Genomic DNA, 53,556 nt, shown 5'->3' on the forward strand with positions numbered 1-53,556 from the left:
CGGAGAGGCGGGCCAGGGCTCACACTGCCGCCGAACTTTCCGGTGACTGCCCGGGACTTGGCGTTCGTTGTCCTTCCCGAATGTTTGTGCTGTTCCCGTGCTGAACGTGGAAGGTGTTGAGCGGGCGCTACTCTTCAGTGCATCACAGAGTCCGCTGGGTCATGTACAGGTGATCCACGCTGAGAGAACGGGGTGGTAATACCTCTATTCAGAACTTCCATTTTTCATGTTTACCTCGGGGTAATCTGTGTTAGATATACTTCTAGTGTATTTACTCCTGCTCTTTCTTCTCTTCAAGTTTGTGTTCTAGATGTAAGAGGTTGTAGATTTGGAGCCTCTATTACACAGTTGTCTCCTATTTTACTAATGCTGCAAGACCACAGGCAGATTCACCTGTTTGGCCTCTTCGTTATTTTGGAGACATAGGAGAATCATCCGTGTTGTTTTCTCCAGTCTGATTCTGTCAGATAATCTTGTATTTTCCAGTATTTTCTTTTGCCACTCTTCTGAGAACACTTCCATCCAGTGGAGCAATATATGCTGAAGTGACTCTCGGTTTCACCGTAAAAGCTAACAAATAAATAATAACTTCTCTAATTACAAGAGTTACAGTGCATTCTTTTTGTTTATTTCGTTTTGCAACTGTAAGGTCTGGAAATACGGTTTCAGTGAAATTCTGTTCCCTTACATAGCAGGGGAAAAACTTCCTGACTTAAAAATGAATGTCAAGCTCCAAAATACATCAAAAAAAGTTGGTTTTGCCAGAATTGTCAATGGCTCTGAGAACCTGAGGGCGAGACCAATTATTTATTGAAGAAAACAATGACAGTATTTTTCAACACATGGAAACTGTTTAGGGCTTTGTAAATAATAATAATGAAAAAGCATAAGCCCCATTATGGTCAGTACACAACAACGGCAGATTAAACTAGCATGTTTAATATTGTGGTCTCAAAATACGTGGTGATGGTAGTGACCTGCAAAATTAGACTGTAATATCCCCCCCTTTGTTTTGCATATGTATGCCAAAATATTTTGAGGGGTGTTAAATAGATGATTGGAAATAAAATGTTGCGGAGGCAGAGAGCTGTTTGATCTTGTAGCAGGATGGTGTTGTTGACCTCAGCAGGGCTCTGCTGATGGTACAAGGTTTTATCAGTTCAGAGCAGTTGCAGGATTAAGATGGTAACATAAGTAAGAGTTCTCCAGGTAAGATTATACCTTGTTGCTAAAGTTGGGAACAACTTTAGAAGAAAGTGTTATTCTTTCAGGTATGTTTTTAACAAACTGAAAAATCACTGGTTACAGAAAGATTAAAATGTTCTAGAGAATTCATTTTCAGTAGTAGAAGATCCCTCAATGTATTTAACTTTAAAACCAGATAAGTAAGATAGCATTTCTGACATTTTCATGCTAGAAGTAAGAATGCAAGGCTGATGAGGTTGTCCAAGTGTTTATCTCATAACTTAGTAACTGAATATGTAATTTAGTGTGTAATTTGCATAAGTTAAAATAAAGGAAATGACGCAGGTTGTGGTGACAAGTATGTGTTCTTTTGCAGCAAAGCCTGATTGAGAGGTTCTTGCTCCCACCCTTGCACCATGAGTATTTTATTTACTGTGCTTACAGAACTGCTTGTGGGGGGGAGGCAGTGTTGTAAGGCTGGGTCACTTTCTCGTTGTGAAACATTGAGGTTTATACTCCTCAATGTCTGTAACCTATTGTGCTATTATGGTTAGAGAAGCAGTGAACTATATTACAGGTATAAGTGGGCTGGGGAGAAAGGGAACTTCTTTAACTGGTTTTGCTTCCACATAAAAATGCCAGTGGAAAACTGGTAGGCTACATATTCTTTTCCTTTAAAACAGCAGTGAAGATTTTTCTTCATTATAAGTTGTTATTGACTGTTACCAGTGCTTCTGTTTTGTGGCAATGAAGTTCTCTGAGTTAATGAAACTATATAAAGATACGTTCATTGCTCATTTCACTGTTGCCTTAATTATAGCATTAACTTTCTTGTTATGGTAACAGTCATTGTGTTAGAGCAGTAGTAAGTGCTTTTGTGTATTTGCAGGTTTAGGCAAGTATTCTTTACAAGCCTTATCCTTGCTTCCATGTCTTAAAAGGGACAAACTAACCAAGAAGACCATGGAACGCTGCATGTTTTTCAGTGCATATTTAGAGAAAAGTGACTGAAGAATGATGTGTGATTTTCTTAAGACAACTTAACATGCCAGAAATTAAGAAATGTTAACTTTAAAACCGCTGATCGTATTTTAGATGTATGTAAATTACGATTGTGTTGTTAACTGGTTTTTTGTTGTTGGCATATTTTTTTCCCCCTTGATGTTAGACAAGTTGTCAATATAGTGTTAAAAACACACCCATTCTTTCTCAGAGCAACCCCAAAATTCAATACAACAAAGTTCAAGTCCTCAGTCATCAGGAAAAAAAAAACAGATAGCACATTTTTGGCTGCTTATTTCTATCACATTATTTTATAATCAATCATTTTAATTTAAAGATGTTTAGTTCTTTTGCTTGATTGAAGATTTATTTTTATTTTTTAAATTGTCTCTGGATTTAATGGCATAATACTATATTCTTTCTGGTACTCTGAAGCTGTCTAATAATCCTTAGTAAAATGGAAGTAATTTTGCAAATCTGTCTCATACAGGTGACTACCATTGCTTGTGGGCATGTCAAAAAGATGGAATCTTGTATGTCTTAGTTGCAATATAACTCTAAGCTTTTAATGCTACAGTTTCTTTCATCCTAATATAGTATCAAGAGCTCACTAAGAGCTGTTAGTTAGCTTGGAAAGAAATGCATTAAATTTGTGTTCTTTGAAGGATCCTTTCTGTGCATCAAAGTCATGTTTGTTAGTGTTAACACTTTTAAAGTAAAATATTTTCTTAAGACTGTTACAAGGTGAGGTTCTTGTTATTAGTGTTTATAATTTTGATTTAAATTATCAAATTTTGGCAAAACTGGAGTAAACTTTTTCAGAGCTTGAGACCAGTAAGCTTGGGATGATGTCTCTCCTGAACTGGTTAACTTGCGAGTTATGTTTTAAGACTTAAGAACCTGAATACTGCAACATTGGACTCGAGCACAGAATAGTTTTTAAATGCTTGCACTGTCAAAATCTGAAAGAGACGGTCAGACAAATGTAACTTTAGAGAGTCTTCCTTATTTCTACTACTACGACAGCTTCGTGTCATTTTGTCCGAAGAGGCGGTGTCATGTTCCCTTGATCTTCTGATCTTTCTCAGCTTTTGCATAGTACTAGTACCTGTTTTAATGTTATCACCTCCATAATAACAGGTTTTTCATGTGGTCTGGCTGCTGGTCTGACAACAGATCAGCAAAGTGGCTGCATGGAATCTGCTCGGTAAGGTGTAAGATGTACAGCATCTGCCATTCAAGATCTGCTAAAGCTATTAAAGAAGTTTTGCCTCAAGCCTTACTGAGACGCGAGCTCCTTGTCTGACTGTTCTATCCAGCTAAGTTTATACCCTCTGCAACAGTTTTTAGTTACTGCTGGTGATTGTTGCCACTTTGATTGCACTCTTCAGTTTTGACACTCCTGTGATTTATAAGTGAAGTTCAGCCCTCTCAAATGTAGAGGGATCAAGGTGTGCTCAGAGGTGAACTCCCCCTCATCTGCACACAGGTGTTAAAGTTGATTGGAAAGTGCAGTGCTGTGTTCTTGCATGCTGAACCCAACCTTAAGGTCACATTCTTCTTTCATGTACTCCCAAAACTTTTTTCAGTCAGCTGCTGATACAGATTTAGACAAAATCAGCATAACCATGGTGATAAATATGAGTACGTTATGGATGGCCTTTGTGATAAAGATATGCGTTGTGGGACTGTGAGCCAAGAGCTAGCATGCCTTTGTCCACCCCCAAAGAAAACGGTTAATGCCAACTTTGCAACATTGGCTTACAGTATGAGGGAGCAATACAGCTGTGATTAAATATGTCTAAATTGGTTATCTGCAGACTTTCAGGTCCTTGAAAATTAATACAGAGCTCTTACCCATTCTACCAAAATGGACAAGCTGTTTATGAAGGCGATCATTATTAAATAGGGAAGGAGTACTCCCGTAAAGTAGAAGTGAAATTTTGGAGGGTAAGTTTGTATTTAACTGAATCTTGAGGCTGTATACTTGTTTGTTCTGTTGAACCTAGCTGTTGGTTCCCATGTAGTTTTACCTCTGCATGTTTAGAGTAGCATTTAGATGCTATTTTTAAATTTTTATTTTATTTTTAATTTCTGCCTTGTTGAGATTTTCATGGGATTTGATCTTTGTGTTTAATCTCTGGACCCTAAGATTAGTTGTGATGGACCCTTACTTTCCTCAGTCTTTCTGTTGTGTCTCAGAATGACACACTCTCAACTAATTCCCTCCAGTTAGCTGTTTGAAAAATGTATTATTGTGAATCCAAATCATAGTGCTAACAGATGTGCAGCTGAATGTTTGAGGCACATACTCTTAAATTATCAGCAAAGCACAAAAGGTTTATATGTATCAGTGGTTTAAAAAAACCACTTGTTTGCAAACACCTACTTCCAGTTTCTTTAGCACAAAGAACTTTGTGTGTTTTGGGGCAAGTGTCCTTTGTTGGATTTTGGGATGCTGATCCATCACTTCTTGTTTAAAGTGCCTTCTTTGTCTTCATGGCTTACAGTGAAATATTCCTGTGCGCATTAAATAAAATTCTGTTAACTGAATTGCTTTCTTTCTCATCTTTTTCCTCTCTCTCCCCACACAAAAAGACCTTAATAACATCAAGGTCGATCAGCTGCCTAAAACCGAGTAATTTCACTTTGCTTAAAAAGCAAGATGTGATTCTGTTCTAGCCCACTTTCCAGTTGAAAGTTGCTAGCTGTTTTATGTGGGTCAGATGGAGACATCTAGGAACTCTGATTTGTCACTTGAGTAATTTTAATCTACTTGATTTCATCTTTTGTAATATGGAGCTCTGTGCTTTGCATCATGCTTCAAAACCTCTGTATGATTTAAAAATACCACTGTTGCTGAAAGGTCATCTTCATAAGTGAAGTTCTTTGCAGTGGTAATGGAGAATGTAATCTGGGGAGAAACCTAACTATGTGGATGCCAAAATAGTCCCACAGTAAACGGTTTTGGAATCTGCATGAGTGTTGTTTATGTAAAGCCAGCAACAGGAGGTGTTTGAGTAGCTGTTTATAGTTTGTATAGTAAGCTTGTGTGCTGGATCTTATCATGTGGCAATGAGACACCCTCGTTCTGATCTGGAAGCCGATGTTGGTGTAGATGTTAACTGCTAGTATTTTATGGTTTGGTTGGAAACTTGTTTGATCAACAGTCAGGATACCATCAGTGTTGTAGGCAGTTCTTTGAAAGATAAGCACTTCAGTAATGTATTTGCTGCTGAAGAAAAAGGTAGGTTGTTTACCTGTTGCAAGTTCATGGTGGCTTTTCAGACCTTAGCTCTCTTTTTCCTCTCTGACAACCCACTGCCCAGTTTCCCAGGTTACATTCAGTCCTGGTATTTCCACCTTCAAATCCAAGGCCTGCTCTGTGAGCTCTTTTTCCTGTTTTCATGGTGTTATTTGTGGAAAAGAAGCAGACCAGAGTGAGTTCTCAAAACATGCTCCAATTATGTCAAGTTGTCATTGCCACAGCCTCTACACAGAGTAACTCTTGAACTCTGCAGGCTGGGCAGAGTGTATTAGCCTTTGCTTGTAAACGCTTAATAATTTAGTATCCGACTTGTTTGCAGTACTGATTATTGGAATCTTAAAAAACCCAGCAGTCTTCTCAAGGAGAGTTATCGTTGGAAAGGATAATCAACCTACGTACATTTGGTTGTGAATTACTTTCCTGCAATATACAGCTTCCTTTTAAGATTTAGAAAAAGCTTTGCATTGGCATTTTGTTAATAAATAATTTACTGTCAATTGTCTTTATTTTTTCAGCACTTAGATATGGCATGAACTTAGAAAGTCATCTTTGCAATATAAAGTGCTATTATTGGATTCTTAGGGGATATACTTGTTTTCTGGACTTCAGAAACTGATAGATATTTGTTCCAGACAGAATTAAGATCCTGGCAGTTGGTCTCCCTGGGAATGACTGCTGCAGGAAGGAAAGGACTTCCACTAGAGTTCAGTACCCTGCAGTTGCTGTATTTCTCTATATTCAACCATGAGACTAAGAAAAATTCTTTTTGTTATCAGCACAGAAGAAACCACTACAAAGTTAATATTGACTTTACTTACTGTTTAGGGTTTGATTTCTCTTCCTAATTCCCACCTAAAATTTGATGTTGTCTCCATTATATAATAAACAAATTTGAAAAGCAGACTTAATCTTTGGGGGATAATGTGATACCCTGTAATTCCACATTCATAGCTGGGGGCGTGTACTCTTTTATGAAGAGGGAATGTTATGTGATAATTGAAGTACCTGGCTGAGACATGAGATCCAGCTTCTCCCACTGGTTCTGCTGGGGACTCTGATCATGGATTACTTGCTTAACTTATTTACTGGAATGGAGAGATGACACTCATTAAAGATAGCCCAACAGTCAGCAAATCTGAGTGCTGAATGAGAGCAGCCGAAATGCTCAGAATTTGTAGAATATTAGAATAATAGTGCCTACTGTTTTCAGGTTGTTTGGGTTGGTTTTTTTTTTTTTTTTTTGTCATTTACCTGTCAGTGTAAGCATCACACTTGGTGAAGTTATACATAATGGGACTAAAACAAAGTTTTGTGCTTTGCATTGCACAGATATCCACAGACAATCTCTGTCATAGAGCTCTGGTAGAACAAGTTGGGGGAAGAATGAGTAAAATATATGAGTAAAGTAATAGAATAGAGAAAACAATTTTTAAGTGCTGAGAGATGAATTTACTTACCGACACTCTAAGCAGAAAGATGACAGGAGTAGATGAGAGAGGTGAGGTGGCAGGCACGGAGTTTTGCAAAAGGGGGAAAGTGGATTATGGGTGGTGTGCAAGAAAAGGTTTGGAAGAAGCCTGCCGTCACAGTGGTACAGAGAAAGTTCCCTGGAAACTAGAGGAGTTCTCAGCCTTACAATAGGGCCCTGCAGTTGCTCTTTCAAGCTGGAAGCTTGGTTTTCATATACTCTGCGTGTTTCCAGAAGACACAAAAAGAAAAAGCAGATGGCTATGTGTAGCTTCTAGAATGTAGGCATCTACATGCACAATACACAATCTCAAGGAATAAATTGCTATTTTAGATCTTTTCTGAGTGTTTCCTAGCTGCTGCTTTTTGACCTCCCTTTTGACAGCCAGAATAGTGATCTCTATGCCTGTTATCAGCTTTGCTTATGCTCCTACCTATTTTTCTTTTCTTTAAGTACGTTTGTTTTTGAGCTACTATTTCTTGGTGAAACCTCATGAGAATCTGACAGTAATTATTTTTGTTTGGTTTTGTTTCTGTGCTTTGCTCACAGAACTGATACACAGCTAATTCCAAGTGGTCGGGGAAAACTTTTTTTTTCCTTACTATCTTATATTGTCAGTGCCAGTGTTAATGGATTGATTTGGTTTATTATGGGGTACAATTTTCTCAGTAAGGAAACTCATAAACTGCTGCAAATGACTGCTGTCTCAGATTAAAAAGCTTGCACTGAAATGAGTTTCCTCTAACTGGAACTGTAGTACACAGTATAATGCACAGGTGTGGTCTGTGAAGGGAGTGTATGCTTTCTCTGGGATTTATCAGATTAAGAAATAAATCTAAAAAAGAATTATTTTTTTGAAAGGATTTTTCCTTAATAATGTGGTAGTATATTCTTATTGCAGTTGATGCTTTGTCTTCAGACTAAAAAACAAAATGATTTGGGGAGTTATTTTGCTCTCTGAATTCAAGCTTATGTTATATAAGATATTAAAAAACGAAACAAAACAAAAAAATCCCATGATTGCTCAAGGTAGTTAGGAGCACACTGTGAACACTCAGGGAAGCCTCTGCAGAAGGTAGCCCAGGCCTTGGCATGGGTGCATTAGTGGTAGTACTTTAAAACATTGATACGACTTCAGTTAGGATGATCTTACAAAAGTTCCTTAATCTGATTTTGTTCTGTTAATGCTTTTTGGGTTAGATCTTAAAGTACTCAAATATTTTTTTCTTTTCCTTTTGAGTATAATTTTCCAAATAAAATCTTCCTTGTTTAAATAAGTAGCTCGATGAAGCAATCCATTGTTGAAACGTCAGTTATTTGTAGTTTATACTGTCTTCTTAATGCAAGTGATTAATTTTTTCCATTTGTTTTGTAAAGTTTTTTGTTACTCATAAATGTCTCTTCATAACTTTCAAAAAAGAATTATTGATGTTAAGAAGTTCAATAAAATAGCAAGGAAAAATGGTTGCACTTGTACCGTGCTTCTGTCATTTACATGCATCTACATTTACATTTTATTTCGAAAAGTGAACCACGATTTAAAGTGTTTTGATATAAAAACTCTTTGGTTTCAGTCTGCTCCAGCATAAGAATTCTGATTCTTAGGAGTTTCTTTGCAGCAGGATTTTTTTTCTTCTGCCAACTCAAAAGAGAAACAGATCTTGAAAGTAAAGTACTGAGCAATGATGCTGCATCTTCACATTTCTAACCTGCTTTTTGTATACGTTTTGATAATTACGTTTTTGATAATTGTATACATTTTGATAATTATATAGCTTCTTAGAAACATGAAGTATATCTTGTTTGATTTGTAGAGTAATATCAGATTCTTACTGACTTACGTTCTCAGGAATATCAAAGGTGTGCATGAAGTTGAGTTTTTTCTAGGGGATAGGTAAATCTTTGAAAATGGTCCCTACTGTTTCAGAAAAGCATCTGTAAGCACTGGGAAAGTCTTGTTCAAATTTCACTGTCCTAAGCATTGTTTGATCTATGAACCACAGCTTAAATTCTAGTATGATGAGGGTTAGAGTATAAGAGAGGGTAAGGTAGCATGATTTTTCACAATATTAGGAATATATGCATGTATTTCACATGCTCTTGCTTTGCAGAAGAATGGCAATGCCTTCAATTGTGTTTATTTGTATTATAGAAAATGGGATAATCAAATCAGACAAGGTATTTGAAGTAATGCTGGCTACAGACCGTTGCCACTATGCAAAATACAACCCTTATATGGATTCTCCGCAGTCTATAGGTAAGAGCATCTTGTAAAACTGATTGAGATTGTTCCAATTTGCATTACTGTGCCTGCCTTTGTTATACATGTTAAGAATGTGAACAAAAGTTTTTAAATCTAGAAGCTTCTGTAGTTTTTTATCAGTTTATTCAATACCTTTTAACTAAATTTCAACTTGTTATGGAATACAATTTGCATGCCTGTATGCATCAAGTAGATGTTTTCTAGTCAATATGAATAGGTATAAGTATGTATTTTTTTAATCCACAGCAATTTGTCATGGCGCAGATAATTTTTTTACTACTTAAAAATCATTCATATCCAGTTTATGTCAGGAACAGTCTTTCTCTACATAAATGATTCAGTTGAGATCAATGCAGAGTTTCTTAAACCTTTACGTAAGATTTGATTTTTAAGATGAAAATAGGCTTTAAATGGGATGATCTGCTGATAAGACAGTTGTTGTTTCCCGTCTTTCCAGGTCAGCAGAATGAATTATGTGAATATATAAAAATTCCTTTTTTTTTTTTTTTTTTTTTTTTTTTTTTTTTTTTAAGGCCCTACCCTAATAGTGGGTGGTGAGAACTAGGAATTATATTAGGATTTTAATAGTTGTATAGGCTAATTCAAAAATCTTTTAATATATATAAGCTTTTCAGTATGTATTCATACGCTTGCTTCACAGAAAAAAATATAGGTGAGTGTTCTTCCATGTTTTCTCACACGTGTGTGCTGTTTGCAAGATAGATGGGGTTACTGTCTCCAGAAGTTGGAGACAATATGGTCCCCACCACATAAAACTCAACTGACAAGTTCAGGCTTTTACACAGGTCCTGAGGGGAAAAAAAGCATTGCGTTGTTCTGGGAGACATTACTCTTCTGAATTCAGCATGCTTGATCAAGCTAAGGCAATACAGTGGTGAAATGGAGATTCTAACTGAGGTCAAGGGTAGAACCCTTGGTTTTTTCTGTCCAGAGTTGGCATGGCATAGCTTTGAGATAATGTACCTTAACTCACTTCTGGAGTACCAGTGTAACTGTTGGGGGGTGTGTGTATGTAGTGCCCCGAATGAGGGTGACAGTTAAAGCATTGCATTTTATAGTCAAGGTAGTAAAGATTGCGTTGCAGTCTGAACAGTGATCAGCATGTTCTTCCATTCTCTTGTTTTACAGGTTTCCAAGCAACAATCAGTGCTCCACATATGGTAAGCTTTAAACTTACCTGATTAGTATAGGTGATTTTATAAATATCAAAATGCTTCAGAAATAAAATATTTATCCTACCAAATTTAATGAACAATTGATTGCAATGATGCTGTTGTGGACTGCCTAGTGGGAAGGCACAGAGAAGATTGAGCCAGACTTTCCCTGGAGATGCACAGTGATGAGGGGTAGTGGACAAAAAAAAACAAAACATGGGAAGTTCTGATCTGAAGTTTCTAGGGTGAAAAACAAGCCCCGTTGAGGGTAGTTAAGCGCTGGAACAGGTTTCACAGATTGTGAAAACTGTTCTGTGTTATACAAAGAAGCTGACTGGACAGGGCTCAAAGCACCCCAAAATAAATTGGCCATATGTTGAAAGAGGTTTGGACCACGGGATTTCCAGAGATCCTTTCCAACCTAAATTACTCTGTAATTTATAAAAATATAAGATTTCAGAGTGGATAACAGTGATTTCTGCGATCTGATATTGCAGTAATGCTTTTAATTCTTTAGACGGAAAAAAAAATGGCAGGGGGGTTGGAACTAGATGAGCTTCAAGGCCTCTTCCAACCCAAACCATTCTATGATTCTATGGTATGCATTTTGTCCTTGTAATGTTTGGAAAGTGGCAAAACAAAGTAAAAGTCTACTTCTCTTGACAAAAGCTACCTAGTTATGTGAGAATTTACTTAGTTACCAATATAAAAAAAATCAGGAATTTATTATAGAAATGTTAATGATTTTATTCAAGAAAAGACAGAGAAAGAAGGTCGTGTGGCTAAGGGATAAAATAAGCTTTAATTATGTTTTCAAAATTTTAATTCATCTAAGTTATTGCCTTTGAATTATCCTTTGCTTAGCACCGGTAGTATATAAAGTGTTAGAGCAAAAAGGAAACGTATCCTCTAAGCAAATGTTGACAATAAATGTTCTAACAATAAATGTTCTAATTACTTGCTTTTTGGGTATGATGAATTAAGTTGTCTTTTTCTGACTCTTTGATTCAGCAAGTGTGTAGGTAGGACAAGAGGTAGTTTTAATACATATACACACACAATTTGAAGTCAATGAAATAATAATGATTATATCATATAGCTAACTCCCGCCACCCTCCTCCTCCCCCCCCTCCTTTTTTTTGTAGTAGCAAATAATTCTGAAATATCTTGCATGAATCCTCAGTGCATTGGCCAAAATCACTGAAGAAATGAACATATATTGGGTAAAATAGATACTTAAAATATTTTGACATTTTCTGTCTCTTTCTTCTTCTCTTAGCATGCATATGCTCTTGAACTTCTGTCTGATCAGTTACATGAAGGAGCCAAAGCACTTGATGTAGGATCTGGAAGTGGAATCCTTACAGCATGCTTTTCACGAATGGTGAGATACTTAATCACTGAACCATCAGAACTGCTTGAACTGCAGCGTAACTCTGAATTGAAGGGGAGGAGAAATAGCATCATCCTTTGTACAGTGGACTGATGCATATTATACAGAAAATAATTTACTCTTCTGGCTGTGATTAGTACCCATTTCTTACCCTAGCTGATACTAGATGGTTGAGTTAAAGGGTCCAGTTAATCATGTGATGGTGAGGAAACTGCCTAGAGGGGAAGGCTTTATTTCTTTCTTACATTTATAGCTTGAAGGAAGGAGATGTTTGTCTTGTCCAGCTCATTTTTTATGTTATCTTGTGTGGCTATGACTGTTCTCATTGTGATCAACTGTCATGTCTTCCTGCTATGATGAGAGCTTAGTGAGATCTAAATGAATCCTATTTCTACAGGAAAGTACATTGTATGTGTATAAATTGCCTTTGAATTTAATTTTTTTTTCTCATTTCTATATTGTGTGAGCATCACTATAAGTCTCCATTTAATCTTTTCTAAGTTAGATATTAAATTTTTATTTTTTTTTTCTTAGCATCTTCTCCAAGAGACTTAATCTCTGGGTTGTTCAACCTGTATGTAAGGAATTCTCTGTGGTTCCACCCTATGTTGCATCAGGAAAAAAAGATGAAAAAAATTGTGATGGCTGTAACTACAGTGCTGTTAGACTAATTTAAGTAGTAGAATATAATCAGTTCTTCCTTCTCTATTCCAGGCCCCTGTCATTGCTTTATAACTAGCAGATGCCTTTATTAAACTGCCAACTATGGTTTTTTTTTTCTTTTTGTCTTTCTGATAAGTTAATTTGGAATATGGTGATGCAGATGATAAATTCTCATGTGTGATTTTTTTCTACTTAGTTTTCTGTTTTCTAGCAACTGGTCTGTTGAGTCTGCAATCACTTCTGGTTTCTTGTGTAAAGAATGTGTAGGACTGGGCAATGCACTAGTAAAAGTATTTAGGTTTTTTAAGTGCTAGCTGCAAAATCTAAAAAAAAATGATTAAAGCAAAAAAAGAAAAGATCTGTTGAAATAAGTTAACCAAGCTGCAGTTAGAGGAAATCTTAAATGTCACTTATTCAACTTTATGCCTAGTATTTTTCTTCTAACTTTGTAGTCAATAATCAAGTGCCGGTAGTATGCATGGGAACTCCAATCCTACAAGTGTTAAAACTTTTTGTCACAGTTAGGTGTATTTCTCACTAAAGTTTCACATAGAGGACTAGCCATTTTTGATAAGACGTGATAAGTTGTGGTGTGCACTTTCTTCTTTTAAAACAGCTACATAAGAAAAGCTGAAGACATGTGGCAAGAAGTCAGAATTACCATAAAAAGGAAATTGCCTTCCAGTTTTGCTGACGTTAATCACATTATCCTTTTATTGCCATACGAATGTCACGTTCCTCTTCTCAGTTCTCCTTGGTGGTATGCTGTGGGAAGCCTTATGAGCATGTGTTTTGTGAAACTGGATAAATGCCTTTGTTCTGTTTAGTAGCAGTACTGTGCAATATGGATCTTGCTTCATCCACTTTAATGAATGTAGATATGACAAGATGTACTGCTCTGACTTTCTCTGTAGAGTTCTTTCTAACTGTAACAAAAGTTTGAAAGATGTATATTTTGGGGAATGATGGTAAAGTGTTTTTCTATCAAAATTCAATTGGGTGTGTGTTTACTGGATCATGTGGATGTTGCTTCTTGGTTTACTTGAGATGTCAATGAAAAGCTTGCATTTGTAGCACAAGTACAAGTGCACATTGATGTCATGACAGCTTTACTCCCAAATAATAATCTCATTGGTGATACTTTTGGTAAAGCTTTATGTTTACTTAGGCTAGTAAAGCATCTTTAAGATTTTTTTTTTGTTTGGGTTTTGATGTTAAACTGCTGTGATAAACTTAACTGCATACCATAAAAATTTTATTTGCTTTTAAAGGTTGCTGGCAAATTGAAGTAATTGTAATTTTCATCGTGTAAGTACTGGAATTATAAAAAGTGGGGTATATTTTTAATGTAAACAGACCACGGAGATCCCCAAACCTGTGCCATTTTGCTATTGTTTCGATTGCACACACTTCAAGGTTTCAGGAAATAGCCAGAGGTAACTGATTGAGGACTCTGAAATATCTTACTGGACTGTGACATGCAGCAGGAGGTTCTAATGCTACCACCATCTTGCTGAATTTGAATTTCTGTGACGTTACCTTTTGTTGGACTACACTGGAACTTTTGCCAGCTTCTGGTACAGCTGACTGCCAGGCATTCCTCCAGATAGCAGCCTGTGGTTGTCATGGTGAAAACTTGCCATGTGTCTTACTCTGTTTCAAAGGCTGGGCTGGTGCGCTTCTACTTGAAAAAGAAGACCTAACACTGTTCTTTTTTCTTTTCTTTTCTTTTCTTTTTTTTTTTTTTCTTTTTAACATAGCACTTGTTCAAAATGAAACAGAAATATCTCCATGATGTTGATAACCAGTTATTAATTTTCCATGTCTTGGCAACATACAAAATGTAAGATACAGAAATGTAACCAACGGGTTCAGATGTGACCAAAGTTGTATGACAACATGGGCTGCTAGGACATACTCTGCCATTATGTTATTTGAGCTGGATCCTGTTAAAAATGGTCAGATTTTAAGATTTGGATTATTTTTTTCCTCTCCCCCAAATTGGAATTTTTTTCTAGAATGAAGACCCAATTCCAGAAGAAATACCTGTAATGGAGAAGTTTTGTTAGTAGACCTTTTTTGCCCCTCAGACTACACAGATCTTTCATGACCTGTGAGTTATGAGCTCTCAAAAGTTCCACTCTTCCTGTGGAAGAGAGCTGTAAATTTCAAAGTAGAATAGTGAATGCAAGGATAGGTGGAAGGTAGTTCGTCCCTGACCGTGAATTAGTGCATTGCTTCTGAAAGAATAGGACTCTTGAGATAACTTAGAAAAATATGCATGACTTTATATTTTCCTTGAAGCAAGGTCTTCTCTATGAAAACCTTAATCTTTAAGTAAGTTTATTGAACATGAAAAGATTACTTCTAGTCTTTGTCCTTGAAGCTGTTACTTTCTGTTGCAGGTAGTGCAAACCCTCATGATCAAATTTGACTTCTACAAATTAAGAAGAGATCTCCACTAATAATATAACTTAACTGAATTATGTCTCAAAAAAATTACTATAACAAGCATTTATAAGACTGTACTGGTAAATTCTAACTACCAGTTGCTTCTAGTATTCAGGGTGTGTCATTCCAAGCAGTACTTTTAATAACATCGGGAAAATACACTTACCGCTTTACTGGTTTTGTTTTTATTTTAGAGAAATGGGCTCAGGTGATAGAAATACTCATTCTAGAAATAAATCTAGCAGAAATTATTCAACTCTATATTTTTATTCCAGGTGGGTCCCAAAGGACAAGTTGTAGGAATTGATCATATCAAAGAACTAGTAGATGACTCAATAAATAATGTCAAAAAAGATGATCCCACATTGCTGTCTTCAGGAAGAGTGAAACTGATTGGTGAGCATCAGACTGATATACTTACTAATTAAACTGATATTCTTTCTAGCAGCTGGTTGAAAATGACTGGAATTGGATGCGATTAAAAATTTTAATTGAGGAAGTTAAGCCAAAGAAAGAAGAGCCAAATGAAAATTTTAAAACCTAAATCATCTTTAGGCCTTTGAAAAATATAATCTTCACACAGTTTTGAGAATATGACTTCTGGTAATCTTAAAGAATATGTAATCATACTACTAGAGAAGCTTACCAGGGAAGTGCTTTCCAGGGAAAACACTTCACCTGCGGAAGGTCTGTCATGTGAAATTTGCTATTTAAAACTGGGTTTGAGTTCACAACTTTGCTTGAATAAATGTACTGTCATCTAAATTTGGCTGTTTTAACAAAACCTGTGTACTTCTGATAGAGTAATTGAGACGGCTGCACACAGAGTGGAAAAAGTACCAGATTGGCAGTATGCATCACTGAAGTTTTTCACTTGTTTTTAAGATTAACGGTATTTGCGTGTTAGGGAAGTGCTTAACTGATGTCAAACTACTGTAATTCAATTAACATTATTTCCTCTCAGTAACTCTAAAATTATATAGTGAATTGTTTTAAATGATACTTCTTTTGACAAAAAGATGCGCTTTTTAGTTACTTTTTAGAAAAAAGAAATGCACAAAGCTGGCAGGAGGAAAGCATTCCCTTCACTGTCATTCTATTCTTTACATTTTAAAAAAGAAGTTGAAGATCTGGAGTATTTTTGAGGTTTCTTACAAGAGTGCTTGGAAAAATAATTATTATGTGGTGTTTGGCTTAATTACCATTCTGATTCTTGGTAATGTTTTTGTAAATGAGGGACTTTTCCAAATAAGATTTTTTTTTTTTTTTTTTAAAATTTTAAATAAGCTAATAAACACATGTTCTTGTACACGTGTAAAAAATGCAATGCCCCTCGCTAAGAACACTTTATGCCCTAAACTTTCTTGGAAAAGAAGTTATCCTGAGTCTGTTGCTGCTGGTGAGGGGAAATGGGGATCATTTTCATTATTGCTGTACAGGAGAAATTCGGACTTATGCTTCTGTTTATACGTACAACAAACCCTGCTGCTCTTGAGAGTCTAGAATTCTAAGTAAGCATCATCATTGTGTTTGACTCTGTAGCAGGATGACTGAGAGACTTCTGAACAGTGTTGTTATGAGGTACATTTTTAAAAAGTACAGATGGACAAGAAGCACTTCTGTGAGTTAGGTGGAAAGGAAGAATACTTCAGCTGTGCTGAATTCCTGGGAGCAGTTTGATGTGGAACTAGAATCCAGATAGTGCTGTTCTGTAAAACAAAACAACACCTCCCTTCCCAACACACACACAGAAAAAAACCCTGAAAACCCAGGGTTAATTGGTGGTGGGAGGTATGTCAGTTGCTGGCTTTCCACAAGTATGCTTCAAGCACTCTCCATTGCTTTTTCACGCTTCAGATATGCCGTAACTGCATTTATTCAGAAGTGTTAACATTATTTTGGGGTGCCTCAGTAATAGAACTACACTGAGAACTTTGGAATAGGTATACTTTAGGGTATGTCTATATTAGTCTGCAGGGTATTTTTCTGGCTTTGGTGTGTGGTTTGTTTTTGTTTTTTCTTAAAATGAGGAGGGTGCCTTTGACGTGAATCTCTTGACTGCTTTCACTTACCACAGTTAGACTTCCATGCGAGTGCTCCTGGAGAGCACAGACTCTGATTTCTTTTGGATGAAACTAGCTTGGATTATGTGCTCTGAGAAGAAACTGAATATGTTTGATTCGTTAATGGATATGAAGCCAGTAAGACTAGAACTAGACCAGTCAGTCGTTCTGAAATGCCAATGTTGCATGGACATCAGGTTCTCAGCAAAAACTGTTTTGCTGGACAGATCTGCTTCTATTGTACTGCACTATTTGCTGATGCAGACATAGCCAGAGGGGATGAGAGTATTCTAACCACAGTGAAGTAGTTTTCTTCTGTTTCTGTGCTGATGATGAAACTCCATGTGAAATAAGTCCGCATAGAGACACTGAAGGCTTGAGTACCATTATCAGAAGATCAGGTCTAGATTCAGAAACAAGCTACAAAACCCTTTTATGTCAGAAAGTCCTGACACTTCTTCCCCCTCTCATCACCACCCACTACCCACCACTGTGATTACTTCATTAACAGGCTGCATAGAACTAGAGATCTAAGTAGGACAGGGGATGTTACTTAGCATGCAAGCACAAGCTCAAAATTTGGGCTGCTGTTTCCCATTGGACATTGAATAATATAATAATTTGTATCACATTGAATATATAAATGCCAACTTAACTTTTTTTTTTTTTTCTTTTTAATCTTCTGGATATCTAAAAATGTGTTCCCGTTGTGAGTGGATATATACCTGACTACTGTAGTCAGGAGAATTTTCGTCATGGAAGAGCCGTGCTGTGTATGGTGCATGCAAAGAAGCATGAATTTGTTGGTGGTGTGTATGCTGAAGATGGTAGCTTTGGTTTGGACTAATGATTCTTAGAGTAAAGGGTTTAAATGTTTTGGGTCTTTATTACCACTGTCAGTGAAGTGACAAGATGTGCACAAGTGTCTTTGAGACTTTTTTGGGCAGCACACAAGGTGTGCTTAAGTCTCAGGGTACAAGTGTTCTTTTTCAGTTCAGCAGTTCCTTTCACAATTTAGCAATCTTTGCTTTTGCCAGCAGATTCATACTGGAGATTGCTGCTTCTAATGCCTATTGCTGCAGCTTGGGAGGGAGGGTCTGTCTCCTCGTGTAACTAACAGAATTCAAAGCAGTATCTGTACGTCTGAGCTAAAGAAGTCTTTTCCCATTGCCTTCTCTGATGGAATAGCAGTTGATACAGTAACGAATCACTACTTCCTCTTTAGTGGAGGTACACAATTGTCCTGGTTTAAACCCACCTGGCAACTAAGTACCATGCAGCTGCTTGCTCACCAACTCTTTGGAATACCCCTTTGGCTAGTTTGGGTCAGGTGTCCTGTTTCTGCTCCATCCTGGCTTCTTGTGCCCCTCCTCACTGGCAGAGCAATCCTTCCCTCAGGACTACTCAGCAACAACTAAACCATTGGTGTGTTATCAGCATTGTTCTCGGACTAAAGCCAAAACACAGCACTGCACCAGCTACTAGAAAGTAAATTAACTCTGTCCCAGATGAAAACCAGGACGACAGTGCCACTAAGATATAAGCAAATATAAATGATATACTTGACTGCATTGGGGTGGTTGCTGCAGTTGAATCCATTTCGGCAGAGTCAGAGATGAAGCCCTGGAAATACTGGAACTTTCATTACTGTCAACAGTAATAAAAGCTGACTTAGTGGAACTGGTGCTTGATAGGCATGAGTTATCCTGAAACATTGGTAGTTCTTGCTTGGCAGCTTCTGCCTGTGGCCCTTGGTCAGAACTAGTGCTGGTCACAAGTGATGATGTGAGGAAATAAATCACTGAGTTTTAAGGGGCTTCTCAGTTACTGAGAAAATGTGCTGTATCCTTAAGCTTTGGGTATAGGAGGTCCGTGAAGGGTCTTGTTTCAGGACCTAATATGAAAGATGGCAAACTTCTCAATTCTGATTGTTTCAAGGAGCTGTCCAGATCTTCCTGCACGCTCTTGAGTACTTAAGGGTGCTGTTGCTGTCTGGGTGGCCCCCTCCAGCACTGAGGTCAAAATTAAACCTGATACAGCCGCCTTATGTTTTTACTGCCTTCTGAGTTGTTGGGAGGCAAGAAGTTGGTTAATTTTTGGCCTCTGGCAGGGACTTATAACTTCTGTTGACTCTTTCAACCTTTTAGTTAAGCTCTGATTATAGTGCCTGCATGAAAGTCAAGGCTCAGTCTGAAGACAGGAAACCCCAAACAACTACTTGTACTGAGCAAGAGGACTGTGTTCATTAGCCTCCTTGCTTTTTCTTCTTAACTGATTACTGGGACTTCAGCACTCACTGAGTATGAATTTATGAATGGTTTAGCCTCACTCCTTTTGTTCCTAAATAACTCCAGAGAGAGCTTGCCTAACATGCTCTGAATTTCCTGTTGGTTTCCTGTAAATACTGTGGATGTCACATTCACATTCTCATCTTTCAAGGCTTCACTCGGGGTCTAGTTTAGCTTGCTACATTTCAGTGGCTTAGAAACCCCAGTCTGTTCCCCTTTCATCCTGCATAACTGTGATGGTATGAGACATCTGTAATAGGGAGCTTCTTTAAGCAGCCTTGGTAGCCCTCTGAATAACTTAATTACTCCCAATAACTTCCAAGCAGCCACCTGGAACTTGGCCTGATGGTTGTCTGATGAGGTCTGCTGTGCCTATCCCTGTTTGTCCAGGAAGGGTAGTGAGACCCATCTGCTGACAAAAGGGGATGCATGGCAATTAGTGTGGTACTGCATTCGTTTATGAATGTAGGTGTAGATTTCCATTCTAACTGGTAGTGCAGTTACAGGTGTATGGCCCATGTGAATACTTGCTTTTTCTTTTTCTCAACTTTGGAGTCTGATGTGTGCTGCTGAGACTTAATGCTTTAGATCTATTATTTGACTTGTATTTAAGAATGTTGTGTGTGAAGGCGAGGCAAAGCAAAGCACATGTTCCAAGAGGGTAAATGAGCGGAAAAGTCACTTGTATTGGAATGATAGGGCATATAAATGCTTAAGTATCTTTTCTGGGCAGACCACATATTTCCAAGAACTTTTGTTATAAATCCATGCTTTCTAAGTTCAGGTATTTCCATAGTACTTTATATCTTTTATAAGTGTGTGTGTATGTATGTATGTATGAGAGTGTTTTGTTGCATCTATTTTGCAATTGTGTTAATGTTTTTAAACTGACTTCTTGATATTACTGCTCAGCAGAATTTTAGTTGAAATCTGAGCATATATTTTTATCTACCTGTAGATATGGGAGGTCAGCTGTTTTCTCCACTCCTTTTGAAAATGTTAAAAAAGTGTGTTTTCTTGCAGTGGGAGATGGAAGAATGGGATATGCAGAAGAAGCTCCCTATGATGCGATTCATGTAGGAGCTGCAGCACCAGTTGTGCCCCAAGCAGTAAGCTTTTTATGTTTTATGTGTGTGATTCAGTAATCTCTTAGCTGTAAAGAATATTTTACATGTGTATGTATGTAAAACAGTTGGTAGACTTACACTGCTGGGAGTGTCAGTGGGCAGTGTGGTATTACTGTATGTTGGGGGGGGTGTGTTTCTGTTACAGTTAGGCTTCCTGTTGGTTTGCAAAAGCTGTATGTTCTAATAACTCCTCTAAATAAAGATATTTTTAATTACTTGTGCATAACCCTCTATTACAACAACAAACTGGAGCATTTTATTTAAAAAATAATTATGTTTTATCAAACACTGAATTACAAAATTTAAGTATTTGTTTCCTGGATTCCAAGGTATTGAGCCTATTGGAAAAGTAACATGCTCAGCTGGAAATACAGATGATGCCGTACATTCATAGCTTTCTGAGTGGGTACAGGCCAGTTCTTACTAAAGAAACCAGAGAGTAACTAGGGACTTTAGAGTGTGCATACTTGACGTCCATTCCTGCAGACTTTTTCTCCCCTCTTCCTTTTGCCAGGTGAATGGGAATATATACCATGATTATAATATACTAGACAGCAGTAAAGTTTTTTTAAAATCTGAATTTTAAAGGGATAGTGATCAACTGGAGGTTTGAGGTGCTTTAGACAGGCTAGACAGTTCCAGACATTGGCTGTTGGTTTGGTTTTCTTATTTTGGGGTATGTGGGAGGTGTGGTGTTCCCAGCAAAGTGTCGACAGGTGACAATTAAAAAGGTAATGTAAAGCTTAGTAGTGAATGAAACAGTTCTTAATTACAGGTTTTGAAAGTAAAAGGGCAAAGAATTTTTTTTTTCCCCCTGGTGTCTGGGAAGTATTGTATTTTCCTTGAGGCCACTGTGATCAGCTGCCTCATGTGATGATGAAAACAAAACCAATCCGAGCATTTTTCTCACATACTGTCTTACTTGTCACTTATCTTACTCATATATATTAGACTAGTTTCATAAAATCTGTTCCATTCACAGAATGAAAGAGGAGCTGTTGAGTAGTGAGTGCATTGTAAAGAACTTAAAATTATTCCAGGAAGATAAATTTAAAAACAAGTCATAAATCTCAAATCTTATGCTGAGGGCTCAAGGATCAAGTTGGGGTTCAGTTACCCCAGAAATGTTGGACAGTGGGCCTGTACTGATGCACTATAAATATCAAACAGTTCAAACTAGCAGTTTAAAACAATTGAATCTATTGTAAAAATAATTCAGGATTTACGTATTTTTTCCCCTCTTACATAGAAACTAAAACTGCAACTAACCCAGTTAGTCCAATCACTATTTTACCTTCTTTTGTAATTACATGAAATTATTGTGAATGTTTCTGTAATACCAGTTGTTGTATTATGTAGTTGTGATACTCTTATTTCTAGTGCATGTTTTTATTTTTCCTAATTGAAGTAGTTATACACTGTGTAATAGTAGATAGCTGAATCGCGGAAAGCTGTTAACCTAATGTAACAAACTTTGAATTCAGCTTCTCTGAATTCAGAATTCTCTGAATTCTGAAGTGGCTGGTTACATCCTAATTTCTGTGTTGTGTTCTAGCTTATAGATCAGTTAAAACCTGGCGGAAGATTGATATTACCAGTTGGTCCTGCAGGGGGAAACCAGATGCTCGAACAGTATGACAAACTAGAAGATGGCAGTGTCAAAATGAAGCCTCTGATGGGAGTGATATATGTGCCTTTAACAGATAAAGAGAAGCAGTGGTCCAGGTGGAAGTGATTTTCTGTTCCACTTACTTCTTCTACACACACACAAGGTGAAAGGGTGTGAATTTTAAGCAGATAGACTGCAAGGCCTGCCTTTGCTGCTGTTATTGCTTTCTGCTCCTCCATACCATGACAAGTGACTCAGTCTGCATTACTACATCACCAAAAGGAGGTTATGCTAAGTTTGAGTTAATTTAAAAGCAGAAGAAAAATATTGCATGTGTTGCACTTTGTCTCTTTCAGACATGTCTTATTTAGTCCTTAGTGTGTTGAAGTTTCTTATTTGTTGTTTTGAACACAGTTTTGGTTTTTTTTATTTTTTTTTTTAATTTAAACTTCCCCTTTAATGAACTTTTTATAAGTAGCTTGCCCAGTAATTAGGGTAAAGTGTAAAATACTACTTCAGAATAAATATTGTTTTGTCCTGTAAGTTAGTGGTAATTGGATGTCTTTTTTTTTGTCTTTTTTTTTCTTTTTTCCTGAAATGTCACAAATGAAGAAAAATCTTTGTGAGGGCTTTTGTGAGAAATACAGATAATCTTGCGAGCACTTTTCCCTCATCCCCAAGTGTCAGAAAGCGGAGGAGGTAGTCCCTTCTCCCCTGGAGTATAAGTACAGTTGAGTAGTGTTTGGAATTTTTTCTCAGACACATTATTAGAAGTCCATCACTGTCTCTGATGGGGACATATTTGTGTTTGCCAACACAGCAAACTCTAAAGACCTTTCTAGGGGTAGTAAGCCTTCCAATTTGCTGAATTGAATGGCCAGTAATGTAGACATAACACAGCTGTCAGCGTAAACCATGCTAGGCATTAGTATGCAAATGAACAAAGCAGCAGTCCTGTGTTGCTTCCTGGCAGAAAACGCTTGTGAATGTATTGTGTGCATAAATGAAGTGCATAGATGTGTATTGAGTTCTGAAAGCAACTCTTGAGCTTTGTAACTCCTAAATTTAGGATTCATTTTTTTTTCCCCTTTGATATTCTGTAGTACTGCTTCTGGTTCGGATACGTGAACACTTAAACTACCCAAGTGTCCATTCAAAGTACAAACAAAACAGTTTGCTGCTGCTTACTGACATAACATTTCAGTGTTTCTTGGATTACCGCATAGCCACTGTGTACAAATTACTCTTAGAACGACTTTAATGAGTTACTGCTTAATTCAAAGCTTGTGATGCATCCTTGTTATTCAGATGGTTTGTATTTGTTATGCAAATTAATGCTTTGTCCTCAGATCTTGCCAGTATTCTCTCAGGGTGGTTTCCTGCCTCTTGTAAGGCTTTGGAAGTTTTGCTTTGTGGTTGGTTTCCTCCTCTTGCAAATTTGGTGGACTTTATTCAAGTTTGGAGTCCCTATGTTCTGCTTACTCTAGAAAAGAGAAGTGTTCTTAAGCCTTTGTCCAGAGAGGTTTTACAGATTTTTATTTTTATTTCTGAATTTCCACCTGATCTGATTATAATAGCAATTGTTTTGGTTTTGTTGTTTGAGGGTTTTTTTTGTAGCAGCGATGTGTGTTCAATAAACACAATTTGTAAGAAGAGTTTCTGGAGTGACAGTGGTTATCCTTTGCTGCTGCTGAAGGTGGTGTAGTGTATTAAGGACTAGAATTCTAAGGTCTTTGCATCTGTTCGGTGCAGTTTTGTACTCTTTTCTGTGCTAGCTCAGGAAGAAGTAATACGTTATCTTTGAGCCTTCTTCAGTCACAAGTATGGTAGGGTTCTTTTCCCCAGATTTTCTTACCAGTTTCTGTTGTTTTCTGAAATACTTCTAGATTTTCATTTTAAATTTAAATATTAAGAATATACATTGGTGGTGTCAGAAGAGGTAAGTGTTCAGCCTGAAGGGTTACCTTGATTACTGCAGTGACACAGAGGCTGTTTCTTGCTAGGTACATTTAAATTTGGTTCTGACTTGTAAATCTCTGTTAAAGGAAATCTCAGAAGTCCACTTCTTGTAATGTTTGTGTTTTCTTTAATTGTCCTTTTTGTGATCTGAAAAAAAAAAATCCATTCCCTTTTTAAGGATAGTTGCCAGTCCACTGCTGGCCTTACAGGAGTTCACATCTGTCTTTTATTGTTGTTGTTCCCTTTTGGTGAGTCCAAAGGAATCTCCTCATTAGAAGTCAGCAGTTCTTATCTATGCTAGCATCAAAGATGAAAGAGGTATTTTCTTAATGCAGGTAATAGTTTCATCGCGTTAAGTATTGGTGTCCCTTCACAAAATACAATCAATAGGCCAGCAGTATTTTCCTAGGCTAGCAGACCTTCCAGTTGGCAAGAAGGAAGATGCTTAAATTTTGGTTAGCCATTCACACGTTGGAGAAATTGGTACTGTTCCTTACTAGGGATGTGAGGTGCCCTTTACTAACCAACACAGCAGTTACTTGATCTCCAAAGTGGTGTTTGAGGTCAAACCTACCTTTGGATGTTTTGCATCATCCATTACTATGGAAAACTGGAACTTTGAGCAAAAAAAAAAAATTGGGACTAGCTGGAAGGAAAGGTCTCCTTGGATTTCAATAAATTGATGTGGTGTTAAATAAAGAATTTTATTTTGTGAATATTGTTGACTAAATTTAAAGAAATCCAGTAACTTTCTAGCTTGGGTTCAGCTGCAGTAGTATTTTTAAGCTCCAGATATTAGTGCGAATCTTCTCAAATGTGACTCCATGGGACATTTGGAAGTAGAATATGCAAAGGAACCATATCTGGTACAAAATGAAATGCATTAGTATACCAGGGATCCAGCAGTAGGTAAATCCTACTCATGTGATTATGCTGGTGTGTTGATGCTTTCACATAAAGCTTCCCAGTATTTTTTTTTCTTTTCTTGCTGATGAGTAGGGAGGAGAAAAGACCTTTTGGGCTGCACAGCTGAGAAGACAACTTACTGGCTACCTTACTGGTAGGTCTTGTGTAAATTGGCATCTCTCTGGTTCTACTTCTCTGAGAAAGTTCACTTACTACTTATATAGAAAGACAATTTAAAGAATCATAGAATTGTTTAGGTTGGAAAAGACCTTTAAGATCATCAGTTCCAACCATTAACCCACCTCCACCACTAAACCATGTCCCTAAGCACCACATTTACACGTCTTTTTTCAGATACCTCCATGGATGGTGACTCCACCACTTCCCTGGGCAGCCTGTTCCAGTCCTTGACAGTCCTTTCAGTGAAGAAATCTTCCCTAATATCCAGTCTAAACCTCCCTGGCATAACTTGAGGTGATTTCCTTTTGACTTACAGCTTGTTACTTGGGAGAAGAGAACAACACCCACCTCACTACAACCTCCTTTCAGGTAGTTGTAAGAGAATGATGAGGTCTTCCCTGAGCTTCCTTCTTTCCAGACTAAACAACCCCAGTTCTCTCAGCCGTTCCTCATCAGACTTGTGCTCCAGACCCTTCACCAGCTGCATTGCCCTTTTCTGGACCCGCTCCAGCACCTCAATGACTGTCGTGTAGTGGGGGGCGCAGAATTAAACACAGGATTCAAGGTGCAGCCTCACCAGTGCTGAGTACAGGGGGATGATCACTGCCCTGGCCCTGCTGGCTACGCTATTTCTGATAGAAAGAGAAATAAGAGAGTAACAGCATAAGGAACACTTAGCAATGAGTCTGTGTTGCAATTCTTATGATATTTTCAAACAGAAAGCTGTTTAAAAATGTTAACAGACTACTTTTATAAACTTAGAATATTGCATTAGTAGAAATTATTTATAAATGTCATGCTAAACACGTATTTGCTGATAAAATAGAAAAACATAATGACAGTATTAACTTTTCTGAGAAAAACCTGCAGTGACTAGACTGGGGCTGTTACTGTATCCCACTTATCTGTACCTACAACATGATTAAGCACCCTTTTGGAAAAAGTATTAAGAAATATTTTAGTACATTGCTGCTTAGAAACTTATTCAGTGTTTCAAATGCCCCCTGACAAGCTAGTTGTCTAATTTCAATTAAAATCAGCAGGAATTGTTTGCCTAGAATTCTTTAGAGTAATGATTATGATTAAAGCTTTTATTTTACTTTGGCAAAAAGAATCTCTGCACAATAATATTTTGGGTTAAATTTAGAATTTATGTATAATGCACAAATGCATGTGATGTAACTGACAGGTTGCAGAGAAGATTCCTTTTGTCATTTCAACCTACTCTCTCAATGTGATGATTGGTCATAGCAAATAATAAATACTTTTATAACAGCACTTTTTCAGATTAAAATGCTACAAGTCTAAATATTGCATCTAATTACCTTTAAAATTACAAAGGGAGAAATAATCAGCTGCTGAAACACTGAGTAGCTCCTGAAATTGAGTGTAGCCTAATACGAATTAGAAATACAGTATCAGTAATGACAGCATATTTTTCATAGATGAATGATGTATCCAAAAGGGAAAGTCAAATGCTGCCTAATGACAAGAAAATTGAAGTGGATCAAAAAGAGAGAGTTACAGATTTCAGATAAATTTATAAATGCTTATTCAAATATATAATTCAAATGCCTTCCACCGAAGTGGAAGAGACGGATCACAAAACCTCATGACTTACATGTATCCCAAACTTCTATTATTTCTTATTGTTGCTAAGGTTTGTGCTTCTTTTTGGTTTTGTGGGTTTTTTTTTTATTTACGTGAAACTCTACCTATAAAATTTTTCTCAGAATGCTTCTTAGTTTATTGTTTATTAGGATACTCCCAATGGGACATGTGGAATATTCCTGTGTTTTCCCTACCAGTAAGACAATATTTTTCGAAGTTTCTTATATTTATTTTTAGAATAGTAATTTTGAGCTAATGACTTCTGAAATTTGCTTTAACTTGAGCTTGTAAAGTTGCTTTGATGCCTCAGTTGACAATATTAGACAAACGATTCTCTTGTTAGAATTCCAGGGCCTGAGAAGGTCTATTGTGATGACTTAAAACCGAAGTATATGTATTGCTTAGTAAGCAGGAGCTAGTAAGCAGATTGGAAGGAGTACATATATGAAGGTGGAAGGAAATTGAGTTGTGTAAGAATCGCAGCAAATAGCTGTGGCCAGAGAAAGGGAGAGAAATACAAATTAGCTGATCTTTGCTATGGCTCTAGGGGACAACAGAATATTTTTAACAGGGAAAGAGTACTTGTCTTTTGAGTCTCTTTCTAGGCTTTGTGGCAGGATAGATCTTTTACTGCTGGGAGGATAGGCAAGTATTCTATTTTTTACCAGTAACTGTAACCTGGTAGATTGCATAACTTGGTAGCTTCTGATCCGTACAACTGAAGTTCAGATCAACTGCTTTGCAATATGTATTTAAGTCTGCAAGCTGTTCGCATTAGGTGGAAAGCTGAGAAATGCTGCCTACCTGATGTGCCAAGGCTTTTCTCTATTTTCTAATATATATAATCCAGTGGAGCAGGTAAGCTCAGCTTCTCATAACAGGAGAAAATAAATGCTGTGTAATTTTAACACCTACATCATGGGTTGTTTTGTGCTGGTTTTTAGATTAATGAGTAGTGAAGAGCACGTGAAAAATCTCTTGAGGGAAGCTGATCCCCTGAATACAGTTAATGTTCTAATAAAGAGTATGAAAATGTTTGTTTTGCAAGTGATATCTAGGATAGACTTAACTTATAGGAACATTATTATGTTGTCAGGAACAGCTTAAAGTGACGTGAACTACCAACAATTAAAACATTGGTGTGTTGGTATCACTTACTTGAATTCTATGTACAAATACCATTTTGTAAAAGAAAAAAAACCACTTCAAATACGTGAAATACATTAGCAACATTATGCAAAAACCTCACCAGTGCCTGTGAATGGGTAAAATTGTCATGTTGAATAGTTTCAGAGTAAATACGGAGTTTTTCTTGGGCTTACAATTTCTTGAAGATCGAGCTTGGGTTTAAAGGCTTAAGAATTATTTGTCACAGTAAAAGGTCAGGCTTTTACAAAGCTATGAGAGTATATGATGGGAGTCAGGATGCAAATCACATCAGCAATTAGGCATCTGAGACTAAACCAGCAACAGAAGCAGTCATTATTTACATATGCTTTTTGAAGTTGTAAATATTTAACTGATGGTGCAGCTCCTGAAAGCATTAAAGATGAATGAAGTACTTGTCCTCATTTTACTGGCAATGCATTTTAAACTGAGTATCAGATGTTAATTTATTTTTATCTGTTTAAAGTAAGCAAATACCACTTCTGTGAAATGGGCAGATATGGAGAACTTCCAAACCTTTGGCTATAAACAGATTTTTATTTACCCCTGCCAAGATGTGTTCTTCCCTCTTCTGCTTTATCTCTGCTTTCTGTAATTACTGGAACACTCTGAAGCTGTATGAATAGTACCTCCTTATTAGAAGGCAGTGCAAAGTGCAAAGAATGCAAATATTTATCACTAACAAATCACAAGGTTTGCCTCCCAGCTGCATTCGATAGAAAGCACTAGTTACAACAGCTTTTTCAGTTGCTTTTAAAATGTTTTGCATGCTGTCGTTCCATGCTATATGATTCCTGAAGGATAATGCCTTTGTAACTTTAAAGCTTTTGCCTGTGTGCATGTAGCACTATATTCTTGTGGGTTAGTTTGCATGACAGCTGGAAATACTATTGTGTATTGAGCCAGCAATCACATTAATGAAACTCTTCCTAATTCAGACACTGCTTTGGCTAACGAGGGTGATGTACCCACTAAAAGAAAAATTGCAGCAAGCTCGCTGGGAGTTTATAGATCACTTGTGCCTTGGGAAAGGGGGAAAAATAAAAGCAAACACTTCTGGTTTGAATTTCCTAACATTCATAATGGCCCAGTGCACAGCTTTCAGATTCGATGGACATTTTGCGTTAAAGTCCATCCTTTAGAAATATTTAAATAAATCACTAATATATGATAGTTTCACTGTTGGAATATGGGTTTCCTATTTCAGGGTGTTTTAAATGTCCTGCAGGAACAAACCCGTGCATTTTCTAGATTCCTCATAATGATTTAGAGAGACTTCTTGCTGCGTCCTTTCTCTACCTGAGTCTCCTTTTAACACACGCACACATACACCTCCTGCCCCCAACCTTTGCATAACCTACTCCTGATTTAGCATAGCTCCGTCGGGAGCTATTTGAGCTCCTCTGTGAAATAAATAAAGTAGGTGGTACAAACTGCAGGATGTTGATGTGGGATTGTGTTCCTAGCTTTCTTGAGAGACTGCAGCTAAAGCAAAAGTTCTCTTTTTGGCAGCTGCAGAGAATGTTTTTTGCCAATACTCTGTCTAGTAAGTTGGCTCAGTTTCTCACCAGCATGGAGCCAACAGTTTGGATGACAGGTAGCTGTGTACATAGCTGCGTGGTGTGGGGGAGGTTCATCAAAGCAAAGGATCCGTTCAACGTAAAGTAGAGGGACCCATATTTCACGATACGTCATGTACCAGTAGGAGACGATATGGGATTGCTGTTGCCTTTCCTTTGGGTTTTGAGTTGTTCTCGTTTTTGTTCTTTTTTTAATTTTGAATGCTTGAAGAGATTTCTGAAGTTTTGCTGACGTGCATGAGCACTTAAGTGTAATCTGATTCAATATCAAAACTTTTAAAATATGATTTCCAAGGGGAGGAGAAACATAACTGCATGTGTTTTCTTTCTACAGGGATGAATTGTAAAAGCTACATCATCTTGACCCAAACATAGTGTTACAGTGGACTGCTCATCTCCAGTTCTAAAAGCTTTTTGAAAACCAACAGCATTGCAGCTTGTTTTGGACTTCATTATACTGTTATCAGCATGGAAAAGCGTGGTGTTTGTTTTATTTTTTTAGATGCTCAAGGCAAATCCGATAAAGAAATGGTGGAAAGTTTTATTGGGCACTGTTTTATTTAACATGCCTTCATTTTACTTTCATCTGTTCAAAGTGAATTTCTGCAAAACTGCAGATCAAGACCTACAGCTTGTGAACTCTAACTTTGATGGGGGTACTTGAACACTCACTTCTCTTGGCTCCTGTGTCCCTTGGTAAAACTGCTTCTGTGCACCTTACGACACTACGTAGGTAATACCAGGTTTTCTGTGTTCCAATGTCTGCTAGATGCTACTAAAAGGAGATGAACTTCCTTTTTAAGCTTTTGACATGGTGTCATAGACTAGCATGTAGTAGATACAATCAGCTGCTTTATTACCTTAAAACCAGGCATTTGTATATATATATACCTTCACGACATCAGAGGTGGGTGGCCGCTCTTATCAAACATGGCTGTTTGAGTTGAACACAACAGACGTGGTTTTCCCTTTCCTTCTAAAGTTAATCAGTGGAGTCTTGAAATTCTCTTTTGGTTTATAGCTCACTACTGGTGAGATACACATGGACTCAATGCTGTAGATATGATGTAAGCTGTGTCCCAATCACTGAACAGTTTACGCAGTGCTGCTTTGCCAAATAAAGCTAAAAGCAAGAGGGGGCTTGTGTGCTTGTGTGGAAGACTAGGATCAGTATGTAGTAGAATACTGAGATAGGGATTGCTAGATTCTTTATTAAAAAACAAAACCAACTCCAGTTTGGTTCTAAAAGAAAGTTGCTTTTGGCAAAGCCATTTGCTCTATTAACGTTCTCATTTTTCTAACTGTGGGCATCCAGGGAAAATTCTGGCTTTTTAGAAGATGAATTTTAATTGCTATACAAGGAAAATATGATACATGCAAAAGGAACAACAAATCCTGGACTCTTAAGTACAGATAGAGAGGCAATTGTTCACTTTTGGAAGGCTATAAACCTTTTTTCTGCCCTAGGTTTTCTGTTTTGGTGCTGTAAAATGTCAACAGCAAATGGCTAAGCAGTACAGTAAGGTGGGCTGCTTCAGGAAAGCGGGGAAGTGGATCTCAAATCATCTTGCTCAGATTTGAGCAACCAGGAATAAAAGTAAACAGCATGTTATCATTATTTTCTTTTTCTCTTTTTTTTTTTTTCTTTTTTAATGGTAGAAAGGCTTATAGACTAAAACAGCTTGCATAAAACAACCCATAGCGATCACTGCAAAAATATATTGACTTTTTATGGTGGAACAGCAGTGATTTTGTGACAGGATTGATCCCCGAAAGCATAAAGGTTGAAATTCAAAGGCCTCTGAATATGAAAGAGGAACATTTTAAGTAGCCTTCCTTTTGAAGGTCGATCCCATCCTATTCCTGTGTAAAAGATATGTATCAATTTATTTAGATGTTGGAAAGTTAACGTACCACCTCCTGATCTGACGGCAGCCTGGGAGCACGTGCACGAGGTTAATCTTGCAAAGGAATTAATACAGTGTGTATTCTAGACAATACAATTCAGAAAACCCCACTTGCGTCTGACAAATTTGTACTAACCCACGATCAACTGTGAATCTAGTTCTTGGTGTTGAAGTGAAATATCTTAAATGATGCATGCTAATGTTCAACCTTTTGGTCACTGTATCACTCGGTTTGAGTTCAGCTTTATTTACATCTCCTCACTAATTCAATCAGTTAAATGAAAGATATGAGCTCAACTGTATCCAAATTCTTGTCTCCGGACGCAGTGTGATAAGCTAGCCTACCTTGGAAGAGGTGATACAGCTGAGAGCCGGCAACAGCTTCCTGGGGGAGAACCACTTCAGGGACCAAGGCTGTTGGGATTAATGCGGCCCTTCCATTGAAGGGGGTGGTGGTGATAGTCAAGGTACTTGGACAGAAAGGAGTATCCAGGAGTAACATTTAGGAATTGGAGAATGAAAGCCTCTCCATGATGGAGCAATGGTTCTGAAGTAAAAACTTGGAGAAGAGGACAAACTGAAATGCAGAAGATTTGAAAAGCTTGCCTAAATGCTGTGTGAACTGTCTGAATTGCTACTTTGCCAAATAAAACAAATTGAGAGGAAGCTGTATCTAGGTATCTGCTTGGTTTTGTGGGCTTTTTTGTTTGGTTGTTGTTTTAACCTTCAGAGGACTTCGCATGCCCTAAAAGAAAGCAAGCATGTATAGAAATACTGGTTTACTAAATGACCTGAACTCTGTGTCCGTTTTCCGATAATTAACGTATCGCAGCAGTTACCGAGCCTGGCAATACCCTATGGATGTAAGTGGAGTTTTACTTGGCTGTTTGGAATTTCTTTTAGTTCACATCTGTGTGTTTTGGGGACCAGGCTGTGTGCAATGTGTGAGTTCTGCCTGCCCGCCGTGGCTGACTCCAGCTAGCTAGGAGCGTGGGATCTGCCGCTTGCAGGCGTTAAAGGTTGGGTATCTTTTTAAAAGAGGTGCAGTGATGTTTCACGGGATTGCTTCCGTCCCCTCCACACCAGGACAGCGTGAGAGGATGGATTGGCTGAGCCAGTGAACAACCAGCCTGGTTGTTCCCAGGGGTCAGACAGTGGCAGACCTCCAGAGCTCGAGTGGGGGAACCAGGAGCCCACATCTTGAAAACCCACAAACAGCTGTGGGTGCTCCACAGAGAAGACAGTTTGGTGTGCCCTCTGGATGCTTTCCCTTCACGTAGCAGGAATTGCCTGTTTGTTTACTATTCCCATTCCAACTGGCCAGCTAACTTGAGGGCACAGAGACCATGACATGGTTATTTTTTCCCTGGAGGAAAGCTAGCACACAGAGGCTGTGCACCAGCACTGCTGACAGAGGCCACCGAGATGATTCCTGGAATGTTTTGTAGTCAGCGAGTTTGAAACAGGCAGTGATGCTGGAGCGGGAGGGCTCCACATGGCATGGCTTAAGCCTGTGCCTTTTAAACAGAACTGTTCTAGCAACAACAGACTATTCTCAGGAGGGCTGTTGGTGTTCCTCTGAGATCTCACTTTGAACTGTTAATGTTTATTTGTAGTCCAGCCATTTTTAATGCATCCTTCAAGGAGCTGACCTGATACAGATACTGAGAAAGTTCCCTGGTGCTACTGAGAAAATGAAGTCCTTTTTGCAGCCATGTTTAGGCATACGTTTGCACTTACATGTCTCCATTACTAACAGTTAAGTATCTTGTTCAGCATGTTCTGTTAAGTTCCTTTTTTACCGTAATGGAAAAGGAGCATCTGGGGTTAATCAGTAAATTTTACTTCAGGTGCCTTATGGACTGGGAGGACACTTTCAAAGGCCTCTGGGTAGGGAAACAAGTGATTGAAAGCATGTGCCTAGGCTAATGCTCTGACCAGAGCTCTGGACAAGCTTCTCTCCTCTGGGTATAGAGGCAGCCTGAGGAAAGTCATCTGTTGTGTACAGAATTAGCCTTCAGAGATGCTTTCTCCATAGCACAGTGGAAATTTGGGACTGCCTGCTTTGAAGACCTTTCCAGTCCTGCACCCCTTCAAATTCCCTGCTCCCTCTATGTCTATGTTGTCCAGCCATCTGTTTTGAATGTAGGTATCTCAAATGCATCTGTTTTGTGCATTAGGACCTGGTAGTTGTAAAGAACTATGTTAAACTTTCTTGCTCTGCCCTCTTTAAAACAGAATTAAACATTTCTGCTGGCCAAGCAGCTGATGCCATGCTGGCAAGCTGTGACTCTGAGTCCTCCACAGCACTGAACCTTTCTGCCTTGTCTTTCTTCTCGGCCTGCCCAAAATGCGCTTTTGAGTCATTTATGAGTAGTTTATAAATATATGAGTAGTATATTTATTTATGAGTAGTTTAGTATGTCTTACAAATGGGACATTAGAATTCCAGCAAGTGTCTTCAAAAGCTTGTTTCTGAGCTGGCTTCTTGTGCTGATTCAGTCCTTCTCAAATCCTCTTTGTGCTCTAGAGCTCCAGCACAAGAGTGCAGTGCTCAGCAAGTGTTTCTGTTGTAGTTCAAACAAGCCTTACATTCTCACTTACTTGTTTTAAGTAACTATTAGTTGAAAAATATATAGCTAAGTTAGTTCTGTGCTTCCCACCCCCAAAATATTCCCTGTTTACAGCATGCTTCCCTTTCCTTACTTGGGTCAAGCTGATTGTTTCAAGGGCTCTTTTCTTTTGCACTAATTACTACGTGTTTATTGCCTTTCTGAATCTTTTCTAGCTTTTTGCTTTGCTTTTACTCTTTTAGCTTCTGCCATTAGAAACTGAACCCCCCAATCCCTGATGCTCATGAGAGCAGCAAGCGTGGACCTCAGTGATGTGTGTCAGTGAATTCTACTGGAGCTTAGTCGAGAGGCTCTCGCTTTGTTTTGGGGTGGCATGTTTGTGTTGCCATTAGTTCCTGCCTCTGACTCGCTTTGTAGAGCTCCGGATTGAAACTCTAGTGCTTTATCTAGGATTTAAACAGCAAATGGACCATCACGCTGACCTATTTCGGACGGTTTGTTTTGCAAATGTGCTTTTGGAACTGCCCCTGCTATAATCCTGCAGTGCTATGGAAAGACTATGTGTTCAGGCTAGGATCCTCTGCAAAAGTGGGCAGCAAGCAACCCACATCACAGAAAAAGCCTGACTTCTAATTATGGATTAAACTCCGGTAAGTATTGCTTGATACTATGAAGTAATTTGTACCCTTAAATGCACGTCAGTTGGTCTGAAGGGCAAAACAATTAATATAAAAAGTGATTGCACCGAAATACTTATCTTGATCCCCATTAAAATACGCTGACAAAACAGATTGTAATGACCTCTCCTAATACCCAGAGAAGTAATACCCACAGGTAACTGCTATCAGAGCAATCAATATTCTCTGCTTACCTGTCTAAAGCATGTTGGTAGCAAAAAAGGGTGGACTGAGCATATTCCCTCATCTGTGGATAGACACATCAGTGTTTAGGTCCCCCTGAGCTGTCTCTTCTCCAGACCAAACAACCCCAGCTCCCTCAGCCTCATCAGACTTGTGTTCCAGGCTTTTCACCAACTTTGCTGCCCTTCTCTGGTCCCACTGCAGCACCTCAGTGTCTTTCCTGTAACGAGTGGCCCAGAACTGAAACTCCACGTTATTGAGACCACTGTGTACGAGTTGCAGGAGCCTGCCAAGCCAGTCTGTTACTAGGCTACCTTTGCCTTGCTCTTCACCTAGCTGATGATGCCCAGGCTTTCTGGTAAGGTGCAAACTTCTTTTTTCATTTCACTCCAGCTGTGGTGTTCGCAGGTACCTGAGAGGCCACAGGCCTCAGGCTGGTGGTCTGCACAGCAGCAACTGTCACCATCTCCCCTCCTGGAAAGAAGAGTCCCTGGGAAGACTGTGGCAACTGTAACGCAGCGATAGCTGGACTCCCGTCCTACACTCACTCGCTGCCTGCTGCTTTGGCTCCAGCGCTGCTTGGACATGTTTATCCCTGGTTGTGTCACATTCAAAACCCACAAAGGTTGATTCCCTTGCAGCAGCACAGCAACACAGCCAGTGTGCTGTTGGGTAAAGTGACCAGAGAGCTGAGCAGCTTCGTGCACCATGTCTATACCGGCTGGCTTGTGCTCCGTGTGGTTTCTTGCTGTGGTCCTGCCCAGACAAACAAAACCAGACCTTTTGTTCTCCTGCTGGCTGCGAGCTGGTGTAATGGGTTTCAGTAATAGGAGCACTATAGGCACAGTGAGAAAAGACTATTTTTCTTGCTGCTATCGTAAGATGATGGAGAATTAGACATTTAATTAAAAGCCCAAACAAATGTCAATGATGGGAAACAATACCCCAACCAGATGGGTAGTGCGTGTTTCCTAGAAGGCTGTGTTTAAAATGTAGTCTTCTGGGTCCTGTGCTATTTGCTATGCCTGCTGTAGGCTGGGATGGAAGAAAGGCCATGCTCCCCAAGTTAGAAATGGGCAGCATCAGCAGAAGGTCTCCTGGACCCAATGTAACGCTGAAGTACAACCAGACTTTGCCTGATGTGGCAGGAGGGCTCTGAGCAAGGAGCACTGACAACTGGATTCCCTGAGTGGTTGGCACAGCCAGCTCTGCCATTGCTGTCGCTCAGCTCAAGCACTGCTTAAGACACAGGTCATGGAAGTAGATGCCCTGTTCTTCTCAGTCTTCCTAAAATAAAACATCTCAACAACTCCCCCCATCATACATGCTGCAGCTTCTTTTAAGGCTGTTTCACAGAAAGATGTACGTCTGTCTGCTCTCACGCTATGGTCTCGTAGCACAAAATTTAGCTGGTAGCTGAAAATAAAGGCAATGAAAGAAATATAAGAATAAAATAGGTTTATTGGAGCTATTTTACATGAAGTAATCAAGATCAAGCAACTCAAAGAACTATTTGTATACCATGGCAATATTCTTGCTGACTTGAAGTTACTGAAGTACAAAAGACGACATACAAAAAGATGCATGCCTCATTTGACTCCGGTTTTATTGGGACCCATGATGAATGTGGTATCTTTGGACAGTCAAACAAGATAGACAGCACGGTGTGTATATATAAATGTATATATAACATGTACTGTACACATTTTACTGTTAACACATCTGAAGTTCACTCACACATATCAGTTACTTGCTTCTAATTCTATGAGAATTTTGCTGGGGTGAGGGCAGGTTGCCAAAGCTTCCAAGCTTTGCAGGGAGCTATGGGATAACCAGGAGGAATCCTACACCACCGTGTCGCAGGTAAAAGCCACTGCGTGCTGCTCTCTCATGCCATGAAGGGTGCCGAGCTAGGGGTGGAAGAGGCTGAGCAAGGCCTGAGCTCCGGGGAGAGACGTAGCTCTGGGATCACGCATGACTGCTGTCGGGTACCGGTTAAGTCCAAACTCATCTGCCAATGAATGACTTGTATTTTTTCATTTTAGCATTTAGGAAGCATGGCTCTGTCAGCTGCACAGAGGTTTAAACTACTGATGAAAAAAAGATGCTTTGTTCCTTAAATCCCAAATTTCATTACAAAAGCTGGTGCTTCAACATAGCGATTGCTTTTAGTTAACAAACCAAGACGAATTCTTTAATGACAATACTCCCAGTGCACCAGGTGGAAGGTGCACGCATCAGTCTCTGCTGGACAGTGAATAACGCATTGGTCTGGAGGGTCCCGGTCCCCAGGGCGGAGCACAGCAGCGGCAGCACTGGCAGAGCAGGGTGGCACAGGCTTCCTTCCCTCTGTGCCTTGGCCAGCCTGACTGGGGCTTCTGGGCAAGGGCTGTGCTGGTGCCCTGGCCCTGGGGCCCACTCTGCCACAGCCAGCGCCTTGACAAGGCAAGGGCACCCCGCATCGCCTCTGGGGTGTCTCCAGCTTGCAGTGTCTTCTGCTCAAGAGCTAGCTGGGACTACTCTCTGGAGCCTGAACGCTTCTGGTTTTCTGAGCACGGGCACCTACCCAGTTCTTTATTTATCACTGAAGGGGAAGAACACATTCCTCATCTCACAGGCTTCTTCTACACTTGAAACTTAACTAAAGGTTTTGGTCCTCTTTTATAGAGGCAGAGGTCCATGGACAGAGGAGAAAGGGGAGAAAACAACTGACCTAAATCCAGTGTTTAGAGATACATCCCGTTGATGAGGTAATCGGACTCTTCAGACGTAATGGGCCGAGCTTTTTTCAGCTTCTGTCTCACTAAACGCAGTCTGCAAGCAACCATAAGCAGCAGTAAAGCGGTGATGGCCAAGCCTAAGGCTAAGGGTAACACAGCACCTACAAGGAGGTTAAGAGAAATTATACTTTATTTAATACAGTGAGAAACTGGTAGAGAAATCATGATTTTTTTCTTTAAAAATACAGCCAGTCTATCACTTAGGTGCTAATATCTGGAGCAACTCTTGCTGTGAAACTAAACTGTCTGATCCTCTGTGTTAGGAACAGTTCAGAATATGGAGGTACATTATTCAATTCTTGATTATAGTATCTGGATCTCCAGCCCCTGACTGAAAACATAACATAATTCAATATGAATTCACACGGTTGTTCTTACCTGTTTCTGGGGCTGGATGACTACCTCCAAGCTGGTCTCTCTTTGGCAACATTATGCCATTCCCATTTTTATCATCTGTTCTTCTCCCTGAGGAACTGTTATCTGCACAAAGTCAAGCAGGATAAATGAATACTGCAGCTCAGTGATTCAGGAAGTCTTATCCACAGGACACTAGAATTAAATAATGTGAAAGTGCTTACATTTTGGGGATACCCCCCCCCCCCATAGTTTAAGAGCTTCTGACTCTGGTTGTATAACTTGAATTTTTGAAACAATGTGAAACTGAAGCTAAAATGTAAATTCAGTTTTGCTGGCAAACCACAAGGCATCTCAGCCGACCCCAAGTGGGATCATTTTCCACTGAAATAAAAATGGCTACGCATTCTCTGTTACAAACGTCCATCATGGGGGATAGACAAATCTGAGCTAAAACATCACTGAAGCAGTCATATATAGTCAAAAATTAGGCCATTTTGAGTTATGCTGACCTCCACCCTTGGAACTTGTAAAGCAGGAAATGCATAGGTTGGCTACACAAATCACCTTCGTTTTGCCTGTTACCTGACACATACAGATGCAGAACTTAAGTATTTGCAAGACATTGGAACGCATGGAGTGAACATTTCAAAGAGGATGGCTCGGAGTCTCTTCAGCTTTGTGTAGTACGAAGATATTACAGAGCATTGTAACTACACAGGAAGAGACAACTCCTACTTGGCTGCCAAGAAACGTTCATGTTGGGAGTGCAGGCGGCTGCAGTTTTGCTTCAGAAAAGCAAAGAGTAACTCAGCTGGGACTCCCTCCTCCTGCCCTCCCACCGAAGTCCTATGCCAATGGCTACAGGGTCACTTTGCACAAGACTGGCAGCTGAATTCACCAACACCTTCACAAAAATCAGAACTACACCTGTGTTTTTAAATGTAGTGACTACATTTGGTTTCTACTAATAACATAAACACTGAAGGGCACTTTGACTGCGCTGTGATGCATTTACTGGCAGCCCTCGCAACTGTGACAGTGCCAGTGGAACCACACTATGCTACAAGATCTGTACAATATGAAATGTTGTAACTGGGTTTACACCGAGTGGTGGGTGTTGAAGAAGTGTTCTAGTAAATTAGCTTGGAACATGCACCATGGTTATCTCCCACCCACCGTCACCGGCTCCAAAGGGCTGCAGGACACGTCCCTGTCAAATGGCAGCACCAAATATACGTGACTATTAATTAAAGCTTGAATTGTTTCATTGATATTGGCATGAGGTTAATGCTAATGTCCCCGCTCCAAGGCACAGCACAGCCTCCCAGGCTCTGGCTGCACTGCCCTGCCATCATGCCTAGGGGTGCGTTAACACTTACTTCAATTGTTAGGAAAGGCCTTTGAAACAAACCCCCTCATTCAGGTTCTTTAAGTTGTTCTGGCATGTAAAGGGGACTTAAGGAGATGCTAAGTGTAAATTGTACTGGCTTTAAGGTACCTCTGTGGTATCAGAGCTGTGCAAAACAACCTGAAAGTAATTGAGACCAAAATCAATCAGCTGTTTTCTGCTTGTGTCTTCCCTAATATTTGTCTTTATTATGAAAATACCCAAAAGACATTGGCTCTTCTTAGAGCTGCTCCAGCCTGTAGGCCAAAGCTAGATCTGAGTGCCTGTTTTATAAACTTGGTTCCCTGCTATTTGGGTAACGGGAATATTTAAGTCAACTGCTTGTAAAGACACTTGGCAAATACATCTGAATGTGAAGAGAAGTTCAGTGGGAAAATTTGGAAGGGTCTAAGAATAACAGAATCCTTTCAGTGAAGCTTGAAGGGTTTTGTTATGACTTGTGGCTGTTCTTACAGGACTGGAGGGGCTATCAGAGTCAATACTTGCTCAACATCTTACCTGTTACCAAGCAGAAAACAAAGAGAGATTTCCCCAAACAGGTTTAGGAGCCTGACACTAAACACGTTATGTGGGTTTCATTTTATTTTCACTTTCTCTTCATTTTCTAGTCCATGCCTAGGAAACTGCAATGTACAGCCTCTTCCAGCTACCCTAAACCAGAGACCTAGGTTACTGCTACTGCTGTTGGTGCCTCTGCAGCAAAGCCATGACGGTGGCTTGGGCGCTCGGTCGAATGTCGTAACCCCAGCCCCGAGCAGCGCGGCACATCAGCTGGCACAGGCGGCCGGGGCAGGCACAGAGCCTGTGCCAGGGGAATGCAGAGCTGTTACATGCGCTTGAGCTGGCTGTGCTGGGGAGGGCAAATCTCACTGCTGAGCAGAACCTGTCTGCATTGACCATGTTTGCTACACTGGCTGTTGCTGCTAAAAGCCAGCTCATTGCTCACGCCAGTGTGCTTTGCTGCAACTGTGTTTTTGTTATATTCATTTACAAGCACAGCAGTGCTGGAATATGCAGCGGGGCTTGAGAGCTTCCCTGGAGAAGGATATCGGGGCACTCTGGATGCTTGCAAGGTCAACTCTAGACCAACAAGCAAGATTATCATCTTGGTCCAACAAAGACCTTTACAGTGTGACTTGGAGGCACAGGTTCTGCCTTGGCACCAGCAGCAGGTCCAGCACTGTCTCGGGAGATAGTCCATCCCAGAACAGAATTTTTGCCAGTGGAATTGCTGATCCTCTGAGGCTGTTGAGTGCTACTTGCTTCTCCTCAAAAATGAGTCTAGCAATTGCTGCCCTCCTAAACACTTTTCCAGACAGGCTTCATGGAGCTGCTCCAGTGTTTCCTGTCTCTCATTTTTGTAGCACCTAATTATGAGACTTGGTCTGTAACCTCCTTGAGATGGCAGTGATGGAGAGAAATCTCATTAATGGATCCTGGTGGATTTTTAGGAAAAGGCTAAATGCCTGTCTCCTCAACTCCATAAAGTCTGTGATGCTTGCCAGTGGAGCAGGACTTGAACCTCTTGGACCTCTGGGAATCATTCACATACAGCATGTGACTCCTGGGGAGCTTAAGTGTCTGCACGAGAAGACAGCAATGCAGAGCAGATTTTGGCAGTTGGGCTCTGGACCCTGCTACCTAGCACCCCTTCATGTCTCACCACGTGCACCTTCTTTGGAACTGGTCGGTAGGTGACTGAAAAACTTGCTCTTTACAAGACTCAGCAGCAGAGGGCACTAAGCACTGCTCTGTTGTAAAAACAAAATAAAGCTGTTTATAAACAGCTGTGTCTTGGGGAGCAAGAATCAGTCTAAACCATGAAGAAATAAAAGTGAAAGGTCTCATACTCGTGTTATGCTCTACGCACACAGTTTTATTCAACTGCCATTTCAGCTCATTTTAATTCACCAGCAGAGACCTTAAAAGACACACCAATTTCACTGCAGTTTCTGGAGCTTTAGCAAGGCAAGAGTTGATGACTGCCTGTAACATCACTACATGCTGACTCACAACAGAATACGGAGGAGAATCACACTACAGAGAATACTGGGGACTTGGAGTTCCTTTTTACCAAAGACTTCTCTACAGTGATGAAAGATTTCTTCTGCCCTGGAGACACGCTTCAGGAAAAAGTGCCCCTGACAGTCAAGGTATGACTTCAGAAGAAGAAAAGAAAAAAGAGAGGTCTTCAGTTAGCACCAGGAGAAAAGCAATTACTCTCATCCTACAGATTTAAAAAGCCTTATACATCAGCTTACACAGCTCATCCTGTGGCAGAATTTGTGTCCAGCTCACTGCACGTTTTGTTCCTTAGACTATTCTTTTCCCAGCATTCCTACATTTTAACTTTCTTTTGGCACCAGGTAAGAGCCATGACAATGATAAAACAATCACCTACTTGTATTACAAGCTGCTTCTGTATTTTAGACATTTGCAAATTTTTACTCTTAGCCAGGCACCAAAAGACAATTAAAATAAATTCAACATGCAAAACTTTTTCTTTCCTTAAAGAGAATGATTTATTGAAACCGATTCATTTCGACTCCTACCTGGCACAAATCCACTGATTTGTTTCTTTGGTCCCTGAGAAAGCGATTGGTTTGTCATGTCTGCATCCACTAAGAGAAGAGGTTGATTTCTGGCAGTGGCTTTCAGGGTGTTTTCTGCAGAGTTTTCATCTGCCTTTTCGGGCAGTCCTACAGTCCTTTGCTGGGTAGTGCCAAGAGCTGCATGTGTCACCGTCTTCCGACCCGGGCTGACTACGTGAACAGAAACAAAGATCATATTTTTTGTACAGAATTGAAGGGAACGGGAGTGTTCTGATGGAGACTTTCTGGTATGGGCCTTGAGGCCACATCAGACAAACAACCTTGAAGCTCATATCAGATAAACAACCTCCTCAGGTTCAGGCATATGATGAAGTGCAAGTTCTAGATACGCAGCAAGTTACCAGTTGCCTGCTGTCAGGTGTTACGCTGAAGTATACCCGTGAACTCTACAGTGAAATCTAGCCCCTGAAATAACAATGGAATAGTGGTTAGCCATTGAGGCAATTCACGCCCTGATGATTTTGGTCTCTTAGCTGAGCATAGGCACCTATAGAGAATGACTCACACACTGGTCCCCATACATGCTCACATTTCCAGTGTTTCAGATTTTTGCAAGGAGTGTAATTGAGACACCTTTTCAGATCAAGACCAGGGTCCTTGTTTCTAGAATCATTATGCAAGTAAAGGACTGATTTTTTAAACGCTGAGAACTCTTAACTCAAAATCTGCCATTTGGGGACCTTTAACGGTTTTCATATGCTTTGAAGAAAAGGGAGCTAATTTTGGAGCATCTGCTGTGTGCGCACATTAAACCATCCCATGTGCTACTTCCAACGAAAGGCTCTATGGTGGGAGCAAGCTGGTTGCTCACAGGGAAGCAGGCCACAGAAGGGGCATCACTGCCCTTTGGTCATTCAGGCTGTGGTTACTTTCACAATCTTCTGTGCCTGGCACACTTACGGTTCTGGCAGAAGGTTTCATCTGACCCATCAGGGCACTGTCTCACACCATCGCAAGCAAACGTGATGTCAATGCAGCACCCATCATCGCAGATAAACTGGTAGCGAGAGCAAACCCCGACACAGGCTGTTGAGAAACAATTACCAAGTTACCAAAAAAGAAATCACACAATCACAGAACAGTTTGGGTTGGAAAGGACCTTAAGATCACCCGGTTCCAACCCCCTGCCAGGAGCAGGGACACCTTCCACTAGACAAGGTTGCTCAAGGCTCTGTCCAACCTGGCCTTGAACACTGCCAGGGATGGGGCAGTAACCCAAACAGTAAATACTGAGTCAATGAGTAAAATCTGCAGCACCAAGGAAAAAGCTGAAGAAAGGCCAGGCTCAGCTATATTGAGCTATATATATGATGCTATATTGGCGAAGAAGCTAATACAGCTAATAGCTGTTGCTGGCACCCTCATCACTATTCTGGCAATTTCTTTACTACAGGAATACTCAGCTTGGAAGCTCTTGCACCTTACACCTCTACAGCACTTTAAACTCTGCTGGACTAAGCTAAAAGGAGATCTTCCCAAGCTTAAAAGACACAGGACAGTCCTGAAAATAAATAAATGAAGTCTCTGTGGCTGTAACTGCATCTCTCCAACACGTAATTCCTACTACATACCCATTCTGTATTTCTGACGATATGTTATTTTACATGCACACATCTGGACTACATGGGATCTCTTACGGCACATTTTCTGCAGCCTAATTAAAATACTAAAAGAATGCTCATCCTTTATTTACATCAGCAATGGCTTCCATGCAGCACATGCCAGAATAGGACAAAGCACAAGGTCTCACAAGGGATCTTCACCAGAAAAAACTGATTGCTGCCTGCTTTAATATTTACATTTCCCCGGAAATGGAGAGGGTCCCTGGATGTTTCATTCTGCACACTCATAGCTTTCCTGAAACCCATTCTGACCTTGTAATCACCAAGTGTTTACATCCATGCCTCTGTCTTTCCAACAGCGGTGTAGTTCATTGCTTTGTAAAGCACTATGAAATTAAGTGTTTGGTTAATGTTGTAATAGCAAATTGACTTGCATAAGGAAGTCACAACTTTTGGTTGTAAGCCCGCTACGTACCAAAAAGCTGTGCAATGCTAAGGGAAGAATGTCAGGAACACAGGCACCTGTTTAAAACTCCTAAATTCATACCTAGAAAATGTATCTATCTCCTGAACTTTGGCGCTAATACTAGCACAATTCTTGCATGCATTAAGGTACTGGGCATTGGTTTGATTCTAGCAGTAGCATTTGAATTGCAAAAGTACTCGGGGAATTAGAAGAAGAAAAACCGCAGCAAATCCTCTGTGTGTTCCATGCAAAAGATACCACAGATAACCACAGCAAGCAGCCAGTAAATAAACCAGCAAACCTCTCTGGCTGCTTCAGCTGAATTAAACATTAATGAATACAACTCAAACATCCATTACTGGAACACAGGCATTATTAAGCAGACTCATAGCTGCTTTTTTGTAATACAGATTTATTGGCATAGGGACTACCCTCTCACATAGAGATACTGCACTGGTGCAGAGCAAAGTTCTCGCTGGTTCAGATGAACATAGTGATGATGCTGTATAACTTTAACTTTGTGCCAAAGCAGCAGATCTGTATTAGCAGTTTGCTAATTACAACATAATTAAAAATTATTACAGAATTGGCAGCCACTGAAATCTTTTACTTTCTACCTTTTATGCTTTTTACATGTTTCTTGAGCTCAGAGTTTAAAACTGATGGGTCAATCCCAGTTTCAGTTTCCCCAGTAACATAAGGCTCTGGTAACAACCATTACACAGAAAAGCTTAAATGCATGAAAACAAGAAACCATCCCATCTTTTAGACTACAGATGTGGGTCAATATTATTATTAGTCTGTGCCTCGCACCTACTATTAACTGATTTTAACTGGGTCTTCCCTATAGCACAAGCCCTGTCATGTTGTGCACACCTTCTGACTATATAATGAACGATTATGATGTGCCTGATATGTATGTCTGTATTCATTTTTCCAACCCTGCCTGCTTATTATCAATACAAGGATGAACATTTAAATGCTTGAAAGTAATATTGCTCTAACAAACAGGCGGTGCTTGCTCGCTCTCTTACTCTGAAGCAGCAATTCAAAGCTGAAGGAGATGTCATCATGTAATGAATAAGGGCAAAATAAAACACTAGAAATGGAGACTAAGATTTCTGCCCTCATCAAGACCTTTGCTCTGAATACCGTATCATGGGTGTCACACAGGCAATGGCTCCAGTCATTTTCTCACCTACTGCAGAATGAACCATGGGCAGAACGGTCACAGAGATGTTGTCAGAGCTCCGCTGACCTGCAGTGTCTGTCACAGTTAGCTGGAAAATATACGCTCCTTCCTGAATGTGAAACAGTTTCAGTGTTCCTGGTTGTGGTATCTGATGAAAAACAGCAAAAAAACCCACATTGGTATAGAGGATCCATCCATAAACTTGTAGGAATAGGGAGCTCATTTCTGTATAATGCTTTTCATGCAGATTAAATAAGTGCCTTAGGTCTAGCCAGCCCACTCAAGCATGTGTTTCAACATGTGACATTCTGATCTATCTTTTTTCATCCAGGTGTAAAAATAAACATTCCTCACATTTACGTAACGTTTTTCATTGTACACTCAGTTCCCTGAGCACTGGACGACAAATGGGAACACAGATTTAACTCAAATTTTCAGTAATTGGAAATGTAATTTGAGAGGGTAGGCAGTAAAATATTTTGTTCTCTGTCAAATTAGTCTGTAGACAATATACATGTATCCACAGAAGTTACTTTTGCTATATATTGATTTATGATAAGGTGACTGATAGCACTGCTTTATTAATAAGACTGCCCAGCTCTGTCCAGTATGACATTTGATGTAGTCACTTACAACTTTTACAAATTGCTGAACTGAATTTTTCCATGCCCAACACTGGATTTCCACACTTTGCTCTGAACCAGAAATAAGTTCACCTACAGTGAGTGACCTACACATTAGGTTTCAGGAAGTCATTTGATACAAATACAGAAACAACTTACATTGGACTAGATCAGGAAGAAATCAATAGAATAACTTTTTCAATGATATTTTAGAACACGTACCAAACTGGCATTACTAGTACAATAGTCATTTAGAAGTAAGTTTGTACGAAAGAAGTGTGAGGTTTGCAAATGCTGAACTTTGTAACCTTGTGACAATTACCAGTCACAAATAAGTCCAGCTGTCTGAGAATTCAGTAACACATACATCAGTAACTACAGAAAACACTCAGGTTTATTGGACATGTAGTGCATTTGTACAAAAGAAGCACACAGGGCTATATATCCATTTAATATTAAAATGAAAATTCAATATAGAACTTTGGATTGCTTATTTAAAGTTGCTTTTCACGCCTAAAATAGAACAGCTTTTGGTCAATATGGTATGAGTCCTAAACACAGCTTTATGGCAGGCTGTGCTGATACATGCATTTTTCTCTTCTGGTAAGTGAATTTCCTAACTGAAATTGCTTTCCCTTTCTATTTACATGAATGCACTCAGTTATCTGATCATGCTGTCGATCACCTCCTGATGGAGTACATGATCCCTTAGAATTTTATTCTTTAGTGTATTACAGAGATAAAGATGCTCTAAAACCCACCTGCTGCTCTTCACCATGACTGCTGGGAGAGCAAATATGGTATTTAAAACTTATGAGCCACGGAGTCCAGCTCTCTTCTCAGTGTAGAGCCAGAGAAATGCCACTGACTTCTGAATACGCTGCCACCCCTCCTGGCAACCTCTGTTCCTCTGATACTGCCCTGCCCTGAGAGTGCCCAGCTGTACCTGCCTTCTCACAAACTCTGACTCAAACTAGACAGTAAATTTCCAGATAATCAGCATTAAAATAAACAACAACAAACACCCCATAATTGCCCCTGAATGTCAGAGAGCTGCACAGCTACAGCACATGGGTAGCAATCTCAAAAGCAAATTATCTAAGAAGCAATAATCAGTCCCAATAGAAAAACAGTATTTCCACTGGCTTCCTTCTACAATGAGATAAGATCCCTTTATAGCAGTCCTTCCCCCTCCTCTACCTTCTATTTATTCTTTGGTACGTACGTGCAATGCAACACCTGCCTTTTATCTTATTTAAACACAATACCATTCTCCCTTGTAACTATGGATTCATGTATTGTTTGCTCAGAATAAATGACATGAAATCCAGTAACATCAGGATAGCAACTAAAGCACGAAAGACAGAAACGGAAGGCTGTATGAAAAAAAAAATCACAATTACTAATTCAACTCTAAAAATTAAATTATCATGGATGATCATCAGGGTATGTATCTGTAGGAGAAATGTCCGCTCATTTGAACACAAAGGAAAATATTTATTTAAGCATGAACATGTGTCGAATTTGGTTTTCATTATCAAATATAAAGAGATCACCAAGATTAATGCAAGTTTAAATGGATATAAAACTTGTCTCTATTTTACGGAGTGACTGAGTAAAAGTAAAAACATGAACTTGACATTTTTTAATTTCTAATTTTTGTCTTACTTTAGATATATTACTACATCACAGATTAATTTAAAGAGTATTTAATTGCTGTTTAAAGAAAATAATGCTGCAGAGGCTCAGATTAACAAGTCTTGAAAATAAAATGTTCATTTTATCCAGATAATATTTTTCAACTATTCTTAAAGCTTTGTTTGTCTTTTCTATGTATTACGCTGTTCACATTTCTTATCAAAGCCTTTCAACCTTTTAGTTTTCAAGCCAATAAAATAATAAATGAAGATAAAGAAACTCACAGTGGTCTCTGACATGACAGTTTCAAATTGCAATACAGCCTCAAGCCACTGAGAACTGGCTGACTGTAGTCACCCTTCCAAAGATGTGGATCTTGCAGTAGAAGACAGAGCTTTCAAAAGCATGCAGCGCTGGCTTAGCTAACACTTTTGAATAGCTCTTCTTATCCACTGGCAGCATCTCAGCAACAGTAAAGTCTATGCTCCACACCTTCCCCTCTTTACATGTCCCTCTCTCTAGGTGGAGTTCCCAGTGTGCCCTGAATACTGTGGGTCGTGAACAGACTGTGAGTAGACTTTGTGGGTTTGAGACATTTTTCCTTTCCTTTTCTACTGCTCCTAGAACATTCACACAGAAGGGTAGGATGGAGAATGGTGGCTAACTTTAAGTTGAAGCCAAATCGAAGCAGAAATTGTATGGATGTAACAAAATAGTATAACAAGGTTTACATCACACATTTTTTTGCAGTTTCTCCATAAACACTGGCAAAAGACTGTTAATGAAAATACCTTATTATTTTTAGTAATTGAATTACTGAGATGTCTCTAAACTAGATCACAGAAGCTGAAAACCAAGTGCATTGAGCACAAACAAGAGTTGAATGCAGTAATTAAGATTTACTTCATTGCTGCTGGCTGTCTCCTGCCATCCTGCTTAGAGATGAACTTTATAAACCACTAGAAATGCTCACTGGAACAAAACCCCCGGGGTGATGGTATAGTCCCCATCACTGGGGGTTTTCAAGATGTGCTTGAACAGATAAGATAATCCCATCTAGGCTCCTTGTCCCACAGAAGGTCGGACCAGATGATCTCTTGAGGTCCCTTCCAACCTGGCTTGCTCTGTACTTCTATGCAATAAATGCTCAAGCTGTACATTCATCCTAATTTTGGTGCCTGGTAGCCATACTCATTTCAATATATTTAATATTTTTAGTTCTACACTTAAAACTGTATGAACATAACAATCTGTAAGTAACTGGCCATGGGTGAGATTGCACGTGTACCTTCATTTCAACTGATGGGTCACCTTGCAGCAGTGTCCACTCGTACTGCACAATTCCATGGTCATCTGAACTTTCTCGGCCATCCAGAAGCACCCAGTCGACAGGCGACTGCAGCACAATGTCTTGTCCTGCCTTGCACCGTGGAGGCTCGTCATATTCTTCTATAATAAAAAAGAGAAGCTCTGTTATTTATCAGGGCAAGCCAAGTGATTATTTACCCAAAACAGAGGTTTTCTTGGTTAACATGCAACTTCCTGAAAGGTAGAACATGTTCATTAGTGCATATTTTGATAAGCGAAGTAGTATCTACTTAAATTTTAGTTAAGTGTTCCATATTCAGTAATGTCTTCAGGAAATAGCTCCTACATTAGAAGCACATGGCATAGAAAATTACTCTATGTACATGGGTGTTTCACTAATACAACACACAGCATGGTTAGCAACAGTGTAGTTTTTAATCTGAACTAAGGAAAATGGATTTAAATATGAATTACATACATACTCAGATGGCAGTTACTGCACACCTTTTACAGCACTCTGCATAACTTAAAAGGCTGTTAGCTATTTTTCACAATACATGATTACGGGAGTGAAAGACTTATTTAACAAAAGCTGGCATCCTGGTGAAGCAGTGTACATAATGATTAAAAATCATCAGAAATGACTGCTGACTTTAAGTGCCTAGTTTAAGACATTCAGACTATTTAGGATTTGTAGCATCTTTCTATATTCAAAGTACAATTCTTATTGTTAAAATTGTGAGTACTAAGTACTTTTGCCAATCAGACTACAAGCTTTCAGATTAGACTAACAAACCCTATGACATATTAAGTGACGTGGCATGTGAGAAGCGGTTTAAGACATTTGCTCTGCAACCATCAGGCAGTGCAGGGAAGAGAGAGAGATAGAACCCATTCTGCAAGTCAGCATTTGACAAATTCAGCCACAAGACTGTATCTTTCTGGAGTTCCCCACTCAAGTTTCATTCCTTCTCTGGGCATGGGATGTTCCTGGCACCCTGAAGTGCCAGAGCGCTTTCTGCTCTTCTGCCTTGCAAAGGATATTCTGTAAAGGATATTGATGTTAAGCTCAGAAAAGCATGTGCTGAACACGAGGCTGTAACTTCACTTAGCGTGGGCAGAGCTGCACAAGGAAAGAAAAGGTGCTGCCCATCAGTGCAGGGATTCCCCTTTGCACGTGCTCCTCTCCAGTATCAAGAACTCGCTCAGAGGCACAGAGCAGTGGGACCATTTTTTATCACTGACTGAACAGCAAACTTTTTATTTCTTGTTTTTCTCAGTAGTAGGAAAGACATAGAAAATTTCAAGGCAAATGCCTTAAGTTATGAAAATGTATAAATAACTGAAAACAGGGTCTAATAATAGAAAGTATGAAACAGTTCTTGCTCATCCAACAGGCACAGGAAGCTTTGCCTAATTTGTATACGCTCGGCTCTCAAAACCAACTTTGTTTAAAAAGCAACATTTAGGTGCAAAAAACCCCCAAACTCACTGTTAATAAACACCACCATTACGGTGCCAGGGCAACTGTTATTTGGTACATATGAGTTAAAGTCTTCACCGGATTATTTACTTTACTGATCACTGTCAAAAAGAGACTGACCTGGATTCTGACACAGCACAGCCCGTTCTTCCACTTTTACCTTGGAAGGAGTTTCACGTCCCCTGTCTGGTTTAAGTGACTCGATCAATGTCCAGCAGGGGCAGAGACAAGCCCACTTCCCCTAGGCCCTGTGCAGTGAGGATATTCTCTTGCAAGACTAACTTTATACTCCAGCAGTCTGAGTTGCAACGGCAATGCCACTTCATGTTTGGGCAGGTCACAGAAACATGCCAGCTCGTTGCTAAGGGTGAGAAAGAACTGCCCTGAAACAGCCTATTGCGCTAAAGACACCTTTTCCACTGCAAAGTTTCAAGCAATGGAATACATTACCCTTAGTGAGTGAAACACCTCCAAACCTGAGGAATACATGCTGTTAAGAAGTCAGCATAAAAAAATCAAGGAGGCACGCTCAGGAGCCACTTACAACCACTGCTCACAGGAATAAAGGACTACCAGCCACAGGTTAGCAGAAAAACCAAGCTCAGAAAGCATCTTTTAACTTCTGTTTCTAACTTTTGTTTAGGTTGAAAGTAAATAAGCAATATGAAACCGATACACCAGATCAAGAGTCAGATGCTGGAGCTGTCCACTTTCTAGAAAAGGAGCTGCAGCTTTAAGCGGAACACAAAAGGCTTAACTTATTCTGCTTCCTCCATCACGACACAGAGTTTGCCTGCCAGTAATGAAGCTGCCAGCTAGCTGTCTGAATGAAGCCTTTGTTGTAAAAGGTTATTTCATTGCTGATTCCTGAATGTTTTTGATATTAGTTTACCTTGCTGTTGAACCCTCTCATTGCTCCCCACCAGTGAGCAGCACAGGAGGCAGACATTTCTGGTGAGGCACTCCAGTCCTCTTCCTTTCTATGCCAAAAATTTTAAAATATGCCTAACAAAGACAAACCCCATTACCTCTTCCTTCAGTATAGGCACATGGGGTATCCGTGTTAACACAGCACAAACTGCCTGGAAGTAAGTGCAAAGCCAAACCAGCACAAACTGGGTGTGAAGTGAAAGACCTGGATTTACACAGAAATGTTCAGTCTCACAAATACATCCCACCACTAGCTGTTCTGGAAGGACACAGAAATACACTTGATCTGAGAAATACAGATCTGTCATTAATTGCTCCCAGAATTAAATAAGCAATCATTTTTCACTTACTGGAGATCCTTAACGTAAATGAAACCACAACACCCTCGAGATCACTGTATACTAATGCTCAGAAGTGTTTCAGAATCATGAGGACACCATGTTTATGGATTGGTTTGCTATTATCAAAAAGAAAACAGCAGAAGGCTCAACACCACAGTACTCTGACAAAAAAAAAAAAACCGAACAAAAAAAGCCCCAGGTAAAATGTGATCCCCTTGTGAAAGAAAACCTTGACATGAAAAGCTCTTTCCTGAATTTCCTAAATTCAATCATGGGGTGATGTAAGGGAGAAGAGGTGTGCCTTCATCATCCTGTGATGGTGCACTCTTGTCCAGATTAATTTTTCAATGTAATTCAAAAATTCAGCGGCAACATAACATCAGACAGTAAAATAATTCAAACTTAATTCTATCTCTCCTGGTCTATGTCACAGCTGACAGATGTTTGAATAAAAGTTCATTCTCCTTCGTGGCTTTGCTTTGGCTCCAGTATAATTGCATTAAGAAGTCATAATTCCCTGTTTCCAATACTACCATCACCCACAAGGCAGACTTTCAAATAAACCCAACAGGATGCAGAGCAATTTGCAGATTAGGAACTGAAACTGCCTTACGAGCCCAGTGCTGAAAGTTACAAAAGCTGCCAAAAAGGCAAAGCATTAAAGAATTCCTGAATTTAAGAACTCAAGAAATTCAAGATTTCTAATAGGTCGAGTAACATTTGAACAACAGTATGATCTATATTGTGCCATAACTACATTCTACATTAGGGCTAGGTTTTAATTGAATTAACGTAGTTCAAAATGATGAAGGACATTTAAAGATATTCTCAAAGGTTTTCAAAGAAGCCTAATTCTCTATGACTTTGACTTAAAATCTAGTCTTAAACCTTCTATCTTGCAAGTGCATACAGGGTTACAAAATGCAATTATATAAGTTGATACATAAATAATGCTGTGGGACTAATATTTCCCTGCTGAAAATGTCAAAATCATATCTTGGGTTTTTCTGATACCTTAAGGTGGCCTCACAGAATCACACAATCATAGAATAGTTAGAGTTGCCTTCACTGCTGTTAAGTTCCTCCCTGTATCTGTCTAGTTCACCTGCCCATGCCCTTTCAAAAAAATATGTAGGCTTTGTAACTCCTCTAGAGATTGAGCTCCTGCTCTCTCTTGTTTCCAGCAGATTCCCATTGGCATTCTCATAAAACAGGCAGGGCTGGGTAGACCTCAGACCTGAGGTCTCCCCTGCCAAGGGAGCAGCAACAGTAGGCGCCAGTGCCCATTCACACCACCACTACGTTTTCCTCATGCAATGACTAGTTTACTTCAGTTGAGGTAGATGGCTGAAGAAGATGACGAACAGGACATCTAGGGAAGTACTGTCAACAGAAGATAATGAAATTAAGACAAACTGAATTAAGGTGCAACTGTTTTAACAACAGGAGCTGGGGGACTGAAAGCAAGTTCTTTGGATCAGATGCTAGGAAACAGACTCCGTATTTAGAAACCCAGACTTGTTTTCCTCTACAGCTGCCTGCTCTGGATTATGTTGTTCTTAAATATACTTCAGTGTTGAATGACCTGCTGCTTTTGATGTTGCCCAGACTCCAGAGGCGGTCATACAGTCTCCATACTGCCTCTGGACTACTGGTGAGATACAGAACCATAGTTTGGGTTAGAAAGGACCCCAAGATCATCTAGTTCCAACCCCCCTGCCATGGGCAGGGACAACTGCGACTGAACCATGCCACCCAAGGCTCTGTCCAGCCTGGCCTTGAACACCACCAGGGTTGGAGCATTCACACCTTCCTTGGGCAACCTATTCCAGTGCCTCACCACCCTCACTGTGAAGAACTTCTTCCTTACATCTAACCTAAATCTCTCCTGTTTAAGTATAGATGTATATACTTATATACAAGTTTAAGTATAGATATATCCTTGTCTTCTTCAGTCTAGCTCCCAAATTCTTAAGCAGGAAAAAATCTGAACTCAGTGAATGAGAAACGGCTCCGCTGACAACATTTGGACAGCACCCCGAGAAGGCGGCTCTCTGCTTGCTCGCAAGCTACTGCACCAGGTGCTGGCGTAGCCGACACGAGTGCTTCCCGCTCTCCAGGGTGCCCAGCAACCCCCCCGGGGATGCGGGGGCTCCCA

General features: G+C 39.5%; 2 protein-coding genes across 2 annotated transcripts; one reads left to right on the top strand and one right to left on the bottom strand.

Moving 5' to 3' along the window:
* Positions 1-8,976: 8,976 nt before the first annotated feature.
* On the top strand, positions 8,977-22,274 carry LOC104400630 (protein-L-isoaspartate(D-aspartate) O-methyltransferase-like). Its single transcript, XM_010009533.1, is given in 7 exon segments — positions 8,977-9,067; positions 9,070-9,180; positions 10,336-10,367; positions 11,641-11,745; positions 15,144-15,264; positions 20,243-20,328; positions 21,902-22,274. Coding segments are annotated over 7 exon segments (726 nt in total). The 3' UTR covers positions 22,082-22,274.
* A 15,150-nt stretch (positions 22,275-37,424) lies between these two features.
* Positions 37,425-48,785, bottom strand: LRP11 (low density lipoprotein receptor-related protein 11; the record flags this gene model as incomplete). The annotated part of the gene is made up of 6 exons (XM_010009534.1): positions 37,425-37,579; positions 37,857-37,958; positions 41,796-42,005; positions 42,756-42,881; positions 45,082-45,223; positions 48,625-48,785. Coding segments are annotated over 6 exons (896 nt in total), but the record flags the coding sequence as incomplete, so codon positions are not given.
* Between the last annotated feature and the right edge of the window lie 4,771 nt (positions 48,786-53,556).

Source organism: Nestor notabilis, unplaced genomic scaffold (genome assembly GCF_000696875.1).
Source record: "Nestor notabilis isolate BGI_N333 unplaced genomic scaffold, ASM69687v1 scaffold16432, whole genome shotgun sequence".
Lineage (NCBI taxonomy): Eukaryota > Metazoa > Chordata > Aves > Psittaciformes > Psittacidae > Nestor > Nestor notabilis.